This window comes from Ixodes scapularis, unplaced genomic scaffold, assembly GCF_016920785.2.
Source record: "Ixodes scapularis isolate PalLabHiFi unplaced genomic scaffold, ASM1692078v2 PGA_scaffold6__148_contigs__length_123643588, whole genome shotgun sequence".
Taxonomy (NCBI): domain Eukaryota; kingdom Metazoa; phylum Arthropoda; class Arachnida; order Ixodida; family Ixodidae; genus Ixodes; species Ixodes scapularis.
Genome location: NW_024609881.1, coordinates 15,310,856 through 15,382,944, shown reverse-complemented (window position 1 = coordinate 15,382,944; position 72,089 = coordinate 15,310,856). Strand labels below are relative to the sequence as shown.

Below are 72,089 nucleotides of genomic sequence, written 5' to 3'. Positions count from 1 at the left end.
TGGCCAACCCTTCCTTGTCAAGCTGGGAATAATTCTTTTCTGCAGCTCCCAATGTTCTTGACGCGAAGGTAACTGGGGGCTTCACGTTTCAAGTCATCTTTCTGTGCAAGTACTGCTCCCATACCATACGGCGATGCGTCACATGAGAGCAGCAGCGGCTTGTTTTCATCGTAGTGCGCCAAAACTATGGACTCCTTGACCAGCCTCTTTAGTTTCCTGAAAGCCTCCTGGTGCTTGCCTTTCCATTCCCAAAAAAATGAAAGCCGTTTACAACTCCCTGTAACGCCGAATTAGAGCGCAGCTCTTGAGGAGGAGGAGGGAAGGGTACTGGGGGGGGGGGGGTCAAGTGACCGTGGGGGTCACGTGACCTTGTGGGAGTCACATGACCTTGGGGGTCACGAGACCTTGTGGGAGTCACGTGACCTTGGGGCGTCACGTGACGTCGGAGGGGGGGTCACGTGACCTGGGGCCACGTGACGATGCCGATGACGTCATCAGTGACGTCACTGATGACGCCATCAGTGATGATGATGATGACAATGCGGATGCCGGTGACGTCATTAGTAACGTCACTGATGACGTCATCAGCGATGATGACGATGACGATGCGGACGCCGGTGACGTCATCAGTGACGTCACTGATGACGTCACCAGTGGCGATGACGTCAACGGGGGTCACGTGACCTCGGGGGTATCCCCAGGTCACGTGACCCCGGAAGGGGGTCACGTGACCTGGGTAACCATCGTGACCCTCGTGAGGGTAACCCTAGTAACCCTTGTGAGCGCAACTCTCGTGACCCTCGTAAGGGTAACTCTCGTGACCCTCGTGAGGGTAACTCTCATAATCCTCGTGACCCTCGTGAGGGTAACCCTCATGAAGGTAACCCTCGTGAAGGTAACCCTTTTGAGGGTAACTAACCCTCGTAACCCTCGTGAGGGTTACGAGAGTAAGCAACCCTCGTGAAGGTAACCCTTTTGAGGGTAACTAACCCCCGTAACCCTCGTAAGGGTTACGAGGGTAAGGAACCCTCGTGAGGGTAACCCTCGAGAAGGTAACCTTTTTGAGGGTAACTAACCCTCGTAACCCTCGTGAGGGTTACGAGGGTAAGTAACCCTCGTGGCCCTCGTGATCCTCGTGAGGGTAACCCTCATGAGATTAACCCTCGTAACCCTCGTAACCCTCACGAGGGTTACGAGGGTTGCGATTACGCCGACGGCGACGGCGACGCCGACGGCGACGCCGCTCAAGCCGGGAACGGGCGCCTAAGAGCTGCGCTCTAAAACACTTTTCTGTAGAAGTTCATAAAGATCAGCTGCAGTTGTTGCTCTGTTTTTAAGGAAACGATCGTAGAAAGCCAGCAAGCCTGGAAACGCTTGCAGTTCCGTTTTTCCAGTCGGCTCTCGTGCGTCCAAGATGGCCTGCACTTTTTCATCGGTAGTATGTACTCCCGCGGCGTCAATCTTGTGCCCAAGGAACTTGGCTTCGCTCACTGCAAAGTGACATTTTTCTCTCTTGAGCCGCAGACCTGCGTTTTCCAGTTGCGACAGTACTTGGTCTAGACGTGCTGCATGTTCTTCGCTGTTCTGTCCACTCACGATAATATCATCCAGGTAGACGCTTATTCCCGGTATGCCAGCTAACGTCGTTTCCATTGTACGCTGGAAGATAGCTGGCGCTGCTGATATTCCAAAAGGCAAGCGTTTTACTTTATACAAGCCTTTTATGGTATTGATGGTCAGAACCGCCACGGCGGCTTCGGACACTTTCCACTGCTGGTAGGCTGGGCACATGTCCAACATCGAGAATACGGTCCCTTCTCTTAGGTTCGCTAGGACTTCTCCTGTAGTTGGTAGCGGGTAGGGTGCCTTTTTTGAAGCGGCATTGACTGTACTTCTGTAATCGCCACAGAGTCTGATTTCACCACTCTTTTTACGGACAAGGATAAGAGGAGTGGCCCAGTCTGAATGCTGTACTGGTTCGATTATTCCTTGTCCTTCCAGTCGGGAAAGCTCCTGGGTGACTGCTGGTCGCAGTGCAAGAGGCACTGGGCGAGCCTTGCAGAGCTTGGGGGTCGCTCCTTCCTCCAATTCCAACTGCATCAGGGGCCCAGCGTATCTTGAAATGTCCTCCTGGAATACCGCGGAACGGCGTTGCAAAACCGCCTGTACTTGTGGTGGCGTGTTCCGCTGTTGCAATTGGTTTATTCCCCGTACTCTGATGTAAAGAGCTTGGAACCAATCGCGCCCCAAGAGGTTGCAGCCGGATCCCTGCATTACCAGAAGCGGTAGCACATCCCATCCCGGTCGCCAGTGTTGTGTTCGTGCTGATAACAGCTACACCACCGAATAATAACTGGGTTTTATTCGGTGACGGCCATCAGCGACCGCTTGTCCTGCTGCCGCTCGAAAGTCCCTTCACGCGCTCTCTGCTCTTGCACGCACGTCGTGCTCGTCGTCGTCGTCGGTGCACTAGTTCAATCGCTATCGATTATGACAGTAACTTCATTTTCATACCTACTTTCTTGGTTCCTAATTTTAAATCAAACCCAGTTTTCGCCTTTTTCAGCCGCGTTTTAGTTTTATATACTTATTGGAACTTCTGCTTTATCTTTCTTTGTTGTTGTTTTTTTCTTTTTTTCATTAAACATCAGTTGCGAATCAGCGCTTGTCCGTGTGTGTGTTCCTCTACTTGACATTATATTTTACGCTACCTTCGTTTGTGAAACGAAATTTCAGCTCTGTCTTCAGACTTTGTTTTGTTGGACTCTTTATCGTGTCGTGCAATTTTTCGTACGATATTATAAACCCCGAGATGGATGTCAAATAGTTTCCTGCCTCTGAGTATAAACATTTAGCTTAGTGACACCGAGTTGTCACTCCTTAAGCTATTTTCCAAAATTCCTTGGAGCTATTCGTAGATTTCGAATTTAACGATTTTTTTTTCCTGTAGAGTATTGCAGACTCTTCCGAGCCTGAGAAAGAGTTTACAGTGCAAAAGGCCAAATGAAAGCTATTAGAAACAGCAATTTAACTAAGTACAAAAACAAAATGTAACATAGAAGGGATCAAGGTCATTATTTACAAAATGTTTTCAAACTGGCGCAAATCCTAAACTCGCAATTAATATTTACACTTTTGTACTATCAACAGTAATTTGGGCGACTTGTTTCATGCAGTAATTTACCTGGAAAAATAAGAAAATTTAAATGTATCCTTATGTGCGCGAAACTCTCTGACCATTTTTGTGCTGTTTGAAGGAGTGTTTTCTCGCGACAATTAATTTATGCAAAACGAGAGCTTTAGTTGAGTTAAAGTTCGATAGACGATGTTAGAGTGAAAAGTTCCTGAAATCACCTGGTAGGGCCCCATTTTTTCAAAATAGTATTACGTCGCTAGGTTGGCCACTCTTAGGTATGAAATGACCACATATGCCGGATTTATATATACAACATTCTGGCTTTGAGAAGCATTGTAGTGGAACAACCATTGGACGTTTTCAATGATAGTTAAAAAGGAAACTCGAGTGGTTACCAGATGTTTTTGTTTGGAGGAAATAACTGTGACGGAAATCAAATCGATGTTGAATGCCGTTCTTGGTGACTCATCACCTTCGTTTTTCCACCATGGGTTTGTGAATTTCCGAATTCAACCGTTGTCGTACGGACACACAAGATGACCCATATAAAAGGACGTCCTAAAGCAGCTGCCACACCAGAAATTGCGAAAAAAATTCATGACTGTTTTGGAAAACCGTGAAATTAAGGAAGAGGTGGGCATCTCTTCTGAACGAGGTTTTCTTATAGTATGCAAAAAATAAGGATTAAATAAACCTTTTTGCAAGATGGATGCCTCACTTGCTCAATCCGGAGCAAAAACTCATTCGAATCCGAACGTCAGCCGACAGTTTGCAAGTGTTTTAAGCAGATTGAACAAATTTATAGCGCCAATTTGTAACTATGGACGAGACCTTACCCACCATTACACGGCAGAAACAACAAGTAAATGGGAACATTAGACTGGGCCCGGTGAATCGGCTCCGAAGAAGTAAAAGACCTTTCAGCCGCCGGGCAAGGTAATGGCATCAGTGTCGTGGCACGCCAAATAAACTTTGCTTATTGATTATCTTGAAAAGGGAAAGAATTGTTACTGGCCAATACTGCATAACACTTCGGGACAAGCTGAAACAAGTAATTTAAGAAAAACGCCCGGGAACGGTGAAGAAAGTGATGTTGTTTCACCACGAAGAAGCGATCGCCCATTTAAGTGCAGTCGCACTGGAAAAACTGACAGAATTAAAGTTCATACGCCTTCTGAATACACTATATTCACCTCATCTGCCTCCCTCTTACTGCCGCATATCCACGAAACTCAAGACCTTCCTGGCTGGAAAGAGATGTCTGTCGAATGAAGAGGGGAAGAAAGCTGTGAACAGTTATTTAGGGGATCTCAAAGAACGTCACATCCCGGAAGGGATAGTAAGGCTAAAGAAACTAATGACCAGGCGTGTCGAGCTTCGCGGGGTTTATGTCGAAAAACTTAGAGCATTACTTAAATCAGATATGTATTGTTCTCATTTTTATTCCGCAAAGTTTTCAATCTACCCTCGTATTGGGCACAACAAATTTTGCCTCTTTTCAAAGCGCCTAGCTTGAAGCATTTCAAGACCTAATAATCTTATTATTTCAGCCATGCTATCAGTTTTCTTTTATACAGTTTGCAAATGAACTTAACTGTATTCCACCAGAGGTTTTCGAAGTTAGATAGGTTATTGACAATATGGGGGTCCATTAGGCAAGTTGCACATTCTAGGCAAATTATGACCAAGGCCTGCAAGTTGCGAGCTTCAGTCGCACTGAGGCTCTTGGAAGCTTACGTCAGATGCCCCTAAGGACCCTAAAGGCTCTAGAACAAACGTTATCTATGTGTTCAATATATACAAGTTTTCACTGATTTTAACTTTGGATATCAAACTGCCGATAGTTCTTTAATAACTTCCACTATAAGAAAGTATGAAGATTTAGAAATATGTTCATTATTACACACTTGCGGAAGAGACAACATTTTCATGTTCAGAGTCATTTTCCAGTTCCTACACCAGCTTAAGATGTTTTTAGGTTATTATTCAATCTATTTTTGGTCAGCTAGTTGTTTTGCGAGGTTGTACAAAACACAGTCATCCGCAAAAAAAAACAGTTTAGGAGTAACTTCGGGGTAAACAACGCTTGTAATAAATAAATAAATATAAATATATCTAGTGTTTTTTTTAACAGATTTGGTTTAAAAGAACCTTAAAGGCTACACTTGTGCATTTCGTTGGAGTCAGTTATACCGCAAAGGGGACATTATGAAGGTGACTAATCTTTTCGATGAAACGGCTAATTACTAGAATTTGTTACTATACTTTTTAATTTATGAAATTAAATATATGCTTCCAGTTAGAAACTTGCTGAGCGTCATCGAAAACCACTAAATCAGTAATTTTCAGAAAGACATTGAGCACGTGAGAAGGGTAGTAGCGCACTAAAGTTACCACTCTTGGAGCACGTACAAGGCTAGCGGCTGCGGTAAGGCGCAAGCTTGATTTTTACGACTCTTGTCTATTCCCAGCCTTCTGCCTGTTCCACGAGTGGTAACTTTAGTACGCTGCTACGCTTCTCACGCGCAGAAAGTCTTTCATAAAATTACTCATTAAGAGGTTTTCGATGACGCTGAGTAGCCAGTTTCTAATTGGAACCACAACACCATTTTATTACTTCAAAATATAATAGATGCTTAATTAACTATCCCACTAACTGGAAAAAGTAGCCACCCACATAATGTCCCTCTGACCTCATAACTCACTGGCACAAACCGCATAAGTATAGCTTTCATGGTTTTTAGAAAAACAAAAAAATCTTTGAAAACTAAAAAGCACCAAATATGTACGTATATATACAACTCAATAATTACGCTGTGAGACATCGTGGGTTAGTATAGAAACCGAAATTAACACCTGTAGTAACAAGTGAAGTCCAAAATATAAGTTAGTTCCAGTTTCGTTCCTGAATTCAAACATGCCTGGGGATCCTGGGGAAACTATTACACCCTTTTCGTGTGTTGTTTTCGGGATAAAGAGATGACCAGCGGGCACTACACCCTATCTTCCTTCTATAAGCGGGAATATTTTGCTTCGCTGAGCGAAGCCAGCAGACAAGATCGGCTCCGCAACTGGAACACCAGCACGCATATCCGCAGTCACTATCACTGCCATCTTATTAAACGAGAGGCGCCACCTTCAGAGAGTTGGAGTCGCGAAGGCTTACGACCTCGTCACACTCAAGTACCATAGTGGCCGCTGACAAAGGTAGTAGTGGTTTGCATTTATTCTACAAGGTTGCGTTTGCTTCTGAACTCTTCTGTTAGAGAGGCTGTATTAGAGAGTTTATAACTAGTCGATCGGGTTAACGTTGTTTATGGGCCGCCTTTGCAGGAGGAGCTGCGAGGAGGTGACGAAAGCCTTGATGATCTGCAAACTTCTCCGCCTTTCCTCCTGCTTTCCTCCTCGCCGCGCAAAAGCGCAGTGCATGGTGCACTGGCGACAGATCGCCGCCAGTAGGTGCCCGCCTTCAAATCGCAAAAGCTCCCCACCGCTTGAGATGAACCCTCTGTACAATCTAAGCTCTTCATGTTCTGCTCATGCCTCAGGCCGAGCTGAGTTTCCATGGAAGACAAAAAAAAAATGTGAAGGGAGGACAAAGTCTCAAAGTTAGCTAAATATGTTGAACAATGCGGTGAAGTCCAACCATTCATAATCAATTTCCGACCGCGCAGGGCGTGTGCCTGCACATAAACCAAGGGATTTCTAGCACGTCTTGATGATGATGATGATGATGATGATGGTTTGCGGCTGTTCCCTTTTGAATCGGGCGGTCCCGTAGAGTTTGGAACCTAGCCAGTGGGAATTCGGTTATCCCCGTTGGTGAACTAGCATCCACCAGTTCTCTAATCTTCGTTTCGTGGCTTCCACCTGCTCACGCCACCCTCCGTTGGTTCTCGGTGTAGCGTCGGTGTTGTCGCCGTTAGTCCCACCCGCAGAGTCTGCCACTGAGCTGGAAGCAGACCCAAAGCCGAGTGCCTCTGCCAGTGCGAGCTCCCGGGTTGCCTGTCCACACTTCGCCGGTTGAACTGGTTGCAGACCGGTGCACGACAGCACGATGTGTTCAATTGTCTCATCCGCCTGACTACACACACGGCATGCTGCAGATTCCACCGTCTGGTCGAAGCGACGGCGATACATCTGCGTTCGCAGCCCTCCTGCGCGTGACTCAAAGAGGAGCCGGCTGCCCAGGCTGTTGTCGTATAGCCTAGTCTCTGCCGAAATGTTGTGCTTATATCGACTGTACATATATAGCGTCGACTTGGACTTCGCCGTTTCTGCCCACCGAGCTGCCTCCTCCTCTCTCACCCTGTTTCGAATCTCCATCTCCCACTTCCTGTCTGATGTAATAGTTACAGGGGTTGAAAAGAAGCCGTATTTCTTCTCTAACTGATACAGCCGCTTCCTCCAGCCAGTCTGCATTCCCGTGAGATATGTGTAGACGAAGAGTCTCTTGGCCCACCGGCCGCGGTCCATGAGACGGAGACGACTGTCGTAGGTTATCTTGCTGGTCGCCTCCCTGGCCTCAAACGACGACCACCCAAGATCTCCCTGGACCGCTTCGGTGGCCACCATTCCGTGACAGCCCAGAGCCTGCCTCCCGACCTCTCGTTGACGACGTTCCATTACTTCCCGCACTGTGCCAGGGACACAAAGAACCGCGTTGGCGAAGGTTAGTCCAGGCACCACAACCGCCTTCCAGAGTTCGCGAGTCACCAGAAAACGATTGCAACTCCAAAGATTACGTTTTCGGAGTACATTCGTACCTCGCACGGCTGCCTGTCGGAGGTGGGTGTAATGATCGGACAAGTACTCCGGCTTGTTGGCCAGTACAACTCCCAGGTATTTGTACGACTCCTGTACCTGTGCTTGCTCGCCGTTCAGCACCAGACTGTTTAATTTAGCCTCATCGGGCCCGGCTAATTGAAGGACTGCCGACTTTTTGGCGTTGAAACGAAGGCCCAACGTAGCCGCCTCCGTCTCACATATACATATTAGACGCTGCAGGTCCTCCACCGTCTCCGCCGTCAATACGATATCGTCCGCATAGGTGAGGCCCGGCAGCATCCACCTCACCTCTGCGCCTCCTTCCATGTGTGTCAGGGAAAAACCCACCTCCGACTGGATCAGGCGTTCCTCCAACCCTGACACATACAGAATATAAAGAAGCGGGGAGAGTGGGCACCCCTGTCGGAGACCCCTCGTCACTGTGACTTGCTCTGAGTCGACTCCCTTCAGTTGCGTCATTACTGTATTGCGTGAGTATAGGCGCCGTATGACAGATAGCCACCGATGAGGAAGGTGGAGCTCCTCCAAACGTCGCACGAGTTGAGCGTGCGGCACACTGTCATATGCTTTTGCCACATCTAGAAAGCAGCACAGCAGTTTTCTTTCCTGTTTTCGGGCAATTTCAATACACTGCGTGAGGGTGAACAGGTTGTCTTCCAACCTTCGACCCCTCCGAAATCCGCCCTGAAGTTCGGTGAGCAGTTCGTTCTCTTCAGCCCACGCTGCCATATGTTCCTTGATAATGTGGGCGAAGGTGCGGTATACCGTAGAGGTCACGGTTAGGGGCCGATAATCCTTGAGGAACTGTTTGTCGCCCCCTCTCTTCGGGATCAGAACCACGCGGCCGACCCTCCAGTCTTGGGGCACAGGTTCCTCTCCCCTTAAGATTGCTCCAAAAATATCCGCCAGCTGCTCCACTGCATCTTTTCCCAAGGACTTGAGAACGCTCGCCGGGACCCCGTCCAATCCCTGGGAAGTAGCCCCTTTCAAGCGTGCCAGTGCACGCACAACCATCACTCGGCCGATGTCCCCCTCTTGGTTGGAGTCCGATTGATCCGGGGCAAGTCGGGCTTGTGGTGTGGACATCTCCTCAGGAGCAAACGTCTCCGTCAGGTACTTGGTGAGGTGGGTTCCAAGGTCTTCTGGCGGATTCCCCGTGCTCTCGTCAATTATGGTAACATCTTGGTCCTTTCCCTCCAGCGATCCAAGGTACTTCCAGAACTTTCTGGCTGCGTCCCTTCCGCTAGATCTAATATCTCGGACGGTCTCCAGATCCGCTGTTCTCATCTTCTCTTGGGTTAGTCGTTTAGCATAGCACTTGTAGTCGTGGTACATGGTCCATCTTCTAGCAACCTCACTCCCAGATTCAGTTCGGAGCGATTGTCGATGTTCCCTGTTGGCTTTCTGTCTAGCCAGTATAGCTTCTTTAACCTCTGTGTCCCACCACCTCTTCCTCACTCTCCGTCCACTGGGCTTCCTGGATGCATGTTGCTTGATGAGACGCTTGAGCTCTGTGATGTACTGTCTGTAACCAGACGCTTGTATCCTTACGTTGCTTCTTTCAAATTTCTTCGTGACCCTTTCCACCTCCTTCTGAGCCAGATGTGTTCGTCTCTTGTACTGAGGACGGGTTTTCGCCTTTGTCCATATGTTTTTACTGAAGTCCAGTCGCAGGCAATTGTGGTCGCTGCCGACGCTGTGCTCGCCTTCCTCGTCGATGGAAACACCAACTAGGCTCTTACCAAGGCGCGAAGACACCAACGCGTAATCTATGCAGGTTCTGCTTCCTCTGGCACACCACGTGTATTGACCCTTGCATGATGCCCGTAAGTTAACTAGTTCAAGTTGAAACTCGTCTGCTAGATTCAGTAGCCGACGCCCGTTAGCATCTTCCCATCCGTCAAGTTCATGGAGATGGCCGTTAAAGTCCCCCATGATCAAGACATTCCTGCCGTTCTCCAGTGCCTTAATATCTTTGGTGACACACGCAATAGTAGCTTCGTTCTCCTCGTCGCGCGCACTCCCCACCGAGAGATACACAATACACACAGACACTTGGGTTTGTAGCAACTCTCCCTCCACCCAGATGTGATCTCTGCACTCGTCGAGCGTCCTGAGCCACACTGTCGTGTCCCGCCATAGAACCCCAACACCACCACCTCTTCGTTGACCCTCTTGGCGGTTGCACCCAGCCCAGTGCCAACCAGGGCGCACCGGGGGCTCCTCTAGGTCTCTAAGGTGCGTTTCGGCCACCCCAAAGATGGCCATTCCTTCAGACTCCAACTGGTTAAAGAGTTCCTCCCACTTTTGCTCCCGTCGTGCTCCTTGCAGGTTGAGAAACCCTACTGTCACTGTCATGCTCCTGTGATGCTTCTTCCGTTTCCTCCTCGCAGCTCCACGTTTCAGTGCGCCTTCGTTGGAGCCGCGTTGCCGCTCTACTACTTCATGGGTCCATGAACCCCGATACCCAGCTGCTGGCGCACCGTCTCCGCTACCAGGCCGCTGAGCCACAAAGGAGGCATTGCTGGAGGGCTCATGTGCATAGGGTGTCGGACAAGCGGCGGCGGGTACACGGGGGTTCGTCCATCCTGGACTGGCGTCAGTTCTGCAGGGATGTCCTCCCGGTGATATTGAAGAGTTGGGTCTTCTTGGGTCCTCCTGGAAGCGTCTCCCATTGACAGGCCGATTCCGGTCGGATGCCGCATCAGCCCCGGGTGGACCCAACACCGCTCTGGGTACGCCGATGTTCCTCCCCTCATCGACGGTTGCCAACCACTGTGGGCATGCCGCTCCTGCATGGTGATCCCCTGTGGCGTGGATTGGTCTTTCTCTTCTCCACCCTGTTGGCGTCGGACGTATGCTCCCTGCGACAGTCGTTGTTGCCACAGCTCTCCGCACGGCACGTGACCCACTAGCAGTGGGGCAGTCCTGGTCTGCCCACACTCTGTGCCAGCTGTCTGGTTCATGGGTTCGTGCATTGGCCGTTGTTGGGCAGGATCTACAAGTCCATCCTGCTCGCGGTCCTGTTGTGCCTTCATTCGTCTGTCCTTTCCTTGCCTGCCTAAAAAACGGTTGGCGAGTCCTACTAAGCGGCCAGTCACCATGTTGATGCCTTGGTTGCTGTACCGGAGCCCGTCCTTTTCCATAAAACCGTCATTTACCAAATTCCTGCTCAGGTCCACGTACTTGGCATGGATCTTCTTGCACATTTTTCTAAGCCTAGAGTTCAGCATCATAGCCGCTGCTTGGGTCTCCTTTCCTCTGCTCGTGATTTCGGGGACAGAACAGACTGTCAGGGCAACTTCTCTGAAGCACCACTTCTTCTCCAGGGATTCTACTATGTCGTCTGGCTGCTGCCCTTGTAACAGGTCCTGCATTCCAACGTGCAATATATACATCCTGGGGATTCTCCGCGCCGTCGCTTCGTAGTCTGCAATCATCCTGTGCGCTATTTCGACCGTCGCCTTTCGGTTGAGTAGGACGTCGAAGTTTTGACCGCCACCCATCTGTTCGGAGAAAGCCGGGGCAATCCTCCCAACGTTACTGTCTCCTACGATCAGGACCTCTTTTTTCACTCCCCATGGCGGTCGTATTACTGACTTAGCACTAACCTTGCTTTTTGCGGGAGTACTGGTGTCCTTCTCCCCTGGAGCCTCATCCCTGTTGTCATCTGAACCTGCTAGTAGCTTGACGGAATCGACCACACTGTCTGCTAGCTTATCGTCGTCTACCGTGCTCGAGGGACTTCCACTCTCTTTTTTTTCGATCGTCGGTGCGCCCCGCCGCTGGTCTTGTGCTCTGTTGCAGCCCTCCGACTTCCTGCTTTCTCCCACCCAGCCACTTCCCCTTGAGCAGTCTTCCAGTGTGTCGGCCAAGCATTCCTGTTTGTTATGGTTGTTATCAACAGCTTCATGTGGGACACTCGGCCGATTTTTTCCTTCCGTAGGCGGTGCATTTTCTCGTCCTCTAGACGGTGGTCCTTCGTGCTCTGGTGCGTTTCTTTGGCCTGGTACCTTCACAAGCAGCTCCGACCATTCTTTCTCTAGCACTTCGCACCGAGCGAGCAGCTCCTTCAACGCTTCCCTTTCTGCCGCATTTTCTCTCCGTTCCCGCTCAGCACTTCCCATCATCTGGAGCAGTTGGTCGACCTTGTTTTTATCAAGCCCTGTTTGCTGTAAGCGCCCTGTTAGGCTAGTCACCTGGATCTCAAGTTCTTCGATCTTCTTCCGATGAGTTGACAATGACGCTTCCATATAGTTACAGATCTTGCACCTCTCAATGGAGCTCTCATTTGACGCCATATTTGTCGTCGCACAGTCTTCAAGGGCCAACCCCCCACAGTTCTGGGATAGGACAAAACCTTCACCCACCTCAGACGGGCCTTGTGTGCTCCCTGCGTCACAGTCCTGACGCCTGATTTCCGAGACCCCGGCGATCTGTACTGTGTCCAGGAGCGTTCCACTAGGCGAAAACTGTTCAGTTGTCTGGGATTCCAGCCCATCCTGGAGCCCTTTGGGATCAAATGTGGTCCCCGTGGCTGGAGACTCATCAGCACAGTCAACATACTCTTCGGCATCGTCCTGTCTCGCCGTTGGCGGAATCAGCTGTCGGCCAGAGAACACTTCATCCTCCTCGGCCGCTGCGGTGCTTGCCAGGAGTTCCTCGGAGGAAATACCAGACTGTAGATCCAACAGGATATTCTTGGGAGCGTCCCCGATGGCTTGTAAACGTTCTATGAGTTCGGTTTTGTTCCCGGCAGTAGAAAGTCCACGTGCCTTGAGCTCCTTTTTGAGATCCTGAACCTTCATGCTCGCCATGTTCTGGAACCGGAATAGTAATGGCGCCATCTATTGGAGAAGGCGGGAAACTATTTGAGCCGCATCGGGTAGCAGCGCTTCCCTTACGCGCGCTTCGGGTGACTCGGGCGCAAATATAGGCGGGGTCGCGGTTTAGAGACCCCACCGCTTCCACCAAAATTTTACGGGCTTCTTTGAAGCCTACGTCGGAAGTCGTTCTTTTCTGATTTTTCTTCTAATAAGGCGTCCTTTTTTACGTTCCCGGTTAGAACATGAAAGAAATGCAGAATATGAAGCAACACATAAGATCTTGTAGCATTAAGCGCGCATATGAAAAGAGGACGCAATGAATTCCTAATTTGTTTATTAGAATTCGAACAAAACAACAACATAAAAATCAGAATATCGAAGCGTGCTTCACACGGCCACTTAAGGACCCATACTTGAGGCTAAATCACAAACTCTGCAAAAAACACAATTTCTTGCAACGATGAACTGAATCAATCGATTCGCAGTGTTGAGTGCCTTTATATTGTATATTGATCTGTATGTGGACTTTCAATGCACCACCCATCTGTGCTGTCCTTAACAAATTACATATTTTGCATAAATGCTCCTGCACACAAAACATTGAGCCGCGGTTGAGCTTCTGCTGAGCGAATACTCTTTATCAGCAATAACTGAAAGGTGTTAGAAAGAAAAACGCACAGCTGTAATGCAATTGCAAAAACGAATCAAAGAGCCGGTTCTCGCATTTGTTACATAATGCTTACACTGCCCGTATTATTGTTGATCTCGCAGCACGCAGAACAAGATAGCGTCCGAAGAGCGTTTCAAAAAAGAACACGAAAACCGACACACCAAAACACGGCAGTACAAACTGCGCCACACCAACAATATTCAGCGACTCTGGCGACGACTGTATTTTTTCTTTTGGCTGAGATACCTTGCAGTGTATGTTAGCCATGTGAAACCAATCAGTCTCGGGGAACGCACGGGTAACGCACGGTCGAATTGCGCCAGCATCCAAAGCCGTTTCGAGTTTAATCAGATCGTCCACAATTGGTTCTCGAATGCGAGCGACCAGCCACGAAGTCAATTGGCCTCTGAAGTACACCGAAAGGGAGTAGCTACCCAGGACCCTTGCAAGGACGACAAAGCGGCGACTTGTACAGAAGCGGGCAGAGGCTTGCAAAGCACAAGATGTCGAATAGAACGTCGCAACATGAAAAAGCATGGTATCGTTGGCCACGGTCATCCCAGATGTAGTAGCATCTAATAAATCTTTAGCAACGAGTGCGATGAAGCAGAATGCGAGACATAGCACCAAACAAATCAGCGACAGCTTCGACCCTACGATTACATACTCAGCAGTGACTGGGATTGTGCCTGATTCCTTAACGTAGAACGTGAATGTTACGATATTGTTGACTATTGGTAGATCAAAATCTCTAACAAGCCCCCTAGAGACTTTTTAAGAGTGCATAAGAATATCAAATTTATTACCCCGGTAATGGCGCTCAGTATCCCCTGCTGCGAATACTGTCCTTACTAGTGCTGCACTGAGGACGGTCAGTGCCTCTAGTATTATTTTACTGCTGTACGCATCGCAAGAGGTGAAGCGTTTAGATATGCTGGGCGACGCCGTGCAGGCTATGCTTACCGCCTTCCCGGAAAACGAATGGAGACTACGCGGGACACTTTTCCCTAGGTGATTTTTTTAAAGAGTGATCGGTTTCGTGCAGTTTATAGTCGCGGGATCGCTTGGAACCCATATCAATGGTTACCATTACAGATTTCTGGAATTGCGCCGAATCAACGCAACAACAAAGCCTCATCTGGTGACTACTAAACTCGTAAGGAGAACGTAGGCATGTCTCGAAATGTCCGATCACAGCCATTTGGCTGCATACCAAAACCTGTGGTGTTCGGGCACCGGGTCGATGCAGGCTTCTGGCGTTCCTCGATGACGGTACGTCATAAGAAGGGTCCGAAACCCGTACAGACCCTATTGGAAAACCCCAATATAAACAGCGTATTATGGATATTGGTAAACAATATATTTTTATTGTATTGCAATACAATATAGACAGTGTATTGGAAGACATTACATTTATTGTATTGTATTACAATAAGGATTTGTTATGGGATTCCAATATCCATAATACGCTGAAAATATTGGAATCCAATACCGTATAAACTCTTCTTGGATCCCCATGTGTCGTATGGGGATCCAATAAGGGTTTACGATTCCAATATACTCAGCGTATTATGGATATTGGAATCCAATATATTATATCGGCTACCAATAAAACTATATACGAGTTGGAATATCACGTTCAGCGCAACATTTCTCTGCAACGCAGTCTCTTCTTGTGTGTATTTCTGAGTGATAAATTAAAAAAATGTTGCTGTTGTCAAATTATGAATAAAGAAGCAAAACACTGGGCTTATCCAAACCAAATATATTTATCATATTCCTGAACTGGAGAATCTGGCATTTACTGCAAAATAAAGTTAATTGTTAAGGACCCTCATTCAAAAACTTGATGTTTGAAAACAGAATGTGAAATCCTCACCTTTTAATGAAAACCGCACCTGCTAGCTGTAGCCATATAGAAACTGCAAAAGAAAAATTTGTGATTAGTTCGCAACAAGAAGCAATCCTTCACTAAGCCGGATAGATTCAAAATTATGTGTGTTTGATTGCGGAAAAATAAGCTTCAATTCCACTGCCACCGGTCATTCTGAGCACGGTCAATTAAATATACCTATCCGCTCGTCTGGCTTCACTATTCCTGCTTCACACCTAACTAGAGTATCTGGAATGCTCACCTTTGAGGGAAAACAAACTGGTGCTTGCTTGCTTGTAGGCCGTGGAAACTGGAAGAGAGATTTGCGATTAGTTGCGTTCAAGTAGCAATTACATTGAGTAGCCCCGCAAAGTACACTAAGTCGGAAAGATTGAAAAAATTACATGAATGGGATATAGATATCCTCTTGCGACGTATCTGGGCACGTGTCAATGTCACTCGCGTGTATAACAGAAAAATAAGCTTCAATGCAGGAGCCCCCAGTCGTTCTGAGCTCCGTCAACTAAAAATGCTGTAACGGTCGTCTGGCTTCAGTATTCCTGCTTCGGGAATCTTGAATTCTCACCTCTGAGGAAAAGCAAACTGGGACTGCTGGCTCTTAGGCCGTGGAAACCGCCAGAAAGATTTGCGATTAGTTGCGTCCAAGTACCAATTTCTTTGACCAGCCACCTACAGCACACTAAGCCAGATAAATTCAAAATTACATGTGCGTGACATAATATGCCTCTTGTGACAAAACTGGGCACATGTTTTGTCGCCTACAGCAACACTGCAACCAGACAGACAAGCGGTACGGCATATTTAATTGACGAAGCTCAGAACGACTGGGGACGCTTTCACTAAAGCTTGTTTTGCTGCAATACACACGTGTATTGCAGCAAAACAAGCTTCAGTGAAAGCGTCCCCAGTCGTTCTGAGTTCTGTCAATTAAATATGCCGTACCGCTTGTCTGGCTTCAGTACTGCTGCTTCAGAGCAATCTAGAAAATCTAAATCCTCACCTTTGAACAAGAACGAACTGGCGCCTGCTGGCTTGTGGGCTGTGGAAACTGCAAGAGATTTGCGATTAGTTACCTCCAAGTGAATTTTTTTGAGTAGCCAACTACAGCACATTTAAAATTATATGCACGGGACATAGAGGCCTCATGCGATGAACTCCCTTCATCCTTGTTTTCTGTTAACTCTGCTCACCTTCACCACTCGCCTCCAATTTCTGCGCTACTTCTTTAATCTCGATTCGCTGGTTCCCAAAGGCCATGCCATGGCTTGTGCCAGTCACGAGTCTGTCAGCTCTGCAACCGGCGCCATTGTGGCAAAGACGCCACAGCACCTGGCGCTGGATGTGTTCTCTTAAAGGCCGACGACCAGACACGAGATTCTGCAAGGCAGAAGATCCTTCTCCCCCTGGGGGAGGAGGAAACGGGCAACGGTGGACAGGGTAGAAGAGCCGAGAGAAGGAAGCGAGGGAAAAGTGGAAAGCGCAAACTGGTCGTCGGTCTTTAATATTTTGAGCATGGCTCAAAACCGGTATGTCTGGTATGCCCTTTGCTTATTTGCGGATCGTTCCGAATCAGAGAGTAGGTGCTTCTGTGATCTGGGCGCATGCTCGGTGTTTTACAATAGTTGAAATTGAACTCTGCAGGAATCTTGAAACATAACAAACATAATGTACACGCCAAAAGGCATAGCAAATGAAACACTTACCATCTATCTATTTTCGTTTCTTGTCCGCAAGAAGCTGTCGTATATGTAGCCTCCCTTGCTTAAGCCGTTCCTCCCTAGTGTCCCGGTTGGGTCTCATCCTGATGAATCATCGGTGGAGACCTGACGTGCGGTCAACATCAGATCAGACCTTTTTGAGACAGAACCATATACTTGCTGAGAGGACTTACACCCAAACAAATCTCAGGCATGTCATTTATAGTGCGTTCTGAAATGAGATGCATGATATAAAATGAGGCGTCAATACTGACGCACCCCTTTTGCGAACCTAAACTTTTGAAGGCCTTGTCCCCCTCGCTAGGCGGACAATCACATGAATCCTGGCATGTGAATGAAATTTCTACCTTAACACCCCGACTCAATGCCCATCCCCGAATATTCGACCACCACACTTTAAGAAAAAAAACGATTTTTTTTACAAAACACAGAGTCATCGACCACTTCGACAAAAGCCTGCACCAAGCATACTCGTAGCGTGGCTTGTTTGCTCCGTGCCGCCCCCAAGTTAATTCGGGCCAACAATGTTTTTTTTTTTTTTGTTTTTTCAAATGGAACCCACATTTTTAGTTTTGGTTTCGCTTGTAGAGGCAGGTGGATACTTTTGTAAAGCTTCCTCCTTATGCGCTTCCGAGTCAACATTTTTGCAATGGCCAACCCCCGGGCTTTGATTTTGCGCTCCTTGACAAATGCTGAAACTCATATAGGCGGGCAATAGCTCGCCTTGAAAATACTTGCTCTTGGTGGCCGAGAACAAACACGTGTTCCTGATTGGCAGCCATTTGCTGCGAAGAATACCTGCACATATCCTAAAGAACCCAGTCTTAGTCTAACACAGATGCTTTGGCCAGACAGACACAAAAGTCTGACACAAGACCACTATAAAGACAGGAAATAGAGTGCCTGTGAGGAATGAAACACACAACACAGATAGGCATCAATCACTCACCTTGAAAATACTTGCTCTTGGTGGCCGAGAACAAACACGTGTTCCTGATTGGCAGCCATTTGCTGCGAAGAATACCTGCACCTATCCTAAAGAACCCAGTCTTAGTCTAACACAGATGCTTTGGCCGGATCTGATACAAACCACAAAAAGCAGGAAATAGTGTCTGCGAGAGATAAAAACAGACCCAGGTGGAGAGGCTCGTTCTGTTTCACCTTAGTTAAATAGTGTAGCTCATTTTGCTAAAACAATGCATATTTGCTAAAAAAAAGTATATATATTTTGCCCCATTTAGCAGAGTTTACTGCCAAGGGTATTTGCACACCAGAATAAGTCATACTTAGTAAGTTTTTTTTTTCTTCTTTTGATGAGCGACAACAGAATCCTAAACGGGTGATGAAACAAAATATGAGCCCAGCAAGACAGGCTAGTTTGTCGTGTGCAAGCACAGTGCCTCGGCCGACAAATGAGGTTCTATTCTTGGTCACTTGTCATATTTCGTGGGAATAGTAAAGTGAACGAAAATAAGGCAATCTCTCTTGCAGCTGACAGCTGCAAACAAAATTCATATACCTCGATGAATAACCTGGAAATAAAATTGTGTGGTGGCCGAGTGGTTTCAGGTGTCAAATTTTAAACTTACAGACTGTGTAGTTCTGGTTTAAGTCCTTTAAGTCCTCCTAATCTAAATTGTTTTTCTTTTCTCTATTTTTGAGGCACTAGCACATAATTTATATGCTAATTCACCTTTAGAAGCATTTTAATTATACTCGGCGGCTTCCTAGTGCCCGTAATAGATTCTCAGTAAGAGTGGCTTCTAATTGTTTTTTCTTGCTCTCGCTGCTGCTTGCTTCCTCACCCTTAAAAGACTGACAACTCGACACAAAAGTAAAAAAAAATATGTTTCAAATGTGATGAAGATCAGCATTTACAAGTTGTACCCCTCCTTCATGCCCCGACCACGCCACCATATCATACCTGAGTGCAGTGACGAATGGTCCCAGGTGCTGTGACCCGGCCATATATGGCCTTACAGTGTGATGCGACTCATGCAGCACCTATGCTTCATGATGGAGATAGTGTGTGAGGTGCGACCTGCTAGAGCTGTGCACTACAGCTTTACAGCCTGCAAAGGGTGGGAAGATGCCCGTCCCTTTGCAGAGCTCGCAATAGCTCACCAAGAAGCTATTGCAAACACTAGGGAGCCACAGAGTGTGAATAAAAGCACTTCTGAATGTGAATTAGTGTGCAAATTATGTGTCCATACGTTAAAACTAAAAAAAGCATATATATGTATATGCACATGTATAAATATATATATGTATCAGGGATGGGCAAAACACATGCAAATATATTGAAATACAAATACAAAATACTTCGTCAAAAATGTATTTAATTTCAAATCTAATTACATTTCCAAAAAAAATGTAAAGGGATATTGAACCAAAGAATTTAGTGTCCGTAATAAGTGGCGCACGTTCTTTCCACGAGCCAGCAGCCGCCGGCGTGCGCGAGCACACGCAACGAAAATTACGTCAAAGACCTCCATTCTCGCTTAAGAGGACAGTGAAATGCGTGGGATTCGGGCCAAAGGAGACTAAAGCCAGGCTTTTCATCTCTACAAGTGACAGCTACGTGCTTGTTAGACCAACTAATCGCTTACCTGTTACACCAGACATCACTGTGTAGATGAAAAACTTGTCTTTATTCTCTTTTGGCCCGAAGCCCATAGATTTCACTGTCATCTTAAAGGGGAACTCCGGCGATATTTTGAGCAACCCCAACTAACCATATATTCGAAATCGCCGTCCGTTACTCTTTTCGGTATGCTATTTAGTATCGCGAAATTCAGAATAGTTTTTGTGAAATCGGCAAATGAAAACGACGCCAAAACGAAGATTCGAATATACCCGCGCTTTTCATTGCCCTGAACGTCACGGTTGGGCTGGATTGCGGTTCGAGCAGGCAGTCTAAATATGAACTATGCCGAGCATTTGTATCGTGCTGCTGCGCGGGGGCTGGAGCGACCTTCCAAAGCATTCATTTGACACCATGAAACTGTTTGTAATCAGATGTGAACAAAGTCTACAGCCCAAAGAGTGAACTCCTACCCAACCATGACGTCCCTTTTTCAATGTTGCCCGTAGAGCTTTTCACTTTGAAAAACACGATGAGGTCCAAAATTGTAAATTCTGTAACTGCACGAAAAAACGTTATTTTGTCCAAATATTTGGGTTACTATTCAGCGATGTTTGTTGGTGTGTCTAGCAAGCTTTTAGGCAAATCGGGGACTATGAAGAAAACGGCGGAGTACCCCTTTAACCGCGAATGGAGGTCTTTGACGTCATTTTTGTTGCGTGTGCTCACGCACACCGGCTGCTGCTGGCTCGTAGAAAGAATGTGCGCCACTTATTATGGACACTAAATTTTTTGGTTCAGTATCCCTTTAAGGACAAGATACAAATACAACCAAATGTGTTTGGTCTCTTCCAAATACATTCCTCAAAATTAGCGTCAGCGACTTCAGGGCACCTGCAACGGGTTTCTGGGTATCTCATTTTAATTTTGTATCGCACACTCGGGAGTTAGTGTGCGAGGCTCTAGTAATATTATAGAAATATAATCACAAAAAATGTAATCAGCTTGGACGTAATAGGTTAAAAAGGTACAGAGCTTCAAACAGCTTTTTTTTTTTGTCGATTACATTTTGTTATAGACCAACAAAGAACCGAGACGACCAAGACGCGCAGCACTATCTAAAGAATTTTTTATTGTTGCAACTCGCACCAGTTACGAAAATCTGGACAGCCCGCGCATTTAGAATGTTCCAGGCAAAAGTATGGATGGAAATCAGGCTGGAAAGCATCACAAGTGGTCACAGGCACTTATTTAGCCAGTCCGCTAGTGAACGTCGATTTCGTCACTATTCTTGCCCTGGACCAGCACCGTAATCATAAAATCGCTAAACGTTTGTGCTTGATTGAGAGACACTGCATTCGGTGCAGAACGTAGTTTTCTTCCTACTCTGAACACATCTTAGGTGAGCAAATTGAGTCGTGACAATAAATTTGAGGGATGTATTTTCGCCCACAAAATTGTATATAATTACAATTGTATTTGAAATACCCACATTTTAATATTTAAATACACACATGAAATACATTACCCAATTTGTAATTAAATACAAACGCAAAATACACAATGTATTTGAAATACGTATTTCAAATATATGTATTTGCAATATTGCCCATCCCTGATATGTATATATGTGTGTCTGTGTGTGTGTGCGTGCGTGCGTGCGTGCGTGCGTGCGTGTGTGTGTACTAAAAAAAGGCAAAAAAAAATTCTCCACGTGGGTTTGAATTAAGAGCTCCACTGCCCTCGATTTCAGTTTACTAAGGCCCGCTTCAGACGTGGCAACTTTTCCAGCAATTTTGAGGTTGCTGGTGGGTTGTTCCCTAGGTTTTCCCAGATCAAAACAAATTGTTGAGATCGGGTTCGGCTCGAAATGGACGAGCAACTCGAGCAACTAGGAGAAGTGTGAAGCGGCAGCAGCCAATCAGGAATGCAATATTTTCACGTGACATCCCTGTGGTGGTGACAATGACAGCTAAAGACTTGGTTCTGGTTTGAAATGGATCGTTTTTGGAAATAAACCGTTTCAAAAAGACGAGTTAGTATTCTCAGCACAGTTTAAAGATATAAAAACATGTTTTTTATGTAACTGTGCATCTAAATAAAGCAAGGAAAATAAAATTTCATGATGATGATGCAAGCTTTGTTGTCATTATCATCACCACCACAGGGGTTTTCAAACATCTCCGAGTTGCTTGTCCTTTTCGAGCCAAACCAGATCTCAGCAATTCGTGTCGATCTAGGGAAAGCTATGGAACAACCCACCAGCAACTCCAAAATTGCTCAAAAAGTTGCCCCGTCTGAAGCGGGCCTAAGACACTCTATTGTCTGGTACAGAGACCATTTAGGAATGTTTTGGTGTTTAAACGTTGTACTACCCTTTTTACAAAAACAACAACAGAAAAACACATTTCAGAGGGAAAAGTTAAGGAAAGGGAATGTACCATTATGTTCAGTGAAGTTCGGTGACATGACCCGGGACTCGAGCAGGAACACTGTTATCCTTGGTGTGGCCCCATGAGACTCTTGCTGTCTTTGCTGGGGCTTATCTAACTGAAGTACCTGTACCAAAAGTAGAAGAAACATATGTGCATAACACTCATTATTCACAAGAAAATTTGTCAACATCCAAACTGACCCATGGAGAAAATTATGTGAGGAATTTTTCGGCCACCTTAGCCGAGTCCCCTATTGTGGCCAATGTTTCATTGCAACTTTAATTGTACTGAACAGTTATAGGGTATATTACAAAGTGCAATATGGTTTGTATGAAACTACAACACACAAAACAGCACTCTAATACAGTATGTTGAGGTATCTCTGAACAAATTTTAGGGTTTCATGGTGCCTCCTTCAGATAACTGATGTTGAACAAGAAATATGTGCACCAAGGAGTGAGCAAACAGTGACTTCCAATTAGTCCCGCGACATGTCGACAAGGAGTGCGATGTGTAGAAGGTCATCTAGAAGTATGCAGCCAAGATGAAAAAGCAAAATATAACGTTATCAGAATAAGATCACATAAAAAAGGCTTCAGAGCAGTGAGACGATCTACAATCTAGGCACAGTAATGAGTCAACCGACGTACAGCCGCGATTCCCTTTGCGTCGATTGAGGTGAAACGTGACGGACAGAAAAATAAGAAACGCGTTTTTTGTTTTTGTTTTTCTTTTTTACATTATGTGCTTTGTGCAGCCGATAGCAGGGCGGTTGGGCGGTGTCACAAAAATTTGACCCACTCGCTAGCGTTTTTAACTTCTTTCGGCGTCAGTCGGCACCACAGATCAGTGGTCGGCACTCATGGTCTACCCGGGAGAAAAAAAAGTATGAGCTCAGAGCCGAGCGCCGATCGCGACTTGCCTAAAGAGAAGCTCCGGTAACAGTTCGGCGAATCGTCAGCTTCAAACAACGCCTCTTCGAACGAGCCCGCGAATCCAATGCCTCGAACGGTCGCGGCGGCAAGCACGCCGGAAGGAAGGGGGCTGGAGGCGGTGGCAATCAGTTCGTCGAACGACGTTTCATGGACAAATCGTTTCGTCGACACTGCGATGTTTCATCGACAGATCGTTTCGTTGAAACGAGCACCCGCTCGTTTCATCGACAGATGCTGCGACGTTTCGTCCACAGCTCGCTCTGCCAGCTCCCGGCTCCGCAAGCTGCGCCTCCTCGCGACCTCTGCGCCTGCGCGGCGCGCGGCCTTGTGTTGGATGGATGGATGGATGTAAGATGGCCGACTGGGCAAAGTATGGCGAACCAGTGCGCAGCCATCTTGCCTCACCAACCTAAACTATCGCAATTTTTTTTTGCTTATTCTTATTTATTTTTATTTTTTTTTTTTGGGGGGAGGGGGGGGGGGCGCCGATTGTACTGATTTTGGAACTTACGATTTCAATGGTTTCGCTCGTGTCTTTGCCCGAATCTTTGGGGAAGCGTTGTCAAAGCCGGAAAGTTTTGTTGTGACCACTGTCCTTTCTCAAATTAGATTTTTAAAACATTCAACAATATGCGCTGCTCTTGAGGGCTACGCTTTCCGCAGCATGCGTGATCGAGGCGTCTGTACGTCATCGAATGCAACCCTTCGCGAGCTAGCCGCTGGCACTTCTACTGTTTTGAAAAAGTGGCTGGGTCATTTCCAGAGCAAGCGTATCTTTCCGTGCGTCGCGTCTTTTGGTAGAATCCTCGAGAGCCACCTGAACATAGCATAGATAGTCCACATGTAAAAACACTGAAGCTCTTAAAGAAAATTTGAAAGAATAAACGAGGCCTGTTTGCGGGTGCACACAGCCTTCCTACCGTTGAAAATGGCATAAAATCGGTTTTCAAGCTAATTGGCATCTGGACTTAGCCGCTACCAATAAACTTTGAAGGACACTGAGCATTTTCCTACGCGTGGTTTACTTTTACGGTAATAAAACACGGTTGTTTTCTCCTCCAAACACTGGGTATTCAACGTACTGTACTTACGAGACCGCATACGATTTTTAGTCTTTAGCATATTTAGCTTCTGGATAATCAATAGCACAATAGTTCTGCATATGTTATGCCTGTACTGAAATTTTGCATGCAGATAAGCCAATATGTGACCAAAAAACATTAGATTTGGAAGCCGCTCTTTTATGAAAAGAGCTACGAACTTGCCCCAGGTATCTGTCTGCTGGCATCGATAAAAGAACGATTTAATGTCGCGTGTGAGGACCAGTCGGCTGCTGCCGACAGATTTCGTCTAGTGGTACTACCGCCTCCAAGGCCTTGCATGTGGCGGCTGCTAGAGCACTATATAGCTCTTACCGAGCAGAGTCGCGCAATCCTTTGAACCCCGTGTTTTGCCGACAACATGGCCGACAGAGCAGCTCGGCGCGAGTCACGTGGTACTCAGGGTTCCAGGAGGCGGCCCGCCCTATAGGAAAATATATGGAGATCGACACAACACGGCTGATTAAAAAATGAACGGCGAGTTCACACTTTTCAAAACTAGTCTGTCGTGAAGGTAGTAAAGTACTAAACATTTTATTGGATGCGTGTGCAAATTTTAAGAAGGCAATTTCCAAGGCAATGGGTTTGAAGCAGACGATTTTTGCTCGCAGCGGAGATGGGCTTTTCGGGTTGGCCGGAGCGGGTCACGTGGATGGTGTGACGTCGCCGTGTCGTCTGCTGCATGATGCCGCTCAGGCAATTTTTTTAAAAAACGTCACGTCCTTGCGGGGCACAAAACTTAGCGCAAATTATTCTCAAATGTTTCATTATTATGTCAAAAACGATTGCCATTCCGTAAATCCCCACAATACTGAAGAAACAATGATTTTCTCACGTTCTTCATGCATTTCTGACCGCAGTTGGAACCTCCGGGCGTTCGCCGCTAGTCGCCGAGACGCGGCGTTCTAGATTGCGCTACTCTGCTCCGAAGGAGCTATATAGTGCTCTAGCGGCTGCTCGAGAGAAGCTATATAATGCATTAAGATGCAGATTCGATATCAACTATGGTATACTTTGTGCAATACGACTAAACTTTGTGCACTGTTTTATTTATCTGTTACCAATTCTCGTGTTTATTTAATTATTTTTTGCATTTGCAATGTAATTTTTTTTTTTAGGTTTACTCGCGGGCAGCGTGCTCCCGGTAGTGCGAGTGTTATTGGTTTTCGTACTTTTGTTATTTATTTTTATTTGACATTGTTTACAGCCACGTATAAGTCGCAGTAGCCAGTAAAACACTGCATCACTTTTCCTTTCGAATATTTCCCTATTGAAAATTCCATCAAGCTACGTAATTTGGGACACTGACTGCCAGTCAGCAGCCTTGGTGGAACGTGATGGACCATCAGACGTCATCTGATGGTCCATCAGATGACGTCTGACTGCCACTGCCAAGGGAATTTCATCAACAAGGGCAGCATTTATATAAGAGTAAAGCTATACGCACTCATAAATATCGCCAAATGCCTCGATAAAACAAAAAGGTCGAGAAAAAAAAAAAAGCAGCACCAACGCGCCGATGCGCGTTGGTGCTGCTTTTTTTTTTTTTCTCGAACTTTTTGTTTTATCGAGGCATTTGGCGATATCGAGGCATTTGGCGATATAACCCGCGACCACATGCGTACAAATCGGACACCCTAACCACTATGCTACGCCCCACCGTTAGAGAAACTCGATTGGACTATCCGTTTTATACAAAATGCTTTGGCTGCAAATGCAGTTAAGCCGTCAGCATGTTATGCAAAGCACTCGTACATCACTCCCCGTACTTCAGTTCTACTCACCTGCCATGTAGAGTACTTTCGCGTCGTAGAACGATCCTTTTGTTCGCGCATCACCGGCCCAGTAGACCTGGTACACACTGTCGTCTTCAACTACACCGCTTAAGTCCCTTACATCGTCGGAACTCACAACAGGCTGGGTCTTGTCGAGTAGAAATTCTACTAAAACATAAGACATTGTAGAGCCCGGGCAGGATCGACAGGTTAAAGCAAGCGGGCAAACAAACCGAGTCGAGAGCGATCGTTCATGAAAGCTCGGCGAAGCCTCTATGGGCGAAGCGAAGTCGGCGAAGTGCGAAGTGTCGTGTTCGGCGCTTCCGCGGCCTTCTGATCAAGGTTGTCGGTCGGTTGCGTGTCATATCTCTAACGTCAGCGGTTTTATGGGCTCACGTCCCGAAATCGTTTTCTCGTGCATAGATTACTTTTCGTATTCATAGATTTGACGAAATAGTGGTATCCGAACGAACTTTACGTCCTTTGACTGTACGTCTGTCTGCACGTCAAAGCTTTCTGACGTACAGTCAGAGACAATCGATGTACAGTCAGAATCACCACCAAGACATCCTGATGGCATTTCGCGGCGGCCGACTGCCACCAGGAAACCATCAGAAAGCCGACAAGCGGGGTCTGACTGGAGTTTGACTGTCGGTCAGAGTAACTTGTTGGCCAATCAGACATGCTTGACGTACAGTCAGGCACAGTCAGCGGTCCACTAGAAAACATTGACTGCCAAGCAGGGTTACATTGATGGATTTTTCCTTCGGGTTGAGGGCAATGAACATGCTTAATTTCAATTGAAATATTAGGGTTGTTTTGTTGCCATAAAAGGCTGCAAGCTGTATTTTTGTTTAAAAATAACCAATATGAAGAGAGAAAAAAACAGTGCTTACGCCCTTTTCCGCAACCCACCATTGGATCGAAGTTTTGCTTTGTGCCTCCGCATATTTTTCTCCACCGCTTTTCTTCTTTCAATAACTTTCGGTTCTATAAACGGGCATCGGAACTTATAAATATCCGAATAGGCCGCGCGCGAATTCCTGCGCGCTCTTGCTTTTCCATCTGGCACGGATGAGAGCGAGAGGATAGCGCAGTTGCTCACCTTGGAGAGCAACTGCGCTAGGCATCGTCTTTTTCATCCGTTAAAAGCGCATGTACCTTAAGTTTCCGGCATTCCTTTCAAAACCGGAAAAAAAGAAAACAGTTTGTCGACGAAACGTTTTACGGTGGTGCCGTCCACAAAACGATTGTCGACGAAACGTCACACTGTCGACGAAACGTGTGTCCATGAAACGTGCGTCCACGAAAAGTTGTCCACGAAACGTAATTCCACGAAACGAGTATCGGAGAAATGATAGGGACCCGCCTGGAGGCGCTCGAGAGGTATCCGAAAGAGACGCGGCGCTGGTTTCTACGTCTATTTCGCACATGAGATAAGAAGATAGCAAAGCTAGGCGAGTGTAACACTGACTGACGTTACATTGGAGTACACGCAGTCGAAATGACGCCTGCAACAGAGCACAGCTAGAGGCTTTCAACATGGGACACGAGCGTTAAAATAAGCTGCAATTTCAAAACATCATGTCTCTTTTCTGTCCTTCGGTATTTACTTTGATCAGTGTATACCAAAGCAGAGCATTCAATGCTGGAAGTAATAAAGTCGTGTATACGTACCTTTCGAAGCGATTGAAAGTGCGTTGGTTTCGCTTGCAGCTCACGAGCAAGGAGCACTGTCTGTCGGCCTCGCGTGCTCGCCATGCTCGCGTCTCGACGGGTCGCCCGCAGCAGTGCGCATGCTCGGCGCACGGCGGCACGGCGGTTTGGCCAGGCTCAACTGGGCTCGGCGGCCCGGCTACGTAGTCAGGCGGCTCGGCTCGCTCCCTTCGAACTCCAGCTGGTGCGTGCGCTGGTTGACGACTTCTCAAAAAACGAGGCTGTAACGTATCGTTTGACGCCGCAAATGCACGTATTTTCCACGTCGTTTTCTTTTTTTTTAACAGTGTGTGAATCGGTGTGATGAAGATAAAGAGTGGTGGGTGAAATGTGTTCGCATGTGGTCGTGGATTTTGTTAACGACGTAGGATTACCCCGAAAGGTGGGTCAATATCGAGAAATGTGCGCGTAAGATCTGTCAAACCTACTCACCCTCGTTATTTTATCGTGCGCTGCGAACCGACATTGTCACGGATCGCGTTCGAATTGGGTTCGAACACCGGTAAACCATTTTTTGTTGCATTACAACGACTGCAATAAACATTTGTAAAACGATCACTTCAATAAGAACGTCGTTAATGGACTTTTTCATTGAAAGGTAGGTCGCGGGTGTACCAGATAGTTATTCTGAATGGTTTGGTGGTTATCCAGCTTTTCAAGCACGCAAGACTGTGTCTACTGTGTGCCGTACCAACTGCTTTATATACTTGCACTGTCAATCAATGTTCATGTTTTCGCAAGCCAGAACGTTTGTGTTAAAATATCTTCCTCTCGCGTGTTGCCGTGTGGTAACTCGTGCAGTTTTACGATGTCATTCACGCGATGTCATATATGTGGGCATACCGATATCCACATGTTGCTTCACGAACGCTGAATATCGTGTTACGTTTTCTGTTGTTGGTAACTATGTATCCGTTCTGAGATATATGCACGCGATACCATATTGGACCCGTGATCGACGACCGATATTTATATATCGTGAGGCCGTACAGTATGTCCATATCGGTCACCAAAAGGCACGCGATGTCGTATTCTATTCCAATAACCACGCATTATCGGGGTATTGTGCTCCAATATGGTGTTGTAACCACAAGTTCTATCGGGATATTGTGCTTTGATATCGTGTTGTATACCAATAACCGCAAGTTCTATCGGGATATTGTGCTCCAATATCCTGTTGTATACCAATAACCACATACTATATCGGGATATTGTGCTCCGATATGAATTCCCATCGTGCGTATCGGGTTAATCGGATAACAATAAGATTTTATTGGTTTCCATCAACTTCATTGGAATACAATATTTCCAATAAGCCGAGTTCATATTGGCCTTTTTCAATAGGGGAGCGTTCTCTGTAATCAGTGTCCTTAGTCTGCTCCAATGTCCGCACCACCGTGTCCCTTTCACATTAAGGCTCTTCTGCCATTGAATATCTTCAGCGTCCCAAGATCCGCCGCAGCAGACGAAAGAGGCATCCTGGTCCGAGCGAGTCCAGTTGTGAAGAAATTAATTAAATTCTTGAGTTGATTCGCTCGAGCAGATTGCCCCTGACATATAGATGGCGTTAAACACGGCAAGCAGACAGGGCATACTTCTCAAAGATTGGAGCACCATATCAGCACTGGCGTCATCTACTTCTCGCTGAGCTTGATACTAAATAACCATGAACCAACTTTTATATGTTGAGAATGTCAGCCAGCGCGCGGCTTTTACACTGGGGTGTGCTTGCCTTCAACGCGGACCTTATTGGTTCAACTCCTTGTTTTTGAACACAAAGAAAACAAAATGCTGTTCCCTGCAGAAAATAGCACACGCACGTTGTGTGTGCGAGTACCTTCTGATGTGGCCCGTTGATATGGAAATTAGAAGAACCCGGAATCGGTTTATTGATGCCGGATGATGTTATAGCGTGATATATATTTCAGTGTTGATGTTGCTGTCCGATGTAATTTGTCCAAAAATATTGAGACACAATCATTGAGCGTACCCCAATCTTTTGGTAAAAAATATTTTTATGCTCATTTCTAAGGAACGATTACAATGTGTAATGTGGCTCTTCTCTAATAATTTTTTTCTGCTGTTTTATGAAGAAGGCTTTAGTAGATATCAGACCTCAGCACGCAGGTGCGGGACGATGCCAAAATTACACTAAAGAGGGCAGGGTTGCAATATATATTATATAAATGTCATGCTATAAGGGGTTAGATTGAAATGTTCCCAATTAAGTATGTGTTATACTTAATGGATAATTGTCAAATGTATGCTCCTCATCGACTGGAGAAAAGCGCGTGTCAGTAAAATCTTCTGGTCAGATATCTTTTCCAGCGTGTCTATCCACCGACCAATGTCCCATCCATTGACAATTTGCAAATTTTTAAAACACGTGGAGCGCAAAAGCGTCACATAGTTTTGAGAAGAAAAAAAAGATTGTCAAACCTACAGCACAGCTTTCTGCACGGTGTGTCAACGCTTCTACTTCCGACGTGTCATGACTTTGCGATTGCAGTAAGTAACAAGAAACAGATCGATGCAGTATTCTTGGGCTTCGCCAAAACGTTTCGCAAAGTTTGCACAACAGAATTCAACCGAAACTTTAAGCAATTAGAATTTTCGAACACTTGACTGACTGGATTATATTTTATTAGAGAGCCGAGTTCCTTTTTTCTCAAGTGATATTCACTCCGCCGTCAATCTCCTAGTCTCGTCGTGGGTGCATCTAGAGGAAATTTCTATATATAGAAAACCTACCCTTTGGTACACCACGTGTTCTAAACATTTGCAGCTTGTCCATGGACGGGACATCGCTCGGTGGGTAGACACGCTGGAAAAATTGTCGAACCAGAATATTTTAATGACACGCGCATTTTTCCAGTCGATGCGAAGCGTTCAGTTTGACAAAGATGCATTAAGTATAGCACATACATTATGGAAAACCTTTTAATGTAACGGCTTATACCATTACATTTATTTAATATAAAATGCAACACGGCCGTCTTTACTGTATTTTCGGCATCTTCCCGCACCTGCGTGCTGAGGTATTAAATCTACTAGAGCCTTCTTTATAAAGAAGCAGAGAAAATAAGTAAAGTTTCACATTATACATTCTCATCTTGCCTTAGAAATGAGCATGAAAATATTATTTACCAAAAGATAGGGTACACTCAATGATTGTGTCTTACTATTCTTGGACAAATTACTTCGGACTGCCAGAAAGATAAACACTGAAGCATGTCACGCTATAACGTCATTTGGCATCAATCAACTGATTCCGGGTTCTTCTGATTAAAATATCGACGGCCACATCAGAAGCTACTCGTACACGTAAAGTGCGTGCGCATTTTTCTGCAGGGAACAGCATTTTGTTTTTCGTGTGTTCAAAACCGAGGAGTTGGATAAATAAGGTCCGCGTTGAAGGCAAGCACACCCCAGTATAAAAGCCGGGCGTTGGCTGGCAATCTCAACGTATAAAAACTGATTCATGGTTATTTAGTATCAAGCTCAGTAAAAAGTAGGTGACGCTAGTGCCGATATGGTGCTCCAACCTTATGCTCTCTCTGTTTGCCGTGACTAACACCATCTATATGTCAGGGGTAATCTGCTCCAGTGAATCAACTCAAGAATTTAATTTATTCCTTAACAACTGGATTCGCTCGGACCAGGATGCCACTTTCGTCTGCTGCGGCGGATCTTCAGACGCTCAAGATATTCAGTGGCAGAAGAGCGATCGATGTGAATGGGACACGGTGGTGCGGGCATTGGAGAAAACTGAGGACCCTGATTGCAGAGAACGCTCTGTACGAATTTCGGACCTTTCTTATGATGTACCGTCATCGAAGAACGCCAGAAGCCTGCATCGAACCGGTTCCCAAACACTACAGGTTTTGGTAGGCATCAATATGGCTGGTGATCTGACATTTCGAGACATGCCTACGTTCTCCTTATGTGTTTAGTAGTCACCAGATGAGGCTTTGTTGCGTTGCTTCGGCGCATTCCAGAAATCTGAAATGGAAACCATTGGTATGGGTTCCAATCGGTCCCGCGACTATAAACTGCACGAAACCGATCACTTTTTAAAAAAATCACCCAGAGAAAAGTGTCCCGCGCAGTCTCCATTCGTTTCCCGGGAAGCCGGTAAGCATAGCCTGCACGGCATCGCCCAGCATATCTAAACGCTTCACCACTTGCGATTAGTACAGCAGAAAAATAATACTAGAGGCTCTGAACCTCCTCAATGCAACACTAGTAAAGACAGTATTCGCAGCAGGGGGGGTAGTGAGCGCAATTACCGGGCCAAGAAAATTTTTATTTTTATGCTCTCTGAGAAATTCTCTAGGGGGCTTTATTTGAGATTTTGATCTACCAAAAGTCATTAATATCGTAACATTCAAGTTCTACGTTAAGGAATCAGGCACAATTCCAGCCACTCCAAAGTATGCCCTCGAGGGTCGAAGGTGTCGCTGATTTTTTCGGTGCTATGTCTCGCATTCTGCTTCATCACACTCGTTGTTACAGATTTATTAGATGCTATTACATCTGGGATAATTGTGGCCAACGGCGCCATGCTTGCGACGTTCTATTCGACGTCTTGTGCTTTGCAAGCCTCTGTCCGCTCCTGTACAAGTCGAAGCTTTGTCGTCCTAGCATAGGTCCCGGCCCCCGGGCAGCTTCTCCCTTTCGGTGTACTTCAAAGGCCAATTGACTTCGTGGCTGGTCGCTCGCATTCCTGAACCAATCGTGGACAATATGATTAAACTCGAAATGGCTTTGTGTGCTCGCGCAATTCGACCGTGCATTACCAGATATACACCGTGGAACTCAGACGTCCTTGATCCATAGGGAAGTGTAGTCCTGAGAAAATTTAAGAGATCTCTTGACCCGCAGGCGGACGAGAGCGCGTTTTATGACTGTTTGAAATACACTTCAAAGAAAGGCTGGCTGTGCATCGCGGTTAGATAGAGGCCATGCCTAATGCGCTCTTTCTACCCCAGATTGAGCGCGCGCACGGGGAGAGCTGTTCCCCGATGTGGCTGATATAGTTTCCCGCCTTCTCAATAGATGGCGCCATTAGTCAGTTGTTCCAGACGTGCCAGAAATGCTTTGGTCTATGTGCATGTATGTACACGTCCGGCGCGGTCGGAAGTTGATGATGAATGGTTGGCCTTCACCGCATTGTTCAACATATTTAGCTAAGTATGAGACTCCGTCCTCCTCTCAATTTTTCTTTGTCTTCCACGGAAACGCAGCTTGGCCTGAGCCATGAGCAGAACATGGAGAGCTTAGATTGTACAGAGGATTCATCTCAAGTGGTGGGGAGCTTTTGCAATTTGAAGGCGGGCACCTACTGGCGGCGATCTGTCACCAGTGCACCATTCACTGCGTTTTAGCGTGGCGAGGAGGAAAGCAGGAGGAAAGGCGGAAAAGTTTCCAGATCATTAAGGCTTTCGCCACCTCGCAGCTCCTACTGCAAAGGCGGCCCATAAACAATGTTACCCCGATGGACCAGTTATGAACTCTCCTATGCAGGCTCTCAAACGGAAGAGTTCAGTAGCAAACGCAACCTCCCAGAATAAATGCAAAGCAGTACTACTTTTGTCGGCGGCCACTGTGTTACTCGATTGTGACGAGGTCGTAAGTATTCGCGACTCCAACTCTCTATAAGTGGCACGGCTCGTTTAACAATTTGGCAGTTATAGTGAGGGCGAATATGCGCGCTGGTGTTCCAGTTGCGGAGCCTGTCTTGTCTGCTGGCTTCGCTCGGCGATACAAATTATTCCCACTTATAGAAGGAAGCTAGGGTGTTGTGCGCGCAGGTCATCTTTTTATCTTGAAAACAACACACAAAAAGGGTGCAATAGTTTCGCCAGGAGGCACGCTTTAATTCAGGAACGAAACTGGAACTAACTTATATTTTGGACTTCACTTGTTACTACACGTGTTAATTTCGGTTTCTCTCCTAATTTAGGATAGGTCTGTTCGATTCGGCTACAAAGTTCTGAACTAGTTCTGTCCGAGTTCAGAGGAGTGCAGGAGTCGTACAGCGGCGGCGCAGAACCAGTGCAGCCACTGCGTTAGGACTGGCGCTGTGATCGACTTCCGGAGTACCAATAAAACGGATGCGCAAGGCGTCGTCTGCTTTTGCCGTCTGGCTGTGCCGCCATGGAATTTTGTCTGTAGCGCTTGGATAAGACCATTTGCGTTATTTTTATATTTCTTTCTTTTCCAAAATAGTTTACGTGTATGTTTCTTTACATTGTATTACAAAGTGCGTGCAGCAACTAATGAGACATGTCTGCTTTGTATATCGTCTGATTTCGTGCTGCGATCGCTTTCATAGACATTTCATCGACCACGTACACCTGAATACGTTCGCGAGATCAAGATGACGATGTCGCATCAGAACCTACTGGCGGCTGCAGTAGTGCTCATCGAAGACGAGAGCCTCGATGAGCTCGACGACATAATCGCCCTTGCCTCGATTGTTTCGGCACGAACTGAGAGGAGCAGGGTTCCCCTGTACTACGAAAAGGTGATCGACATCTACTTCGATTTCGAATTTATGGGGTTTTTCAGGCTTTTGAGAGAGACACACGCGGGGTTGGCTGGTCGACATGAAGCTTCGGCGTTTTACCCGGATTCCGTTGGTCGACTACCGCAGATTTCGGCGGAGAAGACGTTGCTGATTGTGCTTAGTTACTTAGGCACGAGAGCCACAATGTACCAGATTGCGGATCGCTTTGACATAACAGAGTCGTCCGTTCACATCTGCATTGAAAAAATGCTGAACTTTATGAACGATATCAGCGCGCAAATAATCACCTGGCCTGACCAGGAAAGACGCCAGAGGAGCCAAGCCGGCTTCCTGAGGAAGACTAAGGGGAAATGGCCCCACAAAACGGTCGGGGCGATTGATGGATGCCATGTAGAAATTCTGCGACCAACGGAGTCTCCGCACTCCTACTACAATCGGAACAAGTTTCATTCCATTGTTTTGCAGGGTACCTGCAATGATCAGAATCGATTCATCGACGTCTACATCGGGTTCCCCGGTTCAGCGCACGACGCCCGCGTCCTCAAGGAAAGCCCCGTCTTGGAGGACGCGGAAGCCAAGTGTGCGGGTGGGTACCTGCAGGGGGATTCGGCTTATCCCCTGCTGCCATACGTCACGATTCCCATCAAGTCTTCAAAAGCGGGCCTGCCGACCTGGAAGACTACGTATAACATGAAGCACTGTCAACAGAGAGTGACAATCGTAAACACTTTCGGGCTGCTCGAGCAGCGATTTCAGAGAATGTACTTGGTCGACAGTGCCAGCATCAGACAGTGCTGCCTTGTCGTTATGGCCGCCTGCGTGCTCCACAACCTCTGCAATGCAGAGTGATACTTTTTCGATGACCTGAACAACGCCCACCCGCCTGACCAAGTCACCAACGACGACGACCACGCGATCTAACCGGACGACGCCACAAGGAGTCTCTCCGAGCGGATCCGAGAGGCCATTGCTAAGACCGAATGTTAGGAAGCGACATCTACACCTGCTCTTCCAAAAATAGTATTCGTATTTTTTGTGTATGTGTGTGTGTCTATGAACATACGAAGATGGTACTTGAGCTTTGGAAAATCAAACGTACTGACTTGATGAAAACACAATTAAACAAAGTAACGGGTTACTTCGTTCCTTCATTTCTGCGTACAGTATTATTTTGATCCAATATCCTACTGCATTCGTATCGCAGAAGACATACATGTGGGCATGCTCAGGTAGTCAGTGCCATTGACTCCTTAACCTTACATTGCTCCCCAGGCTATTTTCAGGCTAACAATCAGCAAAACTAACAATCAGCAAAACAACAAACTAGATATGTCGGTAAAACAAATACATCCTAGAAAACTCGGAAATAATTTTAAAAACTAAGAATGAATCAGGGAACTCCAGAGGACAGGCAAACAAAATCAGGAAGACAATTTCAACGAATTATTCGTACGGCACAATTGTGCACATGTCGAAATATTAAAACTAAAAAATAAAACGGCCTGCGAAACAGTCAAACTGTAGTCAAGTTCAGTGAAGTGCATGAAGCACGTCTACTCTGCCGGCGCGCTCTTGTCGATGGCAGTCACGAGGCGCTCGAGGAGAGCCATCCGTTCCTTGTGTCGCTGCTTGCGACTGGCCTCCAAGTCGGCGAAAACCTTGAGCAGCGAGGCCAGGGCGGTTCCTTTCTTTTTCTCGCTCGGTGTGCCGGCCGGAGCACGGTGGTTTGAGGGCGGAGCCAGCCCTGAGGCAAGGGAGGAGGGTCCTGCCTCTGGTCCCTCGGGAGGTTTCAACCTCGGTGCTGAAACATTTTTTTTAATGTTACGTTTATTCTACTTTTTTTTTAAGTGCTTATTTGGTCTCTTCTTCCTTCTCAACGACTCTTCCCGGCGCCAAAAACACGGTTCGTGCAATGTGGTGCTCCTTCTCCAGGATGTCGCGAAGCTCATTAAGCCACAGAAACAGCACGTTTACGAATGATGACCTATATAAAGAATTAGTGAACGTACGTACTCCTCGTATTTGAAATGCACCCTAGAGTAGCCTGACTTGTTGTCTTTTTTATTTGTCGTTCTTGTACGCTCTTTTTGAAGATTTCCATTTGTTCTTCGCCTGGTCAGCTGTGACAACGCCGCCGAACTCTCCGACGACGGTGTCGGCCAGCTGCTGCCATAGGGCTCGTTTCGTCCTAAACTTGGTGTTTTGCTACATATTAGCATGTATTATAAAATATCCTGACAGAGGCATACCTGAAACCCCACTTTGTTCTCAGACGCTCTTTTAGTTCCCTATAGGAGCCAGTAAAGACCTTAGTCTTCACGGCACTCCACAGCTGCCCGGAGACGTCCGTTGTGGGTGGACAAGCAGGCTGCAGGACAGCTGCGTCTGCGTCCGGCTCGGAGTCATGGACGAGCGTAAGCTCGTCTATTACTGCCAAACGTAAGCGTAAGCGAGCTATACCACTGTATACTTTCGAACCTGGTTGGCGACTGGAGATGGTTAGGTGCCAGAAAATTAACAGTTCTGCGTTAAAATTAATGAGTTTATTCTTTTAATTCTTCCGATATTAAACAATTATTAAATCATGCAAATAATGTTCTCGATAAATTAAACCAATGGACCCTGTTGAATTCACTAGCTATTAACAAGTCCAAAACAAAAGCTGTACTTTTCAGACCTAAAAATCAGAAAGAAAATATTCAGAACCCCCTCATGACAGGGACTTCTACTGTGGATATTGTGCCCTCAGTTAAAAGACTAGGAGATGTATTTGAAGAACACTTAGTTTGGAACAAACATATTGAAATAATCGCTAATAAACTCTCTCGCGTTGTAGGTATTCTTACAAAGGTACGGTTTTTTCTACCCACTAATATAAAATTGCTTATTTACAATTCCCTGTTTCTTTCTCACATCAACTACTGCCACCTAGTTTGGGGGATTACAACCACGTCAAGCCTTACTCTTTTTACTACAGAAAAAAGCCGTGCGCGTTATCACTGGCTCTCCCTACGATGCGCATACCGAACCACTTTTTAAGAGTCTTAAGGTACGTCCAGTTCACTTTTTATATAATGATATATTGCTTAAGAGGTACTATGCCGGCAAAAAACTAAATAACAACAACATAGAACAATTATCTTGATTAACAAGAAGCACTAACATTTATAACACACGTCACAATGAAACATGGATCATTCCTCATGTACGTACGAATTACGGAAATCAATCATTATGTTACACATTACCATTTTTATTGAATTCACTTGATAATTAGAAATGAAAAATAATTGTTTCATGTTCCATGCAGTTTATATATCTAGATCTATTGTTTCACCTTGTATCTCTTCGCGTGCATTGATCGTTTAATGTTTAGTAAGTGATGCTGATGTAGCGTTACTTGTTTGTTATTGTGTATTATTACCAGTGCTGTTGCCGAATCTTTTTTGCTTGTTTTTTTTTTACATGGCAATGGGACTATGCATATGCAGAGGGGGCTCAGACCCAGTCAAGCCGCACCCTTGCGGCTTTTTGTCAGAGCTCCATACATCATTTGTTTAGTACTTTGTACTTAGTGATGTTAAATAAACTTTGATTTGAATTTGATTTGATTTGAGATACTGAGATTTGTTACAGTCCTGGAGGGGTAACGATGTTACCGTTACTCAAAAAAAAAAGAACGTGACTTTTGTTTTACAATTTCAGTATTATTTTAGATCGGTAAGCCTCAGAAAGGAACTTAAACAATAATAAAACTTTTACTGTGGGATTTCGTAGTGTATGTTTTTTTAGATAATTTCTCAGATATATATTGCTTTTATTTCTGATTGGTGAAGCTTTGTACTCTGCGAATGATACAGTGACGTATATGTGCGAACATAGGCCTAAGCACTAAGCTTTAATTGTGAACCAGACGAGTTGACCCAGTCGTTTGTATAATAAGAAGGCCATCAGTGAGGAAAAGTATGGTCAGAAGAAAACGCGCCCAGTTAAAAATGCGCCGAGAGTCTCGGTTTGCGAACCGTCCACTAGAGTCTTATTTCCCCTAGAAGACTTGGAGTAGAATTAGCTGGGACAGAGTTTTAAAACCTTCAATCGCCGACAGATTGTTGTATTAAAAACGGATGTCTCTTACCGCAAGTGGTCTCTGTCTTTATTATATGACTTCACAGAATGCGGAATAATTTCCTTTACAACGAAATAAAATAAATCACGTGACTCAAAAGTAACGAGTGACGACCAACCTACCTTAATAGGCAATACCGCACAATCGTTAAAAAAATTGTTAGCCAAAGGGAATCTAACAAGTACGTTGATGGGTCACCCAAAAATTTAACGCGTAACTTCCAACACTTCTTTCAGGTAGGAAATGCGGTCAGCGTCTACACCTAAAACGCCCACTCGAGCCTGACAAGCTATTCGAGGGCGCGTTTTAATGTGGCATTCAAGTCCATATCACAATCACATTGGTGCGTGCTGCCTCTCTTGAACAATTCGATTAAATCAATGCTTTCATAATGATAGGAACTTCGTATTATGTTTCTAGTATATGCAAACTTTGTTATTGGGGTTATGGTTCGACATAATATAGTAAGGGTGCAGGCGAGCTGGTGAATGTTAACCATGTTCAATAAACCTGAGACTGGGGCAGAAATGAACATATAAGTCGAAGAAACAGAAAAGGACAGGACTACGTGTCAGGCTCTTAGTACTTCTAGATCCTTGAGCTCAACAATGTCTCAACCTCAAACCAATCTGGTTCGAGCTTACCATTGACATGAGTTCTGGGCCCAAGTAAGAGGTTTCTAAATATCAGGTCCGTCGCCCACCGTTCTTTTTTCCGGAAAATACGAAACGTTTGCAAAGGAGTTTACAGGACGCTCAAACAACAGAAATTGAAATAACTCGGGTCTTTATTCTCATGCCTAAAATAACAACGGGAAAATAGACGTTCACAATATCTTTTTTTTCTGAATGCAAGACTTTATTTCGCCTTAGTGCCCTGTCTCAAGTGATTTGCAGCCGCCAAAACAGACAGACGTCGTCTCCATGGAATCAGGTGGCTTTGACTTGTTTTCCTGCAAGAAAAATGCTAATCAAAATCCTAACATATGAAAGATTACTCGAGTGGAAATAACTCGCGCCGTTACACACCAGAGCCTTTTGCAGCGGGATTCTTCTGCTGTGCGTGTTTTAAGAGACGCTGTGCAATTCAAGAGTACTGTGATTAAAGCGGCATGGCACAAGTAGCCGAATGAATTCCGCTTATTGGCATGAGCACAAATCAAAGGATAAATCATGGCGAAATATAATGCTTCAGACGACCTTAGAGGTTTTGTACTTGAGTAGACCTAATCTCGTCTACTGTAATTCTGACTCTTATATTAAAGGTATAAGAAGCCGCTAGATTTACACCATAAATATACTCACTATTTCGAGTATTAAGGGCGGCGAAAATAAGGAAAGAATTGCGAGAACCACTAGCACCCTTATATTATTTATTGAGACGCCTATGACCTGCTTCGTGCGGCTAAGGTCCATGACGGCTTTAGAGGAGCAGGGCGAAGCTTATGTTCGCTCATCTTGAGTAGTGCTATGTCCTGTTCTCTCATCGGCTAATGCCGGAATCAACTTGGATAAGGATTCATATCAAAATGCTCAAGACTCTTCACGCAGGACGGGAAATACACAAGTGGGACGAGAACTTCAGAAAAGCCTCGCGCTTTGCAAAATCATATTCCGATATTCCTAGAATGCGAACATTATTATTTGAGGAGCAAATTATATTTTCATGATTTGAATGATAAATTACACTTTTGAATAAATAGCATCTGGAGATCCTAGCAATGCCTCCAAATAGCCTTAAAAGTGCAGAAGTGAATAGCACTTACTTCAGTTAAAGAAGCAAAATTGAGTGCAACGGGAGGATCTTCCTTACTATGTTGAATTGAGAGAAGCAACACAGAATGTAAAACGAGTTCACGAAAAATATACGCAATTAAAGCATTTAGAAATCGGTTTTTGCTTGGTCCATTGACGCAGCAAACTTGGTGTTCACTATGAAGCCATTTTCTGTATTCAACCTCACGGTAAAACGCATTTCTTGATTGTAATATTCACATATATTCTTGGTCTGAAGAGTTATTATATATATATTTTTGCTTTGCTATATAGGTAGATATCGAGTGTAGTGCAAATGTTATAAATTATCAAAGGAACGTTAGCTTTTTGCAGCACGCAAGTTGGAAAACACAATACCTTTTTGAAAAAATATGAAGTAACTCAGTTTTTTAGATCAAATTATTGATATACAATTTATCAATTTTAGTTCTATCACTGTAGCTAGGAAATAGTGATATAATATCATTCCGAGTAGAATTAAAAATAAGAATTAAAATAGTCCCTGAGTATTCTAAAAAAACTGTTTTAAGGAGTTATCAATTTGAAGGCTTCGTTGTGTCATTAGGGTACAGTTTACACGCTATTTTACTTAAGAGCAATACTGCACAATTTAAGATTGCCCAAGCCGTTTTTATTTACTTATTTGTTTATTTATTTTCAGTGCTTAGCAATGGCCAGAAGAACAGGACGGTAGAGCACCAAGTCACATTACAAAGGTAAAAGCGAGAAAACAAATAAATCCAGAAAACGACCCCACGACAACGCACTATATGAGATTGCCAACGCTTCTCTTCAATGATGTGATGTTTTTATTAAAAAAGCCAAGGCGCGTATTAAAATGATTAAAATAGTTGTGTATGCGAACTACAGGAAAGAAACGATGCATGCGATTAACGGCAAACGTGCGTTTGTTGCTGAAGTGCCTAACGGACACATTTAGTTTGATGCAAGACAATAAAAGGTCTGTCATAATACCCATGCAAATACTTGAACAAAAATATGAGATCACATCTGCCCCGTCTTGTTTTTAACTCCACTAAGCTATTGAGCACATTCACATATTGTGACGAACGACAATTGATGAGGAATGATACCTGAAGAAACTAAACGTTTAATGGGACAAACGTGTGCCCAAAACAAACAAAACAAAAAGGAAACAGGAGAAAGCAGGAGAGCGTCGCGGGCGTCCATGTCGGCGAAACCGCAGGATCGAGCGCTGGGGCGAGACTGACTTTGGATCGCCACGCGAAGCCCCTTATGTACACGCGTGGGCTTCTGGAATGGTCGGGGTAGAAGGTTCGACGTGTCGAACATTCAAACCTCGAATTAGCCAACACGGTTCTCGAATTTACCAGAACATCACATTGTAGACATAACCGTTAGGCCACGAGCGCGCTGCCTGCTTAGTCAGCTGCGCTCGCAGCAATATGAGTAAGGCTCGGACAGGTCTTGTCTCGCGTGAAACGTACGTGCAAATCGTTTTTGCACACGCTTTAACGTCGCAGCAGCGGTGGCACTAACGCAACTGAAGCAAAGTCTAATTTGGGCAAAAATAAGGCTTCTTTACGATACAAAATACATAAAGGATCGCGAAACACAGAGCTAAGGCGAGTAACTATGCGCAACACTTTAAAGGAGGCTGACAGGATCATTCCAACACGACTGTTGAAGTTCAGCTTTTCTTCTACCATAACGCAAAGATCCCGCACAACCGACAGATGTTTATTACGAGCGTTCTCTAGGCAGTAATCAAAAAGAACAGGAAGCGTTTTGCGTGTGAACAATATGACCTACATTATGGGGGCACCAGCATGGATGACCGGAGTGAGCGGCTTGTATTCTAATGCGCATCGCCTAAACAAACCCTCGTGCCTACCTAAAATATTAACTCGCACATGTGACCTTAGCTACCATCCACATTATGTTAAAGCAAAAGATGTCAATAAATGCATTCATATGTTTATGTCAGACTTAAGCCTGGTTAATGCTACGTCTCACTAGTGTTATTGAACGGCCAAGCTTTGTATATAACAAATAAAAGCCTACATCACTAAATATATTACATGTTAACTCGGCATATTAGAACCGTTCATCTAGTAATAACTTCGTCTGGGCTCCTGTAATTGATTGGTACAAGCTTTCTGAGGCGGTGTTCCTGGTGGCTCGTTACTTTATACTTGGTTGGTTTAGTGTCGTCTTTTTTTTATTACTAACAAACGAATGAGCAAGTGCTCTTTTTTCGGCTAGACATAAACGTATTCGGAAGCTGAAAATGTGTTTATAGAAATTCTAGTGAGGCTTTTAATAACCAAAAGAAAGTTAAACACAATGAACATCTTAAAAGCTCATGTAGTTGAGTGCTCATATGTCGGCATCGAGAGATAAAGATACAAACCAGCAAAAAGGAAGTATAAAGTATTAGAAATTAATTAGCCATAAGGGAAATGTCTCTAGAGAATAAGATAGATGGCGCCAGTGTTCAGAGCGAATGTAATGCACCTGTATACACTCACACGGAAATGTCCGAACTAGCCCTCAGACAGCATCAACAGACAACGTGTATGGTGGCCTCTGCGCCAGCAGCAGCCCTACCTTCGAAAGGCATTTCAATATCTCTGTTCAGCCGCAATCACGCCGCTCACACATCATTCAAAAAACACGGAGTTTCTCCGCAGGCACCTAAAAGAATTCTCTGCGCAAACACCTCACGCATCGTCGAATCATGATTGGATCATGAATATGCATGGTTGGAACACGTCTGTTGACGGTTTTTATTCCACAATTTGACAGGAGTGCCATACAAGAAATGCAGCTCAGGCAATTTGAGTGTCGTTCGTTCGATGTGTAAGCAGCGTGATCGCGGTCGAAAAGCTCTTGTCGCTTAAGTTTTAATAAAATACGAGCTTTAATCACCTCATTTGCAGGCTTTTTTGCATTCGTCTTTTGTGAGGAAGTTATTTTTATTTCCACCGCAGCCTCCGTAAATAAATTCTTTGCATTGCAAGCTTGTATGGTCGTAGTAATGCCTCACAAACCATCCCCTGCATGGTCCCCTCTCTGATGGGAGATAGCAGCGATTTGGTCTGTTCGCTGCAGAAAATCGTAAGACATAGTTAAGGCACTATCGGGTACGAAGTAAATTCAAACAGTGACATAAATTCCAGCGCACCAGCGGCCCGACGTCGGTGCGTGGGTTGTGCTGGGCAAAGTTCAAACAAATCGGAGTGGTGCGCACAACCTCGCAGCCTCCTACTCTCTACCCCGCAGTTATATCAGTTTCCCGGGGTCCCATAGGAGGTACGGCATTGGTTCCCGGCCTTGCTTTCCAGTGTTCGCATCACTGTCAAACCCGACAGTGCGTATGATGTACAGGGTTCAACAAAACTAGCCGATTTGGGGGGCAGCTGTAGTTTATGCTCCTTTCCGCCAAATTCTGCAATGTTCGTACGTAAAAACCGATTGCGCGGAAAGAGTTCTAGTGACCCTGTGCTCCCATCACCGGCGCCCCTCACACAAGAACGACGTCAGATATATGGCAGGGACAGCACCTCCTGCGTCACTAAAACTGGCTGCGGAAACTTCGATTGTTGATTGACTATGAATTGTGCTAGCACTCCTGATGGGACTCAAGTAAATTGGTGTGTGCATTTTTATACATCCTGAACTTAGTGTGCCTCCACGGGCGACTTGTCTCTCAGCTCTTGATGAGCAATTCAGCCAGTGCAGTACAACCGCTAGCCTGTGGTCTTTGACGTGCACCACGCAGTAGTGATACACGACCGAACATCGGTATCGATGCTCATCCAGATCGAAACGGGCAGGGGTGGGGATTGAACCCAGGATCCCTGGGTTCTGCAGCGCGAGCTGCCGCTCCACGTGCTCCGATCTGGTGTGCGCTGGACCACTAGGTCTTAGGAGCCCGTTTCCGGGTTTCGCGACGTCGGCGTCGTGTGCAACCGCGCTACATTTAGCGGGAAAATTGACGTCACGTGACCTAAACACCTATTCTATTTCTTCGATAAATTTAGAGGAGAAAATGATGTCACTTGACTTGGTGTCACGTCGCTTATGAACAAATTCAGTTTCTCGGCAAGATTTAGTAGGAAAATTGATGTCTCGTGACACCAACACGAATTCAGCTTCCCGCTAAATTTAGCGGGGAATTGAATTGCTGTTGAGGTCCCGTGGCGTAAATATTTCAGCTAAATTTAGCAGGGAAACTGGGAGGAGAGGAGGGTCTGGAGGAGGAGAAGAGGAAGGTACGGCGGAAGAAAAGAGGAGGAGAAGGGGAGTGGGAAGCAGAAGAGAAAAGAGGAGGAGAAAGTGCGGAGGAGGAGGAGCGTAGCCTTCCCTCCTCCTCCTCAAGAGCTGCGCCCTAAATTTACGTTAAGGAGATTTGAAAATGTCTCATTTTTTTACCGAGTAAAAAAAGAAAATTATGGAGCAGCATAGTGATAATAGAGGGAATTTCGGAGAAACCACAGGGGTAATCATCTATGAATGCGATAGCATTCATCACTGCACACTGCCTCTCTGACACACGTTTCACACCGGCTATGTGTTCGTGTACAGCCACGTGCATAGATCATGTGAAAAGATCACGTGCCGTCAGGTCGCGTCAGGTACTTAGATGTCTACCTCTTAGACGACCTCAAGGACGACGTCTAGGACCCCTTCTAGGACCACAACAAGGGAGACATCAGGCACGACCTCTAGGAGGGCCTCTAGAAAGACCTCAAGGACGACGTCGAGGACGGCGTCCTAGAAAACGACGTCAAAAATATATATGTGACAACCTATAGGACGACCTTAAGAATGGCATCTAGAGGACCTTGTAGGGGACGAAGTCGAAGACGGTGCCTCGGAAAACCTCTAGGACGACGTCCAGGACGACATCAGTGTCGTCAGGTTCTTCGAAGAGGGTGCGAATGTGAAATAGTGCGTAATGCGCTCCTTCTGCGCGCAGCGCAATTAGGCGCAAGCACAGTGAGTTGAAATGGTCAACCATACGTACTACGTACTTCGCATTTGGGGGCCAGAACATTCATTGCTTAAAATCTTGAGTTATAGATTAATAATGCTATCGCATAAAAAATGGCTTGAGACTCCCTACATCCAACACTGCTTAAAAAGAAATCGATCTTAAAAGTGACGTGTGGCTTGGACGCGAAGAAAGAACACATGCAAGTGTGCAGCGAAATAAGCGTACGATCGACCGATTGGCAGACGCGCGATTCTGATAGCAGTAATCAATTATGGTGAAATAAAGAAAAATATACAAATCTTTGCGGTTTAAACTCCTTGAAAAAGGCAAGGAGTGCGTCATTTCGTCGTTCACGTCATTAAGTTGGGTGGGTGGGTGAAGTCTAATTATTTAAAATCTTTTTTTTTTTGCGAGTGCGCCGTTCTCAGACTTAATATTTTGTAGGACAATCAATACTGATAATTTCGTCCATGAAGACATCAATGGTAGGATTTTCAGCGAAAATTTGAATGTCAATTCGTATTGCTCAAACATCCTTAAAATGACTAGGTTTGCATAGCAGTTATGATGGCAAACTTATCTGAGGACAGGCCTCAATCATGCCCGAAGCATATTTGATTTATACATATGTGACACCGCACACGACTTCAAACAGAATCCTCATTAAGAGTGCAACAGGCTGTCACGCTCAGATGAAACACGTCTTGAAGAGTTCCTTTTGTCTTACGTATTAGGACGGCGGCTTAAAAAGCCAGATTCGACGAACACAAAGAGGGTGCGGGGCTGTAAGCTCATATTTAGATTTAAATATGTAAACTTTTTTCCCTTCAATGTATATTCAACTGCGTTAAGCGCGAAACACATGTACGACGAAACCTTCCGATCCGACGTGCGGACTGCCGGAATGACGTTGGGGGGAGAGGGTGTTCGTAGCATCGGAGAGCGTTGAAAACCCTCGCCTCCGACCGTCGTATTGCGCGGTCGGACGTCGGATCGGATGGTTTCGTCGTACATGTGTTTCGCGCTTTGTGCTCCAAAAACTTCTAGAATTTCCTTCACGTCACGGCAGTGTAGTTCACCTTACGATAGGCTGCCTGAGAGATATTTGGAAGTCCTGCGCCTCGCTCACTCTCAAATGCCAACCGCCAAACTACCTAATATAAAATGTCGGAAATATGGTACTCTCCTTTGCAATGTGACATCCGATTTATGAACTTCTCGATCGTATTACATTTTTTTCCAAATCAATTATAAAATCGTGTATATTGTTTTGCTGTGACTTTCAAGGAATGGAACCCAATTGAAGGTATTTATTTTACTCTGCTGCACTATTGATGCAAAAGAAAAACTTTTTCGACGCTTCTGTCAAGAGACACATAAAACAGAGTACATTTACTCTCCTGTCTTTGATAAACACAATTAGTATTTTACGTCGATAAACTGTAGAGACCGTGTCTGCGTGGTTCTTATGACTAAAATACGTATCAAATTATTAGGGGCGTATGAATATTGATATTCTCGAATTCGAATCGAATACAAATATCACGAAAAAGCACCTTTCGAATATGGAATCAAATATCTAATATGTGTGCAGAACAAAAAAAAAGAAAAAAAAGACGAACATGCGAATAATATTGTTTTTATTATATTTCGGCCCAGTGACGACCTATCATATTAGGGAGTAAATAAAACTGGATCTCTCGAGGCAGCACGTAAAAAAAGCTTGTAAATTGTCATTGCAAATTGACCAGTGATTACTCCGATAAAAGGAGTAAATAAAACAAGAAAACGGTCCATAACTAAGCAGCATGACAAATATGCAACTGAAAATATGGTCTCAGAAGTAGGCAGGTAATGACGTTAGCGTATTAAAGATACAACTGATACTGAGGCCATAGATAGGTGACATTTAAAAATATAACAGCATATGACTCGATAATACATATCAGATGGAACTTGCAATCGATGCATGCAACTTGAATGGCAAAAAAAAAAAAAGCGAAAAAGAGTCAAAATTGCTAAGGTCTCATGAGGCAGAATTTGTGGGTTTTTTTATGTTCAACAAAAACAGATACGTAGTTTTCGGTGAATAAACATATTCTTATATACTTCAGATTTCTCAGGGCATGCGCGGCGTTCAGATTATTTGCTACTTGATCTAATATTCGCAGTCTGGCCGAATATTTGGCCGGGGCTGAATAATTGGGAACTTCCGAACAGGCAATTCTCGAACTGAATACAATTTGAATAAGGGGATTATTCGATTCGCACACCCCTACAAATTATATCAGCAAACAAATACAAGTCATCTAATGACACGTCGACTGAGGTGAGGACGCCCATTGTGAGATTAGAGAACTGGACAGACTCTAAATAAATAATTTGAACCTAAGTGTTTGAGTCATCCAATTTTATATTTAGAAAATGCATAAATTTCAACATCAAAAATCTAGGATTGAGATTGCATGTAATTCTAAAGTCTAAATTTATATCCTTATAGTGTGCTTGACACCTGTAAGAACCGTTGAAATTAAACATATATGAATGAAGATATTTAAGATTTTTAATAATTAAATTTCTCACCTCCGTTCCTATCAGGTTTTCTCGCAGGATCCTGTGAATAGCTTCCAGCAAATAGCGCAAGAGCTGTCGCGATGCAGAACATTGCTGATGCTGGGGCCATGGCTGTAGACTTCGCTCTGAGGGGAGTTCAGGAGTGAGGTGTGACTGGAAGATAATATCACTTCTTCTATGGCGGCTTATATGTTGAGCATAAACTGGGCAGCAGCTGCTGAGCTATGCTAGTTTATAGTCCTTTCATTAAACCGCAGGCTTGTGAAGGTTCTATTTACCGCATGGTATACTAAATTTCAAGAATTACTCATCTATAACAATGGGAAACTTGAATCACACACAGGTGCCATATTTTTAGTTTACTGATTTAATTATAAGGTGTTCTGCGAATATAAAGTTTAGTCGTGAATACATGATTTTTTCTTTTTTGTTAAAGATGACGATGTTCAGATTTTTATAGCGCGGCCCTTAGGCGCCCGTTTCAGGGTTTCGCGGCGTCGGCGTTGCAATCGGCGTGAATTGGTGTTGTCGTCACGTGACCTCAACACCAATTCAATTCCCCGCTATATTTAGCGGAGAGAATGACGTCACATGACTTGGTGTCACGTCACCTATGAACAAAATCAGTTTCTCCGCAATATATAGCGAGCAAATTGACGTGCCCTTCCGGGGGAGGAGAGGAAGGTACGGAGGAATACGTGAAGGAAAGGAGGAGGAGGTGGGAGGAGGAGGAGGAGAGGAGAACAAGGAAGAGGAAAGGAGGGGAGGACGAGGAGCAGAGGAGGAGGTGAGGAGGACGGAAGGAGGAGAGGAGGAGGGGACGAAGAGGAGGTACGGAGGAGAAGGAGTGGCTACCTTCCCCCCTCTGTACCCTCTTCTCCACCTCCACAAGAGCTGCGCTCAAATTTCGCGTTACTGAGATTTGTAAACGTATTTAATTTTTTTTTTACTTGTAGATCATTTAGTGACGACCAACTGCGCGATTATGTGTTGTAGTTTTTCGTTTCGGTACACTTCAACAGAAAGCTTCAAGAGGCGCGTTTTGGATGTTTGCTCAGATTTAAGCAGACCATCGTTGTAGCTTTGAATTTTTAATGTCTATTTTTGGAGCATTTCAAATCGTGCTGCAAATAGCACACCCCATTCCAGAAAAAGCACCTCAAAATTGAAGTCTCCATTAAAACTCAGAAAGAGGATCTTTTACATATAGCGTCAGAAACTGAATTGCACTATAAATCATAATTAATCATTCAATTCTGGCGACAGCCATGTTCGGGTAATTTTTACAAAGCTTGACCACTACTGATATTTTAGTCCATTAAAGAGATACTCAAGCGAACATTGGAGTTTACAAAACAAGGCTGGAGCGATAGGCGGGACGCTGCGATATCGTAAAATAACGCCCGTTGAGCGATATATCTCTAACGGATGACCGTATTTCTGTAAACAAAGTGCACTATTGAACACAGCCGACGAAGCCGACGAGACGTGGGGCTTCATGATTCTCAATGACCGCTCTGGTGTACTTAAGGCGATCGATCAACTGAACTCTCCTCCAGCTCTGGAGATGACCAAATTAACTCGAAAGTATTAATAAACACTAAACATATTTCTTCCACTTTCCTTCGCGACCTATTATGTCGGTCACTTAAACTCTCGAAGTTCCATCTGATTGTACAATTACTAACGTCATACCCGTTCATGAAACAGGCGACCGCCAACTAATCAGTAAATACCTTCCTATTTTGCTCACCTGCGATTCATCTGTACTCGTGGTGCATATTTTCTATTCAAACCTTATCAAATTTCTGGACTCCCGTGAACTTCGTTTTAATCATCAGCACGGATTTCGTGAGTCATACTCATGCGAAACTCAACTAACAACGTTTCCAACTGACGACTACTCAACTATCGATTCCAACTTTCCACCTGACGCCATCTTTGTCGACTACTGCGAAACATTTGACAAAGTTCCTGATCACCGTCTTCTAATTAAAGCTGAGTGATATTAACATTCACCGCTTTGAATTCAAATGGATTTGTGAATTCCTCACTTATCGCAATCAGTGCACTTCTAGTGACAAAGTATCTACCGCAAGTACAGTAACGTCTAGCGTTCCTCAGGGAACAGTTCTTGGCCGCGGTCTCTTTTAAATCGACATTATTGATCTCCACCATGACATTTCTTCTGCACTATGTTTGTTCGTCGACGACTGTGTCATATACAGACCGATTCATTCACATCATAATCAACTAATCTTGTAGAAGGATATCTCAATTATAATTCAATAATGTCAAAAATGGCGAATGGCATTAAACTAAAATAAATGCAAATCTCTATAGTTTCCTCGGTTTATATGTTCTATATATTTATCTTACCGCCTTTCTAGCATCTAACTACTTGCTTATCGTATTAATACATACAAATTCATCTGACATCTGACGTGTCATGGACAGCTCAAATAACATCTGTCATCGCCGATGCTAACCGTACTCTCGAAATTTTCGCCGGAACCTCAGACAAGCTATATAGCTAATAAAACAACTAGTTTATATTATACTAGCTCGGTTACAATTGGCAGCATACCTGGCTAACAGACTGGAATCCGCTCAAAGCAGAGCCTTTCGTTTCATTTAGATGTCGTCGTGCGTGGCTTTTTGCGCGGCTTCAAAGCTGGGATACCTAAGATAGCGACTTTACTTCGCTTGATTGGCAGAGGGGAACTTAGCTGCCGTTTGGCGCGGCTGAAAACGTCGGCTCGCTCTATGGGACAGTTAACGCTTTCGCAATATTAAATGCACATAACTAAGAGTTAGTGTGAAGTACACTTCTCTCATTGCCGTTCACACGTAAAAACCCTTAGCAAAAAGAGGCAGCACTTGAAACGAACTTAAACATATTGAATACGAGTATTAATTTTGAATTCATTCTGTATTATTTTGTCCCCATTCGAAATACGTGCGAAAGGTATTCAAAATATATCATAAAGGTTAATCAGAAAAAATTTAAATATACCAAAAATATAATTCTTTGCCCCTCAAAATGTCATTTGTGAACAACGTTTTAGTGCACAAATGGCATTTTGAGGGGCAAGAAAGTATAATCTTGGTATATCTAAAATTTTTTCTGAAATCAGAAAATAAATATTCGTATAGCTACAGAACTACCCGCTACACATTTTTTCGGGGATTTTGTTAGTAAATGTATCCTGCGGTATTTGAAGGCACTACTAAATACATTCCACAAATAACCATTAGAAACGAACACAAACACCATGACATACTGACACCTGAATGACAGTCCCGTTGACTGCTCTAGAGCCTTATATAGCCTACATATTGAAGGTAGTCATTTGGCCGGTGACCAGCCCTGCACTTATTAAGGTTTCAAGTATTCGATATTCTCCTCGGGAGTCTGTCAAGGGGGAAACAGTGTTTTGAAGTTCGTGGTCGATATTTCTTACTACAAGCATCAATACAGCTAATAACAATTCGGCGCAGTCGCTAAAACAATATCCATAAAACCGGCACCTCGAAAAAATTGTATTGCTTATCTGCGTAGCACTACCCAGGATGACGCGAGTGAAGCTATTTTGTTCACTTTAAAATAGTTATTTTGCCTTTCTTTACTAGTTGACTATTTAATATGGTCATTAACGTAACCATATTAAAGTCACTGCTCACATCACGTGCAATGGTGAGTATACGCATTCAGTGAACTAACATTGCGCTAACCCAATTACACGTCAAACATATCTGCTCACAGCACTTGCTGAAGCTTTTCTGTATCAGCAAGTGTTGTGGTTGTAGTTCCCGAATCCCGTTTGTGATTGGTGCGCAAGAAACTCCTCAGGTATGTCCTTGATAGAAAAAAGGAAACAATAACATAAACTGCGCTGATTTATCAGTGCGATGCTGCACAACTCAATTGACAAACTAATCAAATTTTGTGTTTAGGCGCTTCAGTGTACTCCAAATCTCCTTGAAGTGAACTTCTGATAGGCGAGCTTTTCAATACTTTGGTAGTTTAAGTCAGACTACCAAAGTATTGCACTCAAAAGATACTTAGATCATAACACAACAGTATTTACGATTTCCAGGTATTTTAAGAGTATTCTGCACATATTTTCATCGCTGCATTTTTATTAGGGTTGGAGTATATTTGGCATGAAATAAATACATATTTTTAAAAAATCAATGTGAAAGATTAAAAATAATTTAGCATTTACATATTTCAGAAGACATGAAGGGAACTTAAAATGTAGTTTAAATAAAGGTATTTTTAAAAGATTTTCATAAATATATTTTAGTACTAAGCAAAAAAAAGAAGTGTATATTTTCGGTCTATTTATTGTGTACTTACAATTATGAACTGTACTTCAAATACACTCAAATTAGAATGTGGTATATTTCTAACGTCTTAGTTTTCGCTAAGGGTTAACTCATCCGAATCATAAATGTTTTTCTCAATCTGAAAAAAAAAACAGCTTTTTTTGCCGGGCTTGACTGGTGAGGGAGGACCTCGCGGGCCCCCACAATACCTTCGCGAACTCGAAAGGTTCCGCGGACCCGAATTGGAGAACCACTGTGCCAGTATATCAGGATTTCACCGATCAGCTAACATTGACACACTTTCTCACCACTGCGGGGTGTCTCCTCTATCGGATATTATATCACAACAATCATATCATACAATGTTTGCTAGCGCCTCCTCACCGTATTTTTCCTCGTTTCGACCATTCTTGAAAATTCCGCATGGTTTTATCGTCAACCGCCACTGATCACATGTAAACCTTGCCATTGGCCATTGACGATTGGAGCGTACTACATAACCGACTGTTTCCATACTTGACACATAAATTTGCTGCAGCAAATACGCTATTTCTGTCTGATCTACAACTACATTACAGCGTGTTTTTGTTATAAAATATTTGTGTTAGTTTTTTTTTTAAGTGTTTGCTTTCTTGTATAATGCTCCTGGCCATCGAGGAAAAATAAATGATGATGAGGATGATTCCCTTTCCTCTTCACTTGGTCCCCTCGTGCAGGAGAAACGAAGCAAGGAGGAGAGAAGCGAGGCCGCTTCCCCTCATTCTCAACAGTTTCTGGAAGCTCGTGACGTCATAGTCCTCGCTTGATCGCGCATCTTTTTTTTAAATTTAAGGCCATCCGCTTCCGATATCGATGTATGAGTTGTTGTTTAATGACAACCGCAAGGTTTAACCCAATACGAACTGTTTATTACTCTAAATCTACAACTGAAGCTTCGTTAAACAGAGAAGAGTTCTTTTGCTTGCCGTCTTTCGGGCGTTTCTTTTCGATCTCTCCCTAAGAACCCGTCGTCCCGTGATCAATTTCCATCTCCTCCTTCGACACGCGCTTCATTTTCCGCTTCGTTTCCGGTCCGCTCTTCGCACCCCTCAGATGGTTGATGGCGGCGGCAGACATCTCGTCTTGCTCAAGTTCGCCCGAGCTAATCTAAACATGACGTGAGGCTACGGGCAATGCTCAGTCCGTCAGGAGCCCATTGAGGTTACTTGAGCATCCACGTGCTTTTCTCGTGCTCCTCTCTTTTTTCTTTCTGGGTACTTATTTTTTGTTCTGTCTGTTTACGTTTTCACCCTGCGCCGTACCATGTGAGATTTATCGCCATCTCGTTGTCCGTTTTTCTTTTTCTTTTTCTTGCCTTCCCGAGCTACGAGTCAGAGTTCAACATACAACATGAGTGGTGCTTGGAGTTCGTCGCGTCCTGTACAACATTTCTGCAGGTTTCTCTTGTGAAATCTAAATATCGGTTCAGCATTCCTTTAAGGCTCCATTTTGATGCAGGATAAGCATAAAATATAAGTAAGTGTATTTCAGTGCAACTAACCCCAATTTATATAATCGTTGTCACGTAACTTAGCAGTGTTTATCATTGTCTTAGTATACTTCTTTCCATGTTATCGTTATTGTGCCTTTCCGAGTTATATAATGTGCTCATTATTTTGTGTCAATACGCATGTAACTTGATGCGTTTATCATTATGTCTGTCTCAAGATAGCGTCGTTGCTCTAGGTATATATTCCCCACCGTAGCCATCGTAGAGCTCGGTAGTCCACGAACACGGCCGCTCTTGAAATTGTCAAGTTTGCTGGTGTAACGCCACCGGCAGCCATTATTAATCAGAAATGTTCAGCTCTGGCGCTTGATATCAAACCAACTGAAAGCTAGTGCCGTGAAGATGACTAAAGCACGAAAGAGTTAATCAAAGATGGTATGCGTCTTCGGCGCTGTTCACAGGATGTGCCTGACGTCGGTGATCGGTGGAACCAGCGCGACTCCGTCCCCGGCTGCAGCATTCACACAGACGGCGGATGGCCAAGAGAGACGTCAGTGTTAGTAGCCGAGTTTAGCCGTCGCAGTTTTCACGAAGATCGGAGCGCTCTGAAGAGAGGATAAAAATGGCTGCGTAGATAAAATGGCGGTACGGGTTTATGGAAGGAGTGTGGCTAGATACAGAAGACTACGAACTGTTTTCTGCAAAAAACAAAAGCTGCGTGAAAGGGTAGATGAAACAACAAAAACTTGCAGTTCCAAACCAGTCACATGAGGCGCTTGCTTAGAACAACGTTTTAGAATATCGAAGACTCCTTCGTATCAACGTACAAAGAACGTTTAAAGAGTCCACGACCTGCGCAAGCTACAAGTTGGATGATAGCGATACCACCACTGGTATCCCGCAAAGCAGAATCTCTAAACTTGTCAGATATGCACACAAAATTGTATTTTTTTTCTACATTTTTGTAAGAGTGGCATAAGCGGATCTTCCACTGTGCAACTAGCAGAAGCCGGCGCCTGCACATAGAAAGCTCATATTTTGGCAAAATGCGCACTGAGCACGCACGTTATTTTTACTGCGTGAAATGTAATGGGGGGGGATGTTCATACCTAAAAAAATGAGACCAATACAATTGCAAAAGTCCACCTTGGGTGCGTTAGTAAGCGTACGAGTCGGCCGCAGTATTACCTTGAGGAACCATCTCCCAATAAGCACAGCGAGCAGACGATGCAATTTGATGTCTGCTGGCTGCGGCTACCGGCAGATGTCGCCAAAAATTAGTTGAGTCGCTAAAGCGGTCATCTGCAAACGCTCCTAACGTGGACTTTGACAAGTTTATTAGACTAGTTTCGTTTTTTTTCTTTGTTTTTTTGCAGGAACAATATTGTGACATGGGCGTCTAAGTACACCCCAACAAAAGTCGGGTTTCCAACCCCCCCCCCCAAAAAAAAAAAAAAACACACATATCAGTCGAACCCGTTTATAACGAATAGCAGGAAACGCTACGACGAGTTTGATATAGCAAGTAATTCGATATAGCAAAAACTATTCATAACGAACTTCCACGATGCGTTCGCTGTAAGGCGAGAGCTTCTTTTTGTTTCTCACCTCTTCGCTTCCACCTTGTAACAAAACTCTGAAAAGTTTTTTTTTTCTTTTTTTTTTTTTCATGATTGCAGAGTTTGTCTTCAGCTTATCTCCAATTTTGAATCGCTTCTCTTCGTGGGCAATGGTTTTGGAATTAAGAAATTTTTTTGTGCGTGCGTGCGTGCAGAGTGTATTTTTTAGCTTTTTCCCTTCTGAATCGCCTCTGTTCGCTCAATTTTGTTCGCAACTTGAGCTTCAGGAATTTTCTTTCTTTCTTACTTTTTTTGTGGAAAAGGGACAGGCTAGAAGACGATTGTTTGTGCGTTTTTGGAAGCCTTCCTGGTAGAAAAAGTTCGATATAGCCAATATGTTGTTCGTTATAAAACATACTTCTTACATCCATTTTTATATAAATTTTCCGTGAGTTCGATATCGACAATAATTCGCATTACGTAGGTTCGTTCTAAATGGGTTTCACTATAAATATTAGACCTATTAAATTCACCTAATTTCGATGTGAAGATCGAATGTTCATGCTCGATTTACATTGGAATATCGACATGTGCACCTCAGATAAACATGTACAGTGCTAATCACACTTGTCTATAACGCGCGAGCGTGCGGCTTTCTCCTGGGAGCGCTAGACTGGTGGCATTCGCGGAAACTAAGCTAGTCACGTGGCGCAACATGGAACGGCCCGCTCGAGGGGTGTCCTGCCCAATCTATCAGCTGGCGGCGAACGCGGATGGCTGCTCGCACGCTTTTTACAAACACCATGGCTCGAACAATAAACACACTAAAGCATGAAGGGGTATCAACGATGTCGTCATCAAAAAACAAAAATATATCGTAAAGCGCTTTACTTTTATCGCTTATCAAGCTGATAGAGTGGGCAGGACACCCCTCGAGCAGGGCGTTCCATGTTGCGCGACGTGACTAGCTTAATTTCCGCGAATGCCACCAGTCTAGCACTCCCTGGAGAAAGCTGCACGCTCGCGCGTTATAGGCAAGTGTGATTAGCACTGTATGTATGTGTGTATGTAAGTATGTATGTATGTATTTATGTATTTGTGTATGTATGTATTTATGTATGTATGTTTGTATGTATCCATGTATGTATGCATGCATGTATATGTGTATGTATGTATGAATGTATGTATGTATGCCGGCATGTGCGTGCGTGTGTGTGCGTGTTTGCAGGCGTGTGCTTGCATATTTGTGTGAGTGTTTGTGTGTGAGTGTGTGTGTGGGCGTGCGTGTGTGCGTGTGCCTGTGCGTTCTTGCTGCTTTTCTCTGTGTATGCATGTGTGTGTGTCAGTGTGTGTGTGTCCGGCATCATAACCCGTAGTGGCACTGCGGGCGCCCATACATACTGCTCATTTGGGAGTTAGGCGGCTCCTGAGTTGCGAGCGACTCGTCCACGTTGCCCGCTCCGAGAAGTCAGTAAATTGTTTGCTGGTTTTTGTGTGCGCCAGTTCTTTTGTTTCCGACACAACTGCCAGCCGCCACTACCGCTCGTTTCCTCAGAATACTTCCGGCCTCACGCGCTATTGATGCCGCGACAGCGAAGAAATGTAAACGTACGGTATCGCGCGCCGGCAGATCCCAGCCCCCTATGGAAGCACGCGGCTCGTACAACCCTCGCTTTAGACACTGTATTTAGTTTCCGCGTTCGGATTGACCCGATGATTTTCCCAGTAGTCTCTGTAACGCATATATTTTGGTTCCCCGGCTAGTAGATTCGAGTGTATTTTTTGAAGTGCGCTAGCATTTATCAACCTGGTGTACGCAGCTTTCTTTCGTTTCGTCCGTCTTGGCCTGGACTGGACTGATTTCGTAAGTCCGCGGGGGGGTTCCCGCCCTGCTCTCTCTTTCTGTTCGTCCGCTGCTCGTTATGTGCTTTTTCCCCCTTGCGTAAGTGGCCCAGTTCGGCGCAGTTTCAATTTTTTTTTCCCTGCGAGTGTACAAAAGTCACCTTCCAAGCAGGAGGACAGTTCCGAAAAGGCTGCAGTACAGGCTGACCCCATGTCTAGCAATTCCCTGTGTGCGCAAATAAACCTGGTCCTATTTTAGTTGATAGAGGGTCATACCTCCACGACGTCTGTCTGAAAGCCGCACCTTTGTCATCGCGCGTGCGAAATCGGTTATTGCCACGTGGCGCATCGGGACCTATCGATGTGCTCGACTCCAGCGCAGTCTTCAAACCCGCCTGCTTACAAAAGTCAGCATCTAAGGCGGAGCCCAGTTTAGTTGGGCAGCAGTACTGGCTGACATTGTGTCTAGCGATTATCTCTGTATGCATATAAACATGGTCATATTTAAGCCTCGCCGTGAACCAGAAATGGGGCAGGCATTTTCAGTGTGCAAAAGTCTTTATGGTTTGGCCAATCGCGAAATTTGGCCACAGCGGAGCTTTTGGTCGCACACGTCGCTATTGGCTTTGTTTCCAAGAACGGGTGAAAAATCCGACATTTAAGAATTTGCAGTTTTTACACAGAATTACTGCGAAGAAATCGCTCAATGTGATCCACCCGATCATAAATAAAGAACATATTAAAATCACGCTTTCAAACGTTAAGAGCAGCTCACACACAAAAGAGGACCACGAAACAAAGGAGACACGCAGTTTTCGATCATCGTCATCTTTTGTGTGAGCTGGGCCGATATCATTGTTCGATAGCGTGTTTCTACAATTGCCCAAGCACCCGTCTTAACAATTAAAATTGCCTACAGAGTGCTAAATTTCTATCTTTTTATGAAATTACGCACAGGCTTGGGGTTTTACAACTCAAGTAAACTACTCTCTCAAGCAAGGACAAAAACGGCGGACAATAAAATGTTGCGTCGAAGAGATTTGGCGAACGCCTGTAGAGAGTCAGGTATCACTTACGCGGTTTTCATGCGGAGATAAATGTGTTAACTTAAAGCTGCATTCGCTACAGTAATGAGAAAGAGGACAGCTTTTTCAAATTTGTTAAGGTCATAAAAATTAGGTCGTTAAGTATGCTTCTTTTTGTTCCAGGCTATCTTCGCGTCAACAGGGTGAGAATTTAAGTTTCTAGTCTGACGCCGTAATCGTTCTGTAATTTCTTTTGAACCCCAAACATGCCAGCAAACTAAACCTTTTGTTACAGCAAGACTAAAAACCAATCATCCATCAATTCGCAGTGTTAATTACAGCACACTCAGCTTCATTTTTCTTTTACACGTCTGTGCTACGATTATTTAAATATATATATATATATATATATATATATATATATATATATATATACAGGGTGTCACAAAAGAAAATTTACACGGTCTTTTTTACCGCAAAAATAAACTAGGCATTGCCGAGCGCTCATTCTCCGCCCAAAGGTAGAGCTAGAGGTCACAACCAGATGCCAAAGTTTCAGCCCGATCCGATAACTTAATCAAAAGTTATAAGTGATTTTCTGAAAAGTTCAATGGGAAAATGGAGCCCATTTTTGCCTGTTTTCGGTTTCTGGTGCCATAAAGCCCCATGTGTTTGAAAACTCCGTCTGCCGCCATTTTCCCATTGAAAGTTTCAGAAAACCACCTATAACTTTTGATTAAGTTATCGGATCGGGCTGAAACTTTGGCATCTGGTTGTGACCTCTAGCTCTACCTTTGGGCGGAGAATGAGCGTTCGGCGATGCCTAGTTTATTTTTGCGGTAAAAAAGACTGTAAATCTTCTTTTGTGACACCCTGTATATATATATATATATATATATATATATATATATATATATATATATATATATATATATATATATATATATATATATATATATATATACATATTAAGTAAATACCGTTCTGATAGTGCTTGAAGAAATTTTGAAATAAACATCGACGAATGCTTCTCTGATTTTTCGAAAAGTTCGAATATAGATAATAAACATAAAATAACCCTAGAGAGGGGTAGAACTCTCACAATCCGTCCACATATAGCCGGTATTTATTCCTCGCATTACGACTGATGCTTTACAGTTTAGTCAGGTACTTGCCTCAGAGTCCCTTGCCGCCGTTTCGCCAAAAAGCTAGCACTGTTCAGTAAAAAGCCTTAAGACGGACTTAAGATGAGCAAGACCCAAACAACTAATAATGTATCTATTAGCTCGTGCTCATACAATTATTCACCGGCGAAACTGGCCGTTTCAATAGCCCCTCACAAAATAGAAAGTACCCCACCGGGTTGCTCGCCAAAGTTCACCTTTCGTCTTTACCTAGTGCGACTTGAACAACCTCCAAATGACCGGAGGGATTGCCACGCTGCGCCCGTCAGTCGGCTCAAGCCCTTCACCCCTGGCAACTTCAACTTTGACCTCTTTGTCCCAACCTTTTAACCAGGACAGCATTGTGTGAACAGGCGACGAAGAGGCCGAGAGGCGACACTGGGGCGACAAAGTGACGCGATCTAAGCACCGCATGCTTGCTCGCGAAAGAGCTTGTGTTAAGAATCCGATTTCTATGATATCGGAAACTCGAATCCGTTTGCTAGCTTTCTAGCTAAAAACATCTCCGCAATAAAAGAATACGTTTTCTTCATTCACCAATTATTTTTGTTGTCGAGAACTGGAGTAAAAAAACTGAGTGGGAAGCGTACAAGATTTTGCGATGTTTATTTAGCATTGCAGGCTATAGCTTTAATGTTAATGCGAATGCATTAACTCTCTCATGGAGCAAAGCCGGCAACGGCTTCGCTCCATGAGACAGTTAACAACGTTAAAAAACGTTAAAAAAAACTCCATGAGAGAGTTAAAAAACGGCAGCTAAATTCCCACTGGATGGGCGTTGTCTGTAGCAGCGAAACAAGCAATAAATTCGCATTGGCAGCGACGGGTCATATCAGATGCTTCGGCACGGTAGCGTCATGGTAGGTCAAGGTTGAAGAGGACGCGCCACAGAAATAAAACACAAAGAAAAGCAGAGCAACGCTGATGCACCGTCACGGAAGCCGTGGAGGTTCGCCGCGCCTCCGCAGTGGGGGAGCCTGATGTCACCGCCGGAGCGCATGTGGCCCCATAGCAACGGCGTCGTCGTTGCTAAGGGACCAGCCGAACCGGTGGCGGCGCAGCGGGAGGGGGGACTCTAGGGAGGAAGTGGCCGAGTGGGCTAACGCGTCTCAGCTCGAAGCGTGGAGCGAAAGCTTGCGCTGGGAACCTCCTGGGTTCGATCCCTGCCGCCCCCGCCCGTTTCGATCTGGATGAGTTTCGTACCGGCACGCGTTCGTGTGATCACTACTGCGTGATGCACGTTAAAAATCCCAGGTTAGCGGTTGTACCGCACTGGCGAAATTTCTCATCTACAGCTAAGAGACCGATTACCCGTTGAGGCGCATCTCCATCAAGGCTGTATAAATATAAAGAGCAAGCCAATTTTTTTTTTTTTTAGGGGGGACTCTGGGGCGCCGTGTGCGAAAGGAAGACGTGGCGCGCTGGTTGTGGGAGTGCTTTGCGTGTAGGAATCCGTAAGCATTCCTACACGCTGGAGCATTCCTACACGTGTAGGAATTCCTACACGAAAGCATTCCTACACGTGTAGGAATGCAAAAGCATTCTTACATGTAAGTAGTCTTAAGTGTCTTTCGATTTTGTTAACTGTACCCATGTGAAAGAAAAAGCTGAAATGGAAGAATATATACCAAAGTTTTTGTCAATGATAAAAAAATGAAATGCGCACAATTACGTGTCTGGACATTTATCTTGCTGAATTTTTTTTTTTTCTGGCGCTTAATGTGAACTTGTCCGAATATTCAATTCGGTTCATATCTTGGTTTTGAAACACGTTATAACAGCTTCTTTTTTTAATCAGTATTTAATGCGTTACTGGCAATATGCCAGCGATTTTCACTGCAAATGCTTTACGGTAGTTGTCCAACGCGTTGAAACTTCACCTTTGTTAAATACGCCCCCAGCTCATTTTATGCACTTTATAGAAAACGTCTTAAAAATGCATTCTATGTTTCACTGGCAATACAACGTACATATTGTAAAACACTCAGTCAGAACAGAAATGTGTCGCTAGAGGCCCGAACCAGATACCGAAGTTTCAAAGCTTGTCGTTATCTGCTCCAAACATTGCCTGATTTAAAAACAAATTAGACCAATCATATGAATACATAGACCGGGCTGGCGTCAGCTATTGGTAACGCGCCCCACATTTTACATAAAAAATATTAATAAAATTACTTATGACTTTTAAATAACATAACGGTTACACATTAATTTTTAACAACGGGTTGGAATTCCTCGTTTTACATTTCAGTGGAAACTAAGCGTCTCAGCTTAAATGCGTAGTTTATTTTTGCAGTGGAAAAAGAGTAATATTTATTTTCCAGGAAAGGCTCAATTAAATATTCTGGGCATATTTAACGCGTCCTCGTTACATCATTCAGTAATGCCAGTTATGCCGACCCGAAACCACGAAACCGTGCTAGCAGGTGATTCTCGCTGTAGAGCCCTGCTTAAGCGCAACGTCAAACCTTCTACGAGAACACATGATAACGCGGCTGTGCACACGTGAGAACTTGACACACTCAAAGATATATTATTAGGTCTCCACTGGCACCTGGATTTGAGTTTTAGTGTTGAGATCAGCAGATCTCAACAGTAAAAACGGCCTGAAACTTGTCCGTCTATGCTTTGTTGCGTACATTTGGGTATTTGGTTCTGGTTCTTAAAGATAGCGCCACATTTGTGATCTGACTAAGTAACATAAAACATTTTTTTTTCAAAGACGTTTTATTTGCACTGCGTAAAAATAACTTGACGCGTATTTAACAGAAATCAAGGTTCAATGCATTGTACAAATGCCGTAAAGTATTCGCACCGAAAACCGTGTTCATGCCAGTAACTTATTAACTAATGTTAAATAAAATATGTTCTGCTAATACGTTTTTCCAAAACAAACTTCAGGATGAACAGAATTGATGATTCGGCTTTACAAGTCGTCTTTAAACGCTAGAGAAAAAGATGATGTGGATGTTCTAAGCACGTAATTTTGCGGGGTTTTTTTTTTCTGACGCAATTTCCGGTTTATATGATTACAAGACGGAATGTCCAACGAGCCTGAATGTCCAACGAGACGGAAGATCCAATAATGGATATTCAGGCACGTTGGACATTCAGGCTCGTTGGACATTCCGTCTCAGTTGGATCTTTCGTCTCGCTGGACATTCAGGCACGTTGTGCATTCCGTCTCGCCTGTCACGTGCTAGAATAATTTGCCTTCGTTAATGTACAGACTTGTGTGTATATTTAGTCCGCGTTCCTGCAAGCATTGCCGTACTTTCATCATACTAAAATGTCGTGTCACAAAAGCCGACGTTGACGGACCGACAAAGAAACAGAGCAGACACAAATATAATTTTATCTAGAGGAAGGCATGGTGGTTAGTTAGCTGAGTGCCGATGCGCAACTATGTACCAATCGGTTAAAATGTCGATTGTACGACGCCAAACGCTTCTTTGATATTAACAGTTCAAATGTTTGGAATGTTTCGATGATATAGGTCAGCCAATTCGAAATATATAACAGGGAGGCAATGTCCGCGTGTTTTAGTGCATCGCAATTGGGGGACATCTATGAAAGCCGCGCTTCAGATCCCAGGAATTTCTAGTTCAGTCCTCATCCCTGCCCATTTCGATTTATATAGATGAGGTAGATACAGAGACCCGCACTGTAAACACACCACCGCCCGCCAGCGCAGACTATGCGCACAGTCAATATATATATATATATATATATATATTTTTTTTTAAAGGAGCTTTGGGAGCTGTGGTTGCGAGACATCAAGAGTTTTCGCAAGCGTAGTTTCCCACTAATAAAACAAATATAGATATATTTCTTAAAAATAAAATCTACATCTAACGCGCTTATAAATGCGTGGGGGTGGTGTGGGGTGTGACCCGAGAATTCCTGAGTAAATCTAAGACAATTATGCGAATTTGACAATTTCTTTTTAATTTTTGTTTGTTTATCTTTGCAACAGACAACTACTCACTGTACACTGCAGTCGTCGGTAGTTTACATACGCATGCATTTTCTGCCAATTGGTTTGTATGTCAGTGAGTAGAGCAATAGTACTAGTATGACGCAGTACGCAACTTTTTTTTTTGCATGTGACATGCATAGTGGTTTTCAGAGGCCCATGTAATTTAACTGGCTTATGGAAGCACTCCAAAGCTCGCCATCCTGTCGAGGTAGTTCACGACGTCTTGGTAGGTGGAAGCTTGACTGTTGATAAAGGACGCGAACGCATCTATCTCGGCGTCCAGCAGAAGATTCATACCCGGATGCACTAATAGCCTGCATCATGTGTGAATATAACAATAGATCGTTCCACGTGGATTTCCATTCTTGTAGGGGAAGCGTATTGCACCACGAATCCGGCCAATTCGTCGAAATTCCATTGGTCTGTGGACAACTGGAAGAAGGACAGTTTGTCGAATAGGGCCATTCGCCCTAGGCCGATTCGCAGAATGAAGAATGGGGAGAAAGTGCCCGTTTGTCGAACTGTCGAAAAAAGTTGATTAGTGTAACGTGTGTGGATTGCCGGTGACAGTGGGGGTCAACAATGAGATCTTCTTTCCAAAAAAAGAGAGGATGACAAATGCAGCTCTCAGAATTGGCAAGGCTCCGATAGTGAATCGTACCCGGGTTATTCAAAATTAGAAAAGTCGGGTTCTTTGTGAATATGTTCACTCGCAACTCTAGCATTATGGAATTTGGGAAGACCGAGCGAGTGGCTGACTTCCTGATCCCGTGGTCATATATAGACTTGTAATGTGCGCGCACGAATAAATCACGGTCGCACTGTCGCAGCAGCTCTGTGACACAGGTAGAACCAGTTGAAATCTGATCGCAGCCTTGGTATGCTACCTGGGCGCGTATCGGTGCGATTGCTGCATGCCACATGATTAGAAAAGGCACAAACGACGAAGGCCAATCCTAAAAAATATTGTATTAAATATTAAACTTACCTACTTGTTGCATAATACATGGTTCAGTGCGACAGCAATCGCTTTGGAGGCCGAAGCATGCGAAACTAATCGTCGCGATAAGCGTCAATGTGCCGAATCCTCCGGACAAAAGCTCACCACTTGAGGACCTTACCTGCACAAAGGCTTAAGGGAAGGAACGCTTTATTCTATCACTGATTTTGATATGAGGCTCGAATTTTTGCTTCAGGGGACCGAGAAATTCGATCAGAAATGTCTAAAACATTCACGTTCGTTTTGTAAAAAAGAATAAAACAAAAACTACAATTTAGTGTAATTACACATACTGCATCGAATTCACCTAACAATTTATAATACTAACAATTCAATTAGGCGTTTTTCTTCCATGCGAGGGACATCATCTTTGCAGGACTAGGGACATGAATAAGAAAAATGCAGCAACTCGTACAATACAGAAAGACTGTGGCTGAGGATAAGCAGGATTAACGATTCTGAGAACTCTCGTGGGCTCCACATTTGTTTCCGCTCCAGATTTACGACCTTTAAAATCAAACGCGTAACAGACTGTCAATGGTCAACGAGTTCGGTATTTAATCTTGTGACATGTTCGAACTTTTAAACGTCATTCTTCTTTTTAATTATAGAAATCATCTTTATTTTTAGATATCTATCCCTATTGAAAAATATTTTTACCGGAATGTCACTTCCGGTAAAAGTCTATTTGACTAGATTATGGGACTGTTTTCACTTCCAGTAAAGCCATAGTTTAGCGGAATGTTGTCGGATTTTTTTACTGGAATGTCATCGGCTGTTTTACAGGAATGTTACTGGTGTTTTACCGGAATGTCACCAGATACCTTACCGGAATGCCACCGGATTTTTACCGGAAGTGTATTTCCAGTAAAATTCTATTTTACTGGATTATGGGACACTTTTCACTTCCAGTAAAGCCAGAATTAACCAGAAGATCACCAGATCGGCCGGAATTTACCATGTTTTCTCTTTCTTTTTTCGGGCGTCAATGGAAGGCACTTACGAGGAAGCCTGTGAACCGTTGTTAGATATGTCTACCAGATGTTGGACGATTCGGTAACAATTAAAGTGGTTAATCCATATAGACATGAAGGTTCTCTGTATTTATTTAACAGAGTCGATACCAGTGAAACAATTTGCACAGCTGTAGACAAAAGCAATCCGACTAAATAGGAACAACCAAGTTCTTTGCCGCGAAAGATATCTTTCAAGGTACTCACAATGCCGCTGTGGAAATTCCTAGACGCACGGTAGTTCAACTAATAAAACCGCGCAGGTGCACCCCACGGACACACATAAGTATACTGTCTGCAGCACATTTAGCGAAAACCACGAACGCGCAAAGCGAACATCCACCGCCGTTGAGAAATCCCGGGCACACTCCCGATATCATCCCTGATGCCGTCGCCGCGGGTGCACCTAGCGTCAGTAGCACGCTTAGCGAAAACCACGACCGCACAGAACGAACATCCCCCGCCGTTGAGAAATCCCGGGCACACTCCCGATGTCATCCCTGATGCCGTCGCCGCGGGTGCACCAAGCGTCAGTAGCACGCTTAGCGAAAACCACGACCGCACAGAACGAACATCCGCCGCCGTTAAGAAATCCGGGGCACACTCCCGATGTCATCCCTGATGCCGTCGCCGCGGGTGCACCAAGCGTCAGTAGCACGCTTAGCGAAAACCACGACTGCACAGAACGAACATCTGCCGCCGTTAATAAATCCGGGGCACACTTCCGATATCATCCCTCATGCCGTCGCCGCGGGTGCACCAAGCGTCAGTAGCACGCTTAGCGAAAACCACGACCGCACAGAACGAACATCCACCGCCGTAGAGAAATCCCGGGCACACTCCCGATGTCATCCCTGATGCCGTCGCCGCGGGTGCACCAAGCGTCAGTAGCACGCTTAGCGAAAACCACGACCGCACAGAACGAACATCCGCCGCCGTTGAGAAATCCCGGGCACACTCCCGATGTCATCCCTGATGCCGTCGCCGCGGGTGCACCAAGCGTCAGTAGCACGCTTAGCGAAAACCACGACCGCACAGAACGAACACCCGCCGCCGTTACGAAATCCGGGGCACACTCCCGATGTCATCCCTCATGCCGTCGCCGCGGGTGCACCAAGCGTCAGTAGCACGCTTAGCGAAAACCACGACCGCACAGAACGAACATCCGCCGCCGTTGAGAAATCCCGGGCACACTCCCGATGTCATCCCTGATGCCGTCGCCGCGGGTGCACCAAGCGTCAGTAGCACGCTTAGCGAAAAACACGACCGCACAGAACGAACATCCGCCGCCGTTGAGAAATCCCGGGCAAACTCCCGATGTCATCCCTGATGCCGTCGCCACGGGTGCACCAAGCGTCAGTAGCACGCTTAGCGAAAACCACGACCGCACAGAACGAACATCCACCGCCGTTGAGAAATCCCGGGCACACTCCCGATGTCATCCCTGATGCCATCGCCGCGGGTGCACCAAGCGTCAGTAGCACGCTTAGCGAAAACCACGACCGCACAGAACGAACATCCGCCGCCGTTGAGAAATCCCGGGCAAACTCCCGATGTCATCCCTGATGCCATCGCCGCGGGTGCACCAAGCGTCAGTAGCACGCTTAGCGAAAAACACGACCGCACAGAACGAACATCCGCCGCCGTTGAGAAATCCCGGGCACACTCCCGATGTCATCCCTGATGCCATCGCCGCGGGTGCACCAAGCGTCAGTAGCACGCTTAGCGAAAACCACGACCGCACAGAACGAACATCCGCCGCCGTTGAGAAATCCCGGGCACACTCCCGATGTCATCCCTGATGCCATCGCCGCGGGTGCACCAAGCGTCAGTAGCACGCTTAGCGAAAACCACGACCGCACAGAACGAACATCCGCCGCCGTTGAGAAATCCCGGGCAAACTCCCGATGTCATCCCTGATGCCATCGCCGCGGGTGCACCAAGCGTCAGTAGCACGCTTAGCGAAAACCACGACCGCACAGAACGAACATCCGCCGCCGTTGAGAAATCCCGGGCACACTCCCGATGTCATCCCTGATGCCATCGCCGCGGGTGCACCAAGCGTCAGTAGCACGCTTAGCGAAAAACACGACCGCACAGAACGAACATCCGCCGCCGTTGAGAAATCCCGGGCACACTCCCGATGTCATCCCTGATGCCATCGCCGCGGGTGCACCAAGCGTCAGTAGCACGCTTAGCGAAAACCACGACCGCACAGAACGAACATCCGCCGCCGTTGAGAAATCCCGGGCACACTCCCGATGTCATCCCTGATGCCATCGCCGCGGGTGCACCAAGCGTCAGTAGCACGCTTAGCGAAAACCACGACCGCACAGAACGAACATCCGCCGCCGTTGAGAAATCCCGGGCAAACTCCCGATGTCATCCCTGATGCCATCGCCGCGGGTGCACCAAGCGTCAGTAGCACGCTTAGCGAAAACCACGACCGCACAGAACGAACATCCGCCGCCGTTGAGAAATCCCGGGCACACTCCCGATGTCATCCCTGATGCCATCGCCGCGGGTGCACCAAGCGTCAGTAGCACGCTTAGCGAAAAACACGACCGCACAGAACGAACATCCGCCGCCGTTGAGAAATCCCGGGCAAACTCCCGATGTCATCCCTGATGCCGTCGCCACGGGTGCACCAAGCGTCAGTAGCACGCTTAGCGAAAACCACGACCGCACAGAACGAACATCCACCGCCGTTGAGAAATCCCGGGCACACTCCCGATGTCATCCCTGATACCGTCGCCGCGGGTGCACCAAGCGTCAGTAGCACGCTTAGCGAAAACCACGACCGCACAGAACGAACATCCGCCGCCGTTGAGAAATCCCGGGCACACTCCCGATGTCATCCCTGATGCCGTCGCCGCGGGTGCACCAAGCGTCAGTAGCACGCTTAGCGAAAACCACGACCGCACAGAGCGAACATCTACCGCCGTTGAGAAATCCCGGGCACACTCCCGATGTCATCCCTGATGCCGTCGCCGCGGGTGCACCAAGCGTCAGTAGCACGCTTAGCGAAAACCACGACCGCACAGAACGAACATCCACCGCCGTTGAGAAATCCCGGGCACACTCCCGATGTCATCCCTGATGCCGTCGCCGCGGGTGCACCAAGCGTCAGTAGCACGCTTAGCGAAAACCACGACCGCACAGAACGAACATCCACCGCCGTTGAGAAATCCCGGGCACACTCCCGATGTCATTCCTGATGCCGTCGCCGCGGGTGCACCAAGCGACAGTAGCACGCTTAGCGAAAACCACGACCGCACAGAACGAACATCCACCGCCGTTGAGAAATCCCGGGCACACTCCCGATGTCATCCCTGATGCCGTCGCCGCGGGTGCACCAAGCGTCAGTAGCACGCTTAGCGAAAACCACGACCGCACAGAACGAACATCCACCGCCGTTGAGAAATCCCGGGCACACTCCCGATGTCATCCCTGATGCCGTCGCCGCGGGTGCACCAAGCGTCAGTAGCACGCTTAGCGAAAACCACGACCGCACAGAACGAACATCCACCGCCGTTGAGAAATCCCGGGCACACTCCCGGTGTCATCCCTGATGCCGTCGCCGCGGGTGCACCAAGCGTCAGTAGCACGCTTAGCGAAAACCACGACCGCACAGAACGAACATCTGCCGCCGTTGAGAAATCCCGGGCACACTCCCGATGTCATCCCTGATGCCGTCGCCGCGGGTGCACCAAGCGTCAGTAGCACGCTTAGCGAAAACCACGACCGCACAGAACGAACATCTGCCGCCGTTGAGAAATGCCGGGCACACTCCCGATGTCATCCCTGATGCCGTCGCCGCGGGTGCACCAAGCGTCAGTAGCACGCTTAGCGAAAACCACGACCGCACAGAACGAACATCCACCGCCGTTGAGAAATCCCGGGCACACTCCCGATGTCATCCCTGATGCCGTCGCCGCGGGTGCACCAAGCGTCAGTAGCACGCTTAGCGAAAACCACGACCGCACAGAACGAACATCTGCCGCCGTTGAGAAATCCCGGGCACACTCCCGATGTCATCCCTGATGCCGTCGCCGCGGGTGCACCAAGCGTCAGTAGCACGCTTAGCGAAAACCACGACCGCACAGAACGAACATCCACCGCCGTTGAGAAATCCCGGGCACACTCCCGATGTCATCCCTGATGCCGTCGCCGCGGGTGCACCAAGCGTCAGTAGCACGCTTAGCGAAAACCACGACCGCACAGAACGAACATCTGCCGCCGTTGAGAAATCCCGGGCACACTCCCGATGTCATCCCTGATGCCGTCGCCGCGGGTGCACCAAGCGTCAGTAGCACGCTCAGCGAAAACCACGACCGCACAGAACGAACATCCACCGCCGTTGAGAAATCCCGGGCACACTCCCGATGTCATCCCTGATGCCGTCGCCGCGGGTGCACCAAGCGTCAGTAGCACGCTTAGCGAAAACCACGACCGCACAGAACGAACATCCACCGCCGTTGAGAAATCCCGGGCACACTCCCGATGTCATCCCTGATGCCGTCGCCGCGGGTGCACCAAGCGTCAGTAGCACGCTCAGCGAAAACCACGACCGCACAGAACGAACATCCACCGCCGTTGAGAAATCCCGGGCACACTCCCGATGTCATCCCTGATGCCGTCGCCGCGGGTGCACCAAGCGTCAGTAGCACGCTTAGCGAAAACCACGACCGCACAGAACGAACATCCACCGCCGTTGAGAAATCCCGGGCACACTCCCGATGTCATCCCTGATGCCGTCGCCGCGGGTGCACCAAGCGTCAGTAGCACGCCTAGCGAAAACCACGACCGCACAGAACGAACATCCACCGCCGTTGAGAAGTCCCGGGCACACTCCCGATGTCATCCCTGATGCCGTCGCCGCGGGTGCACCAAGCGTCAGTAGCACGCTTAGCGAAAACCACGACCGCACAGAACGAACATCTGCCGCCGTTGAGAAATCCCGGGCACACTCCCGATGTCATCCCTGATGCCGTCGCCGCGGGTGCACCAAGCGTCAGTAGCACGCTCAGCGAAAACCACGACCGCACAGAACGAACATCTGCCGCCGTTGAGAAATCCCGGGCACACTCCCGATGTCATCCCTGATGCCGTCGCCGCGGGTGCACCAAGCGTCAGTAGCACGCTTAGCGAAAACCACGACCGCACAGAACGAACATCTGCCGCCGTTGAGAAATCCCGGGCACACTCCCGATGTCATCCCTGATGCCGTCGCCGCGGGTGCACCAAGCGTCAGTAGCACGCTTAGCGAAAACCACGACCGCACAGAACGAACATCCACCGCCGTTGAGAAATCCCGGGCACACTCCCGATGTCATCCCTGATGCCGTCGCCGCGGGTGCACCAAGCGTCAGTAGCACGCTTAGCGAAAACCACGACAGCACAGAACGAACATCTGCCGCCGTTGAGAAATCCCGGGCACACTCCCGATGTCATCCCTGATGCCGTCGCCGCGGGTGCACCAAGCGTCAGTAGCACGCTTAGCGAAAACCACGACCGCACAGAACGAACATCCACCGCCGTTGAGAAATCCCGGGCACACTCCCGATGTCATCCCTGATGCCGTCGCCGCGGGTGCACCAAGCGTCAGTAGCACGCTTAGCGAAAACCACGACCGCACAGAACGAACATCTGCCGCCGTTGAGAAATCCCGGGCACACTCCCGATGTCATCCCTGATGCCGTCGCCGCGGGTGCACCAAGCGTCAGTAGCACGCTTAGCGAAAACCACGACCGCACAGAACGAACATCTGCCGCCGTTGAGAAATCCCGGGCACACTCCCGATGTCATCCCTGATGCCGTCGCCGCGGGTGCACCAAGCGTCAGTAGCACGCTTAGCGAAAACCACGACCGCACAGAACGAACATCTGCCGCCGTTGAGAAATCCCGGGCACACTCCCGATGTCATCCCTGATGCCGTCGCCGCGGGTGCACCAAGCGTCAGTAGCACGCTTAGCGAAAACCACGACCGCACAGAACGAACATCCACCGCCGTTGAGAAATCCCGGGCACACTCCCGATGTCATCCCTGATGCCGTCGCCGCGGGTGCACCAAGCGTCAGTAGCACGCTTAGCGAAAACCACGACCGCACAGAACGAACATCTGCCGCCGTTGAGAAATCCCGGGCACACTCCCGATGTCATCCCTGATGCCGTCGCCGCGGGTGCACCAAGCGTCAGTAGCACGCTTAGCGAAAACCACGACCGCACAGAACGAACATCCACCGCCGTTGAGAAATCCCGGGCACACTCCCGATGTCATCCCTGATGCCGTCGCCGCGGGTGCACCAAGCGTCAGTAGCACGCTTAGCGAAAACCACGACCGCACAGAACGAACATCTGCCGCCGTTGAGAAATCCCGGGCACACTCCCGATGTCATCCCTGATGCCGTCGCCGCGGGTGCACCAAGCGTCAGTAGCACGCTTAGCGAAAACCACGACCGCACAGAACGAACATCTGCCGCCGTTGAGAAATCCCGGGCACACTCCCGATGTCATCCCTGATGCCGTCGCCGCGGGTGCACCAAGCGTCAGTAGCACGCTTAGCGAAAACCACGACCGCACAGAACGAACATCCACCGCCGTTGAGAAATCCCGGGCACACTCCCGATGTCATCCCTGATGCCGTCGCCGCGGGTGCACCAAGCGTCAGTAGCACGCTTAGCGAAAACCACGACCGCACAGAACGAACATCTGCCGCCGTTGAGAAATCCCGGGCACACTCCTGATGTCATCCCTGATGCCGTCGCCGCGGGTGCACCAAGCGTCAGTAGCACGCTCAGCGAAAACCACGACCGCACAGAACGAACATCCACCGCCGTTGAGAAATCCCGGGCACACTCCCGATGTCATCCCTGATGCCGTCGCCGCGGGTGCACCAAGCGTCAGTAGCACGCTTAGCGAAAACCACGACCGCACAGAACGAACATCCACCGCCGTTGAGAAATCCCGGGCACACTCCCGATGTCATCCCTGATGCCGTCGCCGCGGGTGCACCAAGCGTCAATAGCACGCTCAGCGAAAACCACGACCGCACAGAACGAACATCCACCGCCGTTGAGAAATCCCGGGCACACTCCC

General features: G+C 46.0%; 1 protein-coding gene across 1 annotated transcript; it reads left to right on the top strand.

The window, feature by feature from the left end:
* Window positions 1-33,085: 33,085 nt before the first annotated feature.
* On the top strand, window positions 33,086-34,958 carry LOC115308458 (protein ALP1-like). The gene is made up of 2 exons (XM_040214524.1): window positions 33,086-33,208; window positions 34,236-34,958. The coding sequence occupies exons 1-2, from the start codon at window positions 33,086-33,088 to the stop codon at window positions 34,956-34,958; spliced, it is 846 nt and encodes a 281-aa protein (XP_040070458.1).
* Window positions 34,959-72,089: the final 37,131 nt, after the last annotated feature.

Excerpts from the sequence above, each read along its gene's own strand:
- LOC115308458 (XM_040214524.1), top strand. The coding sequence starts at position 33,086 with ATGAACTCTCCTATGCAGGCTCTCAAACGGAAGAGTTCAGTAGCAAAC. Across the intron at positions 33,209-34,235 it reads TACTCGATTGTGACGAGGTC|ATTTCGGCGGAGAAGACGTT; the intron begins GTAAGTATTCGC and ends CGACTACCGCAG.